This window comes from Bombina bombina, chromosome 3, assembly GCF_027579735.1.
Source record: "Bombina bombina isolate aBomBom1 chromosome 3, aBomBom1.pri, whole genome shotgun sequence".
Taxonomy (NCBI): Eukaryota; Metazoa; Chordata; class Amphibia; order Anura; family Bombinatoridae; genus Bombina; species Bombina bombina.
In genome coordinates this window covers 874,706,617-874,778,705 of record NC_069501.1, presented here as the reverse complement: position 1 = coordinate 874,778,705, position 72,089 = coordinate 874,706,617, and positions in this window count along the sequence as shown.

Sequence of the window (72,089 nt, the reverse complement as noted above, 5' to 3'; positions counted from 1 at the left end):
GAATGAAAGGATGTCCCTAAACATGATATCAAAGGTTGCTATATGCATGCTTGAAACTGTATAATGAGCACATCAAGCCCTGATTTTTTAACACTAACTGTGGTCAGTTTAACATACTGGACTACTAAATAAGTAAAAATATCACTTAAACAAGTTTGGAGAAAATAATGTCTAATGTCCAACACTATATATTGAGTTTTTCAGTAGAGCTGCTTAAGGTACTAGGTAATTTTTGGAAAAGCAGTATGGAACAAAAAAAATTGACATTATGTCTCCTAACTCTGCTAGAACTATGTAATGAACCAAAGATGCTAAACAAGGGGCAATCTATTGCATCAGCAGCAATAGGGCATATAATAGGTTTGCTATTGGTATATTATCAAGTTTTTAGAAATGATCAGTCATGTAGGTTAAAGCTGTGAATTATTCTGTAAAGTCTATAGTTTTCTTACTCCCAGCCTCTGCATCTATCTAAGTCCAGATCACTAAGGCCTAGATTTAGAGTTTGGCGGTAGCCGTGAAAACCAGCGTTAGAGGCTCCTAACGCTGGTTTTAGGCTACCGCCGGTATTTGGAGTCAGTCAGGAAAGGGTCTAACGCTCACTTTTCAGCCGCGACTTTTCCATACCGCAGATCCCCTTACGTAAATTGCGTATACTATCTTTTCAATGGGATCTTTCTAACTCCGGTATTTAGAGTCGTGGCTGAAGTGAGCATTAGAAATCTAACGACAAAACTCCAGCCGCAGAAAAAAGTCAGTAGTTAAGAGCTTTCTGGGCTAACGCCGGTTCATAACGCTCCTAACTACTGTACTCTAAAGTACACTAACACCCATAAACTACCTATGTACCCCTAAACCGAGGTCCCCCCACATCGCCGCCACTCGATTCAATTTTTTTAACCCCTAATCTGCCGACCGCCACCTACGTTATACTTATGTACCCCTAATCTGCTGCCCCTAACACCGCAGACCCCATATTATATTTATTAACCCCTAACCTGCCCCCCACAACGTCGCCGCCAGCTACCTACAATAATTAACCCCTAATCTGCCGACCGCAAAGAGCCGCCACCTAATTATAGCTATGTACCCCTAATCTGCTGCCCCTAACACCGCCGACCCCTATATTATATTTATTAACCCCTAATCTGCCCCCCTCAACGTCGCCTCCACCTGCCTACACTTATTAACCCCTAATCTGCCCCCCTCAACATCGCCTCCACCTGCCTACACTTATTAACCCCTAATCTGCCGAGCGGATCTCACCGCTACTATAATAAAGTTATTAACCCCTAATCCGCCTCACTCCCACCTCAATAACCCTATAATAAATAGTATTAACCCCTAATCTGCCCTCCCTAACATCGCCGACACCTAACTTCAATTATTAACCCCTAATCTGCCGACCGAATATCGCCGCTATTCTAATAAATGTATTAACCCCTAAAGCTAAGTCTAACCCTAACACTAACATCCCCCTAACTTAAATATAATTTAAATCTAACGAAATAAATTAACTCTTATTAAATAAATTATTCCTATTTAAAACTAAATACTTACCTGTAAAATAAACCCTAATATAGCTACAATATAAATTATAATTATATTATAGCTATTTTAGGATTTATATTTATTTTACAGGTAACTTTATATTTATTTTAACCAGGTACAATAGCTATTAAATAGTTAAGAACTATTTAATAGCTAAAATAGTTAAAATAATTACAAAATTACCTGTAAAATAAATCCTAACCTAAGTTACAATTAAACCTAACACTACACTATCAATAAATTAATTAAATAAAATACCTACAATTACCTACAATTAAACCTAACACTACACTATCAATAAATTAATTAAATACAATATCTACAAATAAATACAATGAAATAAACTAACTAAAGTACAAAAAATAAAAAAGAACTAAGTTACAAAAAAAAAAAAATATTTACAAACATCAGAAAAATATTACAACAATTTTAAACTAATTACACCTACTCTAAGCCCCCTAATAAAATAACAAAGACCGCCAAAATAAAAAAATGCCCTACCCTATTCTAAATTACTAAAGTTCAAAGCTCTTTTACCTTACCAGCCCTGAACAGGGCCCTTTGCGGGGCATGCCCCAAAGAATTCAGCTCTTTTGCCTGTAAAAAAAAAACATACAATACCCGCCCCCCCAACATTACAACCCACCACCCACATACCCCTAATCTAACCCAAACCCCCCTTAAATAAACCTAACACTAAGCCCCTGAAGATCTTCCTACCTTGTCTTCACCATGCCAGGTATCACCGATCGTTCCAGGCTCCGAAATCTTCATCTAAGCCCAAGCGGGGGCTAGACATCCATCATCCGATGGCTGAAGAAGTCCAGAAGAGGCTCCAAAGTCTTCATCCTATCAGGGAAGAAGAGTAGATCCGGGCCGGCAACCATCTTCTTCCAAGCGGTATCTTCTATCTTCATCCGATGAGGACCGGCTCCATCTTGAAGACCTCCACCGCGGACCCATCTTCTTCCGACGACGACTTCCCGACGAATGACGGTTCCTTTAAGGGACGTCATCCAAGATGGCATCCCTCGAATTTCGATTGGCTGATAGGATTCTATCAGCCAATCGGAATTAAGGTAGGAAAATTCTGATTGGCTGATGGAATCAGCCAATCAGAATCAAGTTCAATCCGATTGGCTGATCCAATCAGCCAATCAGATTGAGCTCGCATTCTATTGGCTGATTGGAACAGCCAATAGAATGCAAGCTCAATCTGATTGGATGAAGACTTTGGAGCCTCTTCTGGACTTCTTCAGCCCGCAAAGGGCCCTGTTCAGGGCTGGTAAGGTAAAAGAGCTTTGAACTTTAGTAATTTAGAATAGGGTAGGGCATTTTTTTTTATTTTGGGGGTCTTTGTTATTTTATTAGGGGGCTTAGAGTAGGTGTAATTAGTTTAAAATTGTTGTAATATTTTTCTGATGTTTGTAAATATTTTTTTTTTTTTTGTAACTTAGTTCTTTTTTATTTTTTGTACTTTAGTTAGTTTATTTCATTGTATTTATTTGTAGATATTGTATTTAATTAATTTATTGATAGTGTAGTGTTAGGTTTAATTGTAGGTAATTGTAGGTATTTTATTTAATTAATTTATTGATAGTGTAGTGTTAGGTTTAATTGTAACTTAGGTTAGGATTTATTTTACAGGTAATTTTGTAATTATTTTAACTATTTTAGCTATTAAATAGTTCTTAACTATTTAATAGCTATTGTACCTGGTTAAAATAAATACAAAGTTACCTGTAAAATAAATATCAATCATAAAATAGCTATAATATAATTATAATTTATATTGTAGCTATATTAGGATTTATTTTACAGGTAAGTATTTAGCTTTAAATAGGAATAATTTATTTAATAAGAGCTAATTAATTTCGTTAGATTTAAATTATATTTAAGTTAGGGGGGTGTTAGTGTTAGGGTTAGACTTAGCTTTAGGGGTTAATACATTTATTAGAATAGCGGTGAGCTCCAGTCAGCAGATTAGGGGTTAATGTTTGAAGTTAGGTGTTGGCGATGTTAGGGAGGGCAGATTAGGGGTTAATACTATTTATTATAGGGTTAGTGAGGCGGATTAGGGGTTAATAACTTTATTATAATAGCGGTGCGGTCCGCTCGGCAGATTAGGGGTTAATAAGTGTAGGCAGGTGGAGGCGACGTTGTGGGGGGCAGATTAGGGGTTACTAAATATAATATAGGGGTCGGCGGTGTTAGGGACAGCAGATTAGGGGTACATAGGGATAATGTAAGTAGCAGCGGTTTACGGAGCGGCAGATTAGGGGTTAATAATAATATGCAGGGGTCAGCGATAGTGGTGGCGGCAGAATAGGGGTTAATAAGTGTAAGGTTAGGGGTGTTTAGACTCGGGGTTCATGTTAGGGTGTTAGGTGCAGATGTAGGAAGTGTTTCCCCATAGACGCAGCTTTTTTGCAGGTGTTTTTTTTCAGCTCAAACAGCCCCATTGTTTTCTATGGGGGAATCGTGCACGAGCACGTTTTTGAGGCTGACCGCGTCCGTAAGCAACTCTGGTATCGAGAGTTGCAGTGGCGTTAAATATGCCTGTACGCTCCATTTTTGGAGCCTAACGCAGCCATTCTGTGGACTCTCAATACCAGAGTTATTTTAAAGGTGCGGCCAGAAAAAAGCCAGAGTTAGCTACGCGGGTCGTTACCGACAAAACTCTAAATCTAGCCGTAAGTAAGTTTGACTTTAAACATCAGGTGGTCCCTCTGCATATATGATATGTCAGCATATTTACAGAGTATTGCACAATCAATATTTAAGGGGGTACATGACGATATTACAGTACATATATGCATTATTATGCTCTTAATCTAAGTAGATGTTGCCGATAAAATTAACAGAGTTGCAATAGCAGATATTGTATGACATTAAATAGGTAGGACATTCAACAGAGGAATTGGCCCAGTAGTAAATTATCAGGACTTGCCATACGGTAAGGTTCAGGCTATAATTGCAGCAGTCCCAGTAGTACTGTATAATGTTCAGTACCATGGTAAATTAGCAAAAACTAGTTACTTGGACATAGCATATGAGATACGCTGGAGAGTAAATTGTGTTGGAAATAACCACTAGTGAGCCAAGAGAAGTATATGAAACAAACATTCAACAGATAATAAAACTTATATAGAAAACCAACAGATTTAATTACAGGCGTAGGATAATTATTACAGCAGCAGTGAGCTTTCAGTGTCTCAGAGGCGCTAGCCAATTTCCCCTTTACAGGTTGGGGTTCTTAAACTAATAAGTAGACCCGGAGTCAAGGACTGTTGTGAACCAACTGAGACAGGGTTAGCCAGGGTATCAGTTTTGCTGAACCGTTGAGCCCAAACATCCACAGTATTGCATCAGAGTTAATGCCTATTAAGTGATCCATCTCTACTTTATCATGATGGGAGGAGGTCTCACCTTCATGACTCCACAACTGCTTTGTGTCTCCCGGCATGGCTTCTCTCCTCTTCTAATTCTAATTAGAAGTGACAACAACAGCATTCTAATTTGTGGATCTGGTCAGTTCCTTCGGGTCTCAAGCCTTCTTCAGTGTCTGGGGTGAAGTTACAAGCAGCTAGTTAGCATTTATGGCTGCCGGATCTTCAAAGATTGTTGTAAGGAGATGTGGTTGCCATCTTTAGGAGGATCAACACATGCAGTTGCGCCAAAACACTCTGTAATCTGCAGAGATAGTTGAGCAAAATGGTTATCCAGTAAAACACTCAAATTCTTTATGAATACTTGTATATTAAGATCCATGTCCCATATGGTATAAATATCAGCCTAGGAGAATTTTAACATAGAATGTAGCTTCAAAAACAGTAGGCTAATAGCTGCTTGACCCAGATTACTGGAGGGGGGGGTGTTGAGATCACCTCAGTCAGCGATCTGTTGTAATTACCCAGTCCGGTCTGTTTACTGGCTTCTAATTTGCCCTCTGAGTGGTATAGTGACACGCCGGGATTCCTTGCGGCCTACGTCTATGACGCACTTGGCATTTTCAAATGGGTCCGGTTCATCCAAAAAAAAAGTCCTGTCCGAATTTGTCCTCACTAAATGGGGTTAAGTATCTTCTTTGACTCTGATATTTTCTGGCACTTCTACAGCCTTATGGGTCCAGTGATTAGATGTTAGCCCATTTGAGAGACCGGAGCTCACCTACAGTGCAGCCATCTCGGTCGAGCGCTGGCTCCGACCCCCCTTCCAAATAATATTTAAATGAATACAGCTAGACTATAATTTAGATTATATATATATTTATTATAAAACTTATAAAGAAATAAAAAATGTAAAAAAAGTTTTGCATGGCCTCCTGCAGGGCCCGCACAGCTGTGGAGACAATGAGGCATATTTAAGAAATGTCTTGCGGACCTGATCCGACAGTGTGGATCAGGTCCGCAAGACATTGCTGAATGCGGAGAGCAATACGCTCTCCGCATTTAACATTGCACCAGCAGCTCACAAGAGCTGCTGGTGCAACACCGCACCCTGCAGACTTGCGGCCAATGGGCCACCAGCAGGGGGTGTCAATCAACCCGATCGTACTTGATCGGGTTGAATTGTTGCGATTCCTGTCCGCCTGCTCAGAGCAGGCGGACAGGGTTATGGAGCAGCGGTCTTGTGACCGCTGCTTCATAACTGCTGTTTCTGGTGAGTCTGAAGACTCACAAGAAATACGGGCCGTCAAGATTCTTTCGGAGCTTGATAGATAAGCCCCTATGTCTAGCCCCTCTGCAAGCTGGATAAATATATCCAGAAGGAAGGGCTCTGTCTGTGTCCCCTGATCTTGATCTATAAAAAGACAAAATAAAATGTTATACAAATTCATTATTAAAATACAATTGTTAAAACCTAATATTAAGTTTTCTTACATTCGACTCCAGCCACCTCCTCATCTGGCAGCGCTGGCGAGAAGGCTGGGGCAGGATCCTCCCCCAGTATTTGGACATCTGTCAGAGATGAAGCACAAACACAAATCATTGTTAGTATGAGGAATATGTGACAAGGCCTATATTATACACAAAATTGTTGTTGAAAAACTCATACAAACATTTTAATTCTAAAAACACAATCCATTTCATTAACCCTGAATGAACCTGTCGAAAAAAACATTTTTTATTATTAAATACTCCAATAGCGAGATAGAGCCAGCGAGTCATACAAAGCACAAAGTTGAGTAAAATTATAAAATCCTTTATTCATAACACTGGATAGAAACATAAGATGCAGCAGTAAAACGAACTGTGCCATGCTTTTCGGCCATCAGGCCTTTTTCATAGACATGGGGAACATCAATGTAAGAAAAACTTAAAGGGACACTGAACCCGAATTTTTTCTTGTGTGATTCAGATAGAGCATGACATTTTAAGCAACTTTCTAATTTACTCCTATTATCAAATGTTCTTTATTCTCTTGGTATCTTTATTTTAAATGCAAGAATGTAAGTTTAGATGCCGGCCCATTTTTGGTGAACAACCTAGGTTGTCCTTGCTGATTGGTGGATAAATTAATCCACCAATCAAAAACTGCTGTTCTGAACCAAGAAAAAAGCTTAGATGCCTTCTTTTTCATATAAAGATAGCAAGAGAACGAAGAAAAATTGATAATAGGAGTAAATTAGAAAGTTGCTTAAAATTGCATGCTCTAGAAAACTGCATGCTCTGGGTTCTGGGGCACCTGGTGGAGGAGGAGCAAGGCTGTGATTGCTGAGCTTCCTCCTACAGTCTCACAGCACCTGGCGTCGGAATTTCGCGCCTCCCCACTACCTGGGGTTGCTACCTGGACAGGTTTTAACATCTCCTCCGGTGCCGAGCAGTGTAAATCCAACCCACTGCCTGGATGCAGGAACAGCCATATAACTTGTCTACAGCTGTATTACTAAAATGTGAATATCACTAGAAACATTCTCTCCCCCTTGGGATTACCTGCTAACAAGACAAACCGTAGGGAGAAAGAGCAAAGAAAAACGGCTTCAGATACCTGAACCCTCCTGACCTCAGTCAAGGCTATACCGATTTGCCAATATCGAGCTGGAAGTAAAGACCTTGCCCTCCCTCTGCACCCACTTCGAGCTCAATAGTATACCGGTTATACTCACTGGCACTTTGCCAGAGGACGGAGGATTAGCGGTCTGTTGAAGGGGACGTTGCTGCCCCTGCCCGACTTGCGGTGATAGAACTGTCCCCTCCCCCACCGAGGCTGCGCGGGAGGAGGCAGTGAGAGGTTCGTTGGACGCTGAGAACAGCGCAAGCTCTGACATCGATTCCCGCAGGTCCTCTTCCTCGCTCTCCCCCCCCCCCTCTCCCACCGGTGCTGCGTGAGAGGGGGTGTGGGACTGGTCTCTCGCTGGAAGCATCAGTATACACCGGGTTGTCTGGAAGGAGGTATTCAAGTGCCTCCTCTCACTGATTTTTTCGCATTCCCTTTGCCTCTTCGTTTGTCATCGGAGGGACGACTGGGTAGCAGAGGAGAGGGTAAGTTGCACGGCATAGCCGGCTACACGGCGAAGATAATAGTAAAGTTAAAAGGTGAACACTGGGGAACACATAGCCAGGTCTAAAGACTGTGAACATTTTATCCTCAAATTGGAAACAATTATTACACAAGGCTATATTTGAAGGGGGAAATAAAGAAAGACTACCATAAGGGTCTAATAGCAGGTGGAATGTCCAAGGAAGTTATATGAAAGCAGGGGGAAAGTAAACACATTGAAGACGGACTAAGCTGAAATATAAACAACTATCTCAATTCCCCTTGCACTTAAATTCCATTGTAAAGAACCGGGACAGATGTAATGTCGACTTTGTTTTTTACTTAAAAGGAGGAGAAAGGCTGGAAGGGAAAGGAATGAGGTTAAATTACAAACACAACTAAGTTAGAATTGAGGCTATGTCCTGGTCATTTTTTTTTTTTTTTTTCTTTTTGGCTCATTTTGCATTACTATACCTCTAAGTATTGAATTAATATGTAAGATTGTTGAAATGTTAAACATTTGTATTGGTAAACACCTTAATCAATGCTCTAAGGGTAAATTGTTCTAGTTTATTACCATACCTCTTAGAACCTATATGCGGAAATTTTTGTAAGAAGTTATACCTAGGTACTTAAAGAAAGGGGGAGGAGAGAGAAAGAATTTTTTTTTTTCTCTCTCCTGGATTATAGATTAAGCATTATATACTATAGTAGAATCCCTATTTTACTATAATAACGACTTTATTCACTCGAAAGAAAAGGGCGAAGTCATTTTACATAAATGTTGGTTATAACGAAGAGGCTGGAGGAGAGAATTCTCCTGCAGCCTCATCTCTCATATTTATAAATATAATTGTTTCTAAAATCTACGAATAGCTGGAGATAATTCTCATTATATTTTTGCTATACTAACCCATATAACCCCCCCTCTTTATAGGAGTCTCTTTGGGACTACATTTCTGGGTGTCACACCCACAAATAACTTTATACAAATATAGGATAGGCTATATGTTATCCCTCCCTATTAAAACTCTAATGTAAGATGTAAAATACTGAAAGAGAGGAAGTATATTGTGTCTGGTTTGTGTGAAAACATATATATAGAATCATAACTTAAAAACCGAAAGAAGTTGATTGCAGAAGATTAGGCCGGACTCAGAGGAGTTGAGAAAGTTATATCCTTGTTGCCGCAATAAACTCACTTATCACGATTCACACTAAAATTCACCTCCTTACATAATCACTAATTTAACGCCCCACTATTAATCACCTCAATCCAATTTTCCCCCTCACCTCGGGCCTTGTAGCCCCCTTACACTTTATTCCCACCTTCTCCACCGGCACACCCTCACCGTCTTAATTGATAACCGCTCACTACTATCACTCACACACTTCCCTTTCCCCTTTTCCCCACCTTCCCCCCCCCCCCCTTTTTTTTTTTTTTTTTTTTTTTTTTTTTTTTTTCTTCTCTTCCTTCTCCCTTCCGAGCACTCTTATAATTCACTTCACGCGGCACATGGATAAATATCTTTCCAATTCCCCAAAACATCCCTCCCCAAATATGACGGGAAGGCACAGAGATAAGAAGCTTAAGAATTTAGTAGAATCAGGTACTGAACAATCAAGCCCTAGTACTCTAACAAATATACCAGACAATCTCAATATGCAGGCCTTAGTGACCAATATTGCAGAAGCTTTAGCCCCTAAATTTGAAACTCTCAAATCTGAGATCAAGCAGGATATCTCCTCTCTAACACAAGAGGTGTGGCAGTTTTCGAATAGACTCCAAGAAATGGAGCAAAGAGTATCGGATCTGGAAGATCAAACAATCACCCATAGTACTAAGATTGAGAATTCTGACAAAAAACTACAAAAAATTATGGACTGATTAGAAGACCTTGAAAACCGCTCACGACGGAACAATCTCAGAATAATCGGTCTCCCTGAAAATAAACAATTTGAAAATCTTGACTCTTTCATATCCGATACTCTTACTAAAGCCTTAAAGATCCCCTCCTCACATTCCCCAATCATAGTGGAACGAGCCCACAGAATAGGCCCCCCACGATCAGAAGGCAATAATAGTAGTAGAAACCGTCCGGTAATAGCTAGGCTACTTAATTACAAAGATAAAGATCTATTATTGCAGTATTCACGGAAAAATCAACCGATTATGATAGAGGGTAACAAAATTATGATTTTTCAAGATTTTTCGGCAGACACTGCCTCAAAAAGACGGGAATTAGCCCCGATCTGCTCAAAATTTATACAACAAGGCCACAGGTCAACTCTGATTTACCCATCAAAATTAAAAGTAGTATTAAACGGAATAACACATATTACAGAGGATGTTCAAATAGCTGAAAATCTCTACAAATCCCTTACTGGATAGATTTAAGGGACAAGCTACGATTATTGGCCTTATAAATGTGGTTGATAGGGTCATTTTGCTCTTATTTATTTTTTCTGTGTATTAAAATGGAAACAGGTTATAGTAGAGGTCAAGCTATGATTCTTGGCCTGATATACGTGGTTCGAAATGATTTTTTTGTTCTTTTTTCTTGTATTAAAATGAAAACAGGTTTATGGCGACAGCATTTTATGGGGAATTGGGTCCCCCCTCCAACCTTCCTCCCTGGTCCCTCCCCCCCCCCCCTTTTTTTTTTCTTTTTTTTTTTCTCTCTTCTTCCTTCCCTCTCTTTGTTTTTTTCTCTCCCCCTACACAATAGAGAAACATGACACAAAAATTTAAAATTGTATCATGGAACGTAGGGGGAATTTCATCCCCTATCAAACGTAAAGCAATCCTGTCACACCTTCGCAAAACTCAGACAGATATTGGTTTATTACAGGAAACACATCTAGATCAGGAGGAATCGTTAAAATTAAAAACATCATGGGTAAGAGAAGTTCTTATAGCCCCGAGTGTCGGGAAGAAGAGAGGAGTAGCAATACTCGTAGGCAAAAAACTCCAGGTGGAGATTTTGGATTCTGAGGCGGATCCCGGGGGGAGGTATGTCCTGGCTAAGGTGAAAATAGACCAGGCAAAATATACAATTTGCAACATCTATGGCCCAAATAAAAGTGACCCTGAATTTTGGGACACGTTGCAGACAAAACTCCTTCTATGGTCTGAAGGGCATTTAATCTTGGGGGGGGACTTCAATATGGCTGGCCCCCAAATGTCCCATTGATAGACTTAGGAAAAACACTAAATGTTTGAAACAGAAAAAAGATAATCTTGATTTTAAAATAATTAAAAAAATTAAACAGGTGCTCTCCTTGCGCGATATCTGGAGACATCAGAATCCCGATACTAAAGACTTTACTTGTATATCTAAAGCGCACAAAACCTTATCCAGGATTGACCTGTTTTTAATTGGAGACCACCTAAGTCCTACAATGGTTAAATCCGAGATAATGCCTATCTTTCTGTCAGACCATGGGCCCATTACACTGGAATTTAATTTTATCTACGGTAGACCAAAGAATCAGCGGTTCTTTTTTCCTTATTACCTTTACAATGATTTCAAATTTAAAGAGTGTCTTAAGAATAAATTTAGGGAGTACCTACAATTTAATAATAACTATATTAATCGGTCTGATATCTTCTGGGAAACTGCCAAGGCAGTCCTCAGAGGAGAAATTCTTGCATACTCTGCTATTCAAAATAAAAAAAGGAAAGCAAGAGAGAAGGAAGTCTGTAGTTCTCTAATTAATTCCTATAATTTGTACTTATTGGAAGGAACACCATTAAATTGGGCAAGATACTTACGTGCTAAAGCTGCAAGAGATACCTTCTACCTAATGCAGGAAACTAATAATGACCTTAAGCTACAAGCCAAATTGTATAAATTTGGCAATAAGTCAGGTAAAATGTTAAATAGACTAATTAAGAACGAGAATAAAAAACCCAATATTGACAGACTCCAACATAACGGGAAATTTTTAACTAAGACAGAAGATATAACCAGGGTATTCCATCAGTACTTTCAACAACTTTATACTAGTAAAGAATTTGATATAAATAAAGCAACAGAATTCTGCAGTAAAATTAATTTTCCAACGGCCACAACTGAGGAGATTGCTAGACTCAATGCACCTGTTTCCCTAGAGGAAATTGGGGCAGTGGTCACCAAGCTTCCTCTAAACAAGGCGGCTGGTCCGGATGGATTACCCAATGAGTTTTACAAAATCTTAGTATCGGAGATAGCACCATATTTAGGTAATCTTTACAATGACATCTTTATTAAGCATAAACAGGTTACGCCTTCCTTCGCGTCTTCATTTACTACTTTGATTTTGAAAGAAGGGAAGGACCCTACATGCAAAGGGTCTTATAGACCTATTGCATTACTAAACTCGGACTATAAAATTATCGCGTCTATTTTAGCAAAAAGACTTCAATCTATCCTAATCAAAGTAATCCATCCGGACCAAGCAGGCTTTATCAATAATCGTAATTCAGCAAAAATTAGAGAATTACTAGCTACAATGGAATATATACAAAGAACATCTCCACAAGGGGCGGGGAGAGTGGACCCCCCTGACATGGCCATTGTATCAATTGATGCGGAAAAAGCTTTCGACTTAGTAATTCATAGGCACCTAACTTTCTCTCTAACAAAATTTGGGATTGAGGGGAATTTTCCTAAGTTGGTAGAAAACCTATACACCCATTCTTTTACAAATCTGATTATTAACAATGAGATTTCTTCTTCAATTGCATTGCAGAGGGGCACTCGTCAGGGCTGTCCTCTCTCCCCGCTCCTATTCGATCTAGCTATAGAACCACTAGCAATTAAGATTAGGTCTTCGTTAGAAGGCATAAAAATTCAAAATTATGAAATGAAAATCGGATTATATGCAGATGATCTACTCATATATCTTTCTAATACAGCAAAAAACATTCCTAAACTTCTGCATATTACTGGCCATTTTGGGATTTTCTCAGGCTACAAAGTGAATCCTATAAAATCCGAGATAATTTGGCTTAGGAAAAATAAAGCCAGTATAACAGATATACCCTTTAAAGTGATAACAGAATTCATGAACTACTTAGGAATTAAAATCCCACTGAATCTAAAAGATCTTTATAAAATAAATATAACTCCAATGTTAGCATACATTAAAGAAAAGCTTAAAACTTGGCAATCCTTACCCTTGTCAATCTCTGGTCGCACTGCTTTATTTAAGATGGTTCTGCTTCCAAAATTGCTTTACATCTTGCAGAATGTTCCATTAATTTTGTATGAGAAAGATATACGGTCACTAAACTCGTCAATTGGACAGTTTATTTGGCAAGGAAAAAGAGCTAAGATTGCCTTCTCTAAATTAGTAGCACCTAGAGAGATGGGAGGCTTCGCTCTTCCAAACCTAAGATTTTATAACCTTTGTTTTTTAGTCCGTATAGTAGCTGACTGGCTCACCAAAAAGAACTATGTTACAAATATCGACCTAGAATCTAATATATGTGAACCTTATGCATTACAGGCTTTACCACACATGGATCCTAAAGATCTTCCATTAAATATTAAGGAACTTAAATTTGTCTTGAACCCAATTAAAGCCTGGCTTAGACTAACTAAACTTTTATCAATAAACCCTAAAGCATCAAAATGTCTTCCTTTAATTAGAAACCCGAATTTCCAACCAGGCCTAGACTCAACCGTCTTCAATAGATGGCATAATAATGGATTAGATAAAGTTATTTATTTTATAGATCAAGATAGAAAATGCTTCAAATCCTTTACACAATTGAAAGAGGAATATACCTTGACAAATAAAGATTTTTTTGCTTATCTACAGATAAGACACTATATTACAGAATTAATACATAAGGTTGGCTGGACCTGGTCCTTAGGCAAAATGGAATCTTGGCTTACAATAATCAAAGAGTCCTCTATGTCCATCTCTCCATGTTATTATTTACTGACCCTTAGTAAAGCGACCCCGCTAGGGGAGAATCTAGTCACAAGCTGGAATAATATAATTCCACATAATAATATAGAAATTAAAACTATTCAACTCTCTCTGAATAAAGTATTAAAAACAACTCTTTCCTCTAACTGGCGAGATGCCCATTTGAAACTTCTCCATAGGGCGTACTTTACCCCCGGAGAGAGGCCTCAGAGTCCGAAATTCTGAATTTAGTAAATGTCCTAGATGCTCATATATAGCTGCGGATATAATACATATGTTCTGGTCCTGCCCCGGGATAGGAAATGTCTGGAGGAAGCTGGAATATTGGCTTAAGATAGTACTCAAAATTGAACCGGTAACACTCTCCCTGTTTCAGATCATATTCTGTCTGAGGCCTGGAGAGGAGCGTCAGCCTAATGAACTATTAGTCAACTTATCTATTCTTGCCACCAGATACTTGATATGCAAGAAGTGGAAAATGAGGGCGACGCCAACTATCCCAGAAATTAGGAACCACCTAAAGAAACAATGTATCTTAGAACAAAGAAATGCCAATATAGACAATGAATGCGACATAAAGAAATTTTTTCATAAATGGGCGCCCTTCATTAAGATCTTCCCTGAAAGAGAAATTGAATACCTGATATATCCATTTAGGAATTCGGAGTTAGTATTATTAGGTATATGGTGATCAGAGGCAATTCTGTGTAAGCTGCAACTGATTACCTGGCCACCTCTCCCCCCCCCCCTTTTTTTTTTCTGTTGATTGCGATGGTTAATGAGATGGAACCGGGAGGGAGGGGAGGGGGGGCAAATTTAAAAACCCCAACATTGAGTTACTATGACAGACCGGTAAGCTCAGTCATGTAGATATATGATATGTAATATACATTATTTTTTCTTTCTTGTTTTCTCTTGGGATATCATCTTATATTGGTGGACTGTATTATCATGTTGCTTTGCATTATTACTGATGTTGTACTCACTGTTGGATAAAATAAAATAATAAAAAAATAATTGCATGCATCTGAATCACAAAAGAAATATTTTGGGTTCAGTGTCCCTTTAAGTATCATAAAAAACAAATTGATTGTCTGCTGCATGATTACAACATAATAACACCTGTTACTTAAAGGGGCAGTACATAAAGTATATTGAAGGTAATATGTATATTATATTCTTAGTGCCTTGCTAGGAGATAATTGTACTTTCTTTTTTTTCCCTTATTTTTGTGTTTTCTAATGTTATGGCACATTGTTGGTATAAAATATAAATAATAATAAAAAAAAGGTAATATGTATATATTTATATAAATAATCATACTGCAAATGATCATTTAATATTAACATTGCAGGCTCCCTCAATGAAATACCAGGAGATAAATTTGTAACTTTGCATATACTAAAGGAAAAAAACGTTTATATATAGATATGAAGTATACAATGTATATGCATAACTTAAAGTAAATATAAGGTTGCTTTGTTGCTTGTATAGCAGACAAAGTATATATATAATATATATATATTTATTTATATATATATATATATATTTATTTATATATATATATATATATATATATATATATATATATATATATATATATATATATATATATATATATATATATATATATATATATATATATATATATATATATATATATATATAGGGAAAAAAGATAAACTGATAGAAAAGTAAGGGCGCAAATAATGTTGTAAAGAGATTAAATGTATTATAAATATTCTAATAAAATATATAAATAAAATGATAAATTCTAGTTCAGCTTGAGGAATATGTATTATGCTATGTATAATAAAACCACTAATTAAATAAGTACAATAATATATAATATCCCTATAGTGGATATAAAGTGACTGGACACTGTAGAAATAAAATAAAGTAAATAAAATAATATGATAGATAGAGCGCTTGTTAGGCTAGATATACATAAGACACGAAAGAATGAATTATATTATAAGATAAAATAAAACATACAGTGCGATACAAGCAATTCATGCATAACACATATAGAGGTTAATATAATATGCAATTAGAGTTCATCTGAATAAATAAAAATAATTATATGATATATGAGGCTGCCTTCATCCAAAAGTCAGATCTCTTAAGGAGTGTCTACTTACACTCCTTTACCTCAATCAGCATGTGGTAAGTGCCGCGCAGTATCAGTAGAGAACTCCCTTGAATCACCAGCTGTTCAGAGAATAGGATAACCACTTCCAGGACTTGGATCAAAGTGCTTGTCTTTGTGGGAGTAATATAACCCCCCTTCACCAGATGGCCATAAGCGTGTAAGACAAATAAAAACAGTAATAGTGCAACCCCGTATGTAAATTGTGACAGATTTCTTTTATTTCATACAGTGCACTCACATTTAAAACCCTCAAATATATATGAGGTATATTTATGGCAATATAAAAGCAAAGACTGGTTGTTCCAGCCAGCAATATTTGACAGATACTGTTCCCAACTAGCTGTGCTTAGCTTTTACGTATTTAGAGTTCAGAGCAAAACCAATATATAGCAGTCCTGGTGTGTCCTATTTCCAATTAATCACTTGGTCCTTACGCGTTTCAAAGGCATTAATACTTCACAGCCTTCTTCGTCAGAGGATTTACAGACAGCTGGTAGATGGGCTGAATTTCAAGCGGAGCGGCGGCACACTCCCCCCAAAAACAGAAATCTCATTGGTGCAAAAAAGAATCACATGACCGGCTGTCTGCCTATAGTGATTGTGAGTCATGGATTGGTTGCTGCTTAGCTTAGTTCAAGGTCCCTTATTTGTAACCATGGAGATTATACAAATGAAAAGCAGCACCTTATATGAGCCTTAAAAAACATACTATAAATATCCTAAATTCTTTGTAATGATTGCGGTACATTAAGATATACGTTTCTATATATTTACACAATTTATTCCAGTATTAGCATTTGATATATTGTGTGTATTAAAAACGGACAGTATATGAAAGGATAGTAATATAGAACTGTATTACAACGTACTTCATAAAAAGAACTATTGTGCAAGATGGTGATGAAAAATATAGAATATATATAAATATCACTGAAAACCTATAATAATAAGGAAAATAGAAAAGTTGGGAATATATAATATGCACAATAAAAAAGTGTAGCAAAAGGAGGTTATGCAACGTTAGCAGTTAGGGAATGGGAGATAAGTATAAATATCTGATATAAGATATTTGCAAAGAATATATATATATATATATATAAGTGATAGATATTATTTCGACTACTTAAACACCTCAAATAAATAATATTTTGAGTTGACAAGAATTTGTTTTAATATGTATTAGGCAAAGGTTATTTTTATTGTTAGAGATAGTAGCATACCTATCTTAACTAGATTGGCTTTAATAATTTATCTTTACAAGAAAATTTAATTAAATCAGGTATCCTGTAAAATACATAAAACTATATAAAACTATATATGTGAACATTAAAATATTTAAATATTAAAAATAGGCCTATAAGAATTTGAATCTAGAAGTGTCCCAAAAACATATATATTAATCGTGGACCAAAAATATATTTATAAACCCACCTCAAAAAGTCTCCAGAGGGGGAAATGAACATTAGTTAATCTCAAAACTATATAGTGTGATTGGGGTGTGTATTATAAAAGGCTGTTAATGTCAATAGGATTATTTTGAATAATATAAAGTAATATAAAATACACCATACCAATATTGATTATAATGGTTAAAACTACAACTCATATTATAAAAAGTTAAAAATTCTTAAAATTAACTAATATTATATCTGTTTAAATCTTATTTAAAAATTATTGTGCAATTTTGGACTATATGTACATAGTTTGTGCACTAGAATTCAGACTAAAAGCCTAGTGGACCAAAAATCAGAGAAGTTAAGATAATTTTGAGGTTAAAAAATAGATACAAGTATTTTTTAAGTTAAAAATGCTGCCACATCAATATCTTTATTGTGGCCTTGTGGAACAAGAGTTCCTAGTGTATAGATCCAATATGTCTCTCTTTTTCGGAGTTTAAGTTCTCTGTCTCCTCCTCTCTTATGGTTTTGTACACATTCTATAATGGTTCCCCTTAGACATGAGGGATCTTTATTGTGTTTTCCTTATAGTGTGCAGAGAGATTGTGAGTTTTTTCTCCAATTTCTATATTGTTGATATGCTCTAGCAACCTCTTTTTAAAAGGCCTTGTGGTTCGTCCAATGTACTGAAGGCCACACCCACATTCTAGGAGGTACACAACAAAATTTGTGCGACAGTTACATAAACTTTCAATCTTATATTTCTTTTTTTTTAAATAATTTTTTTTTATTGAAGTTAAAACATATATCGTCTAAACAAAGACTCGCCCTAAGGCAAAAGTTACAACAGAGAGAATAGTACATTGTCTATATAAAAGCATTATTGAGAAAGTAATATGCATATACAGCAAGAAAAAAAATACAATTCAAGTCTGGTTATGAAGATAGACAATATCTTTGGCGAGATAAAATAGAACTTCTTTTTATATTATCAGCGTATAAACTCCACAATCTAGTAAAATATTACCTTAGACCAAAATATTAGCCTGTGGAGGCTTAACATAAGAATCAGCCACTCTTGGGCCGAGATATATAGAGGGAGGGGGATATTCAGCGGGTAAGCACCGCTATATTTATAGGAAAAAGGGGGTGGGAGGACGGAGCCATATAGAAGTGTAAGTGACATAGGGTACCGGGAGTGGGCCTAAGGATAAACTAGGCTTAGGAGCAATTGTGATGCCAGAGGCAGATCATATAGCAGGTTAGCAACTGTGATACCATCGAAATTATGGTACTTACAATATGTTATAAGATTACAGCCACTCTATTGTGAATTAAACGTATAAAATGGCACATATGTCCCTGAGTCACAGGGTGTCTGGGCTGCTATGCAGAATCTTCATTAGCTAGCTGAAAGTCTACACTTCAGGCTTACCACATTCGAATTATAATATTTATAGAGTAGAGAGCAATGTTATGGTGAGCACAATACTTATAATAGTGCAAATACAATCTTAGAGGAATCTTTTTGGTCTATACATAAAGAGAGCTTTAACTATCTATATTATAGACTATTATAATGTAAGAAACTAAACTTAATGTTAGAGTTAATAACTAAGGAAGTGAGCAATTAAAAAAAAATAAATAAAAATAATATAGGGATAGAATATAACAGGAGCCCTCTGTAAGACATAGTAACCTGGAAATGAACTCCATTGCATATTGCGCCTGCATGGGGCTTAATTGTGAGACCTTACATTAACAATAGGACATATAAGCAAGCAAGATAAAATTTCCTATTGACAAGCCTGCAGTACAGCTCTATGTGTAATAACAACAATATTAACTGTGCAAGCTAGGTGAGCTTTGGAATTAACTAACATCTAATCTTAACATAACTTAGCATTTCTTAACAACTGCTAATATGATATAATATGGGGGCACAGGTAGCAGAACTCTTCAATATTGGTGAAATATAACAGAACCCCTCATAAAGATACTAGGTAATTAGATTTTATATACAAATAATTTTCCCCTTTATGCTTATGCTAAATAGTTTATTACCTATGTTACACAAGCCAGGGATTGCTATTGTGATGAGGTCAGTATGGTCTTAAGTAGAATTATATCTGGAGGATAGCTCCCTATGGTTCATTTGTGAGAGGCATAAGTGACCAACCTGAGACAAAGGTCAGAGAACAATATGGATATGTACAGAAATCGTAGCACCTAAGGGCAACTTAGTGCACACACAAACTTAACAAGCTGCGCTAATAGGAACACTACATGTTGATTTAGCTAGGTAGATGTCACAATGAGTTAGTTTGGTTAGGGCTAAGTAACCCTTTTTATTTTTTTTTTATTTTTTTTAGTAAAATCATAGCCACGCCTATCAAAGCCTTTGCATTCAGCAGGAGACATGAGAGCAGTCACTAGATTTGTGAGGCCAGATTAGTCATACAGATGTAATAAGCATTTGTAGTATTAGGAGGTATGCGCTGTTGGCACAAATGTCCTAATCTTGCCCATACCAGGGAAGAACAAACAGATAATAGGTGTATATTGCCCTAAATCTCAGTCATGCTTCTAATGAGTATCTCTATCTGTTAGGCTATTGCATATAGTACAGTATTTCAGTTTATGTTAGAAAGTCTTAATAGGTAGACCTCCTGATATAGTAACGCTATATTTTTGCAGCCTAGCTGGGTCCACTCATATCTCTACCTACTTATCTAATGCTGAGTACAAACAACAAGTAGATGAGAAAAAAGTCTAAGTGTCTACCTCCTTCTCATACTGCAGTTCATGATGTGCAATATAAAGATAACGTAGTGTTTAGAGTACAAAAAACAATACAGTGAGACCATCTGATAGTAACTATAAAACACATAGCACCCTAGCGCAATTCAGCAGTGAGTGATATCATAAGGAAAACTTTACAGTTCTGGTGACTAGATTTTGAAACAGGAATGTCCTTTGGAAATAGTTCCGGAGGGCTCTGCTCTGATAACGCCACACGAGCTGTATAAGGCTGGAAAATTTGTGTAACAATATGTGAACTGGTTCAGACCCTTAGTTGGAATTTGAGAGCCCTATATGTAATATTTTGTGCACAAGAAAAAACAAATAATGAGGAGGAATTATAATATCGTGCAGTATCTTAATATGATAAATGTCCCAGGTTAAAGTCACAATGGTGAAATTAATTACACTGGTGTGGACAGTTCAGTATGGAAGCAGAACTCCAATCGATTTCCAACCCTCTCACTAAGTGAATGCGAGTGGGGTGGATGGTAAAGGAAGTCAGCCGATACCACTTTTGGTATAATGGATAGCTTGAATCACAAGACTCCAGTGCATCTCATGGAAATGCCTTCTTCTAAGGCCCACAAATAGAAACCGCATCTCATAAAGTAGCTGCTCGACCAACAGCTTGCCAAAGGTGCCGAGCAGAAGGCTGTTATCTGGTGCGTTAGGGGTACAAGCCCAGGTGACTGAAGTGCCAAGCGATATGCACTGTTGCTGGAAAAGTATCTTTAGCCTGGGCTCGGCACCCTGTGCTCTGGAAGGTAGGGTTTTTGTGCGCGAGGGAGAGCTGTTAGGTATCCTACAATCCACACTCGCTCTCCCAATCAGCATCTGAGGTGTCTCATGCTTGCTGCCGCTGCGCTGTCCAGCTAGAGCCCGGTCTGATGTAATAGGGACGTGTGCTTTAGTTGTGGTGATGTCTGTGAGAGACGGAGCTCTATATGTCAGCGACACATCTCCCAGAGCTGTGGTGGAAATACTCGGCTGAGAGGGAGGGTAAGGCACTGCAATCGCGCCATTCTGAGGTAATTCATTCTGTGCGCCCTCAGGCCTCTCACCATATAGAGTGTAGTCAGAGAAACGTCTCGTCGTCGATCGTAGCGTGGTAAAAATATCATAGAAGCAATTCTCCATCTGCTGTTCAAGGTTTTTCAGCAGAGTATGCAGAAGCACACCATCCTCCATTGTACTAGCAGCTTTCGATTACAGCCAGAGTCAGAAGTAGTGATTGTAGGCCCAGGCACCTTCCTCCAGAATAGAGCATAAAATATCCAATTAGATGCAGAAATCGGCTCAGATAGAACATCTGTTGTTGACTGGCTGACTAATAGAGACTCATATATATATTTAGATCAATCTTTAATTAGGATATAAGCATTTTTCCTGAGCTGAGGCCCAGGAGCTTAAGCAATGCACGTCTGCTCACTCTGAACGTTCGCTCCGCCCCCTCAATCTTATATTTCTTATTAGTTGTTGTGGAAGTAATTTCTTTCGTTGGTTTATCCTTATAAAAATGATGTGTGCAGGCTACACAATTTTTGCGGTTGCATTTAAAAAACCCAATTGTGGCCTTATTGAGCCAATTAGTGTCTTTTGTATCCACATTTTTTAATTCACTAGGTGCCAAGATAATTTTTAAAATTCCTGTTTTTTCTAAAAATTATTTTTGGGTCTTTAGTTGTTACTTCATTAAGGAGGGTATCTTTCTTTAGGATATGCCAGTGTTTTGTTAATATTTTTCTGATTTCTGCTGCCCCTTCACTAAATATTGTAATGAAGTTAACAGATTGTTCTTTTGTATTTATTACCTTGGACCCTTTGTTTGTTCCAGTTTCCAACAAATCGTTTCTGTTTATCCGTTTCACCTTCTCAAGTGCTTCACCCACTTTATAGGAATTATATCCCCTAGCTTTGAATCTATCACTTAAGTTTTTTGCTTCTTTGTCAAAATCTTCATTTCTAGAACAATTTCTTTTAAGTCTCTGAAATTGTCCTGTTGGGATATTGTTTATCCAATTTTTATCATGCCCACTTTTGGCATGTAAGTAGCCAATACTATCTGTCGTTTTTTTGTACAATTTTGTGTGTATTTTGTTGTCTTCATGAAAGAAAGCGACATCAAGAAAGTCTATTTCCACAGGATTCATTTTGGATTCATGTTTTCTATTTTCCTTATTATTATAGGTTTTCAGTGATATTTATATATATTCTATATTTTTCATCACCATCTTGCACAATAGTTCTTTTTATGAAGTACGTTGTAATACAGTTCTATATTACTATCCTTTCATATACTGTCCGTTTTTAATACACACAATATATCAAATGCTAATACTGGAATAAATTGTGTAAATATATAGAAACGTATATCTTAATGTACCGCAATCATTACAAAGAATTTAGGATATTTATAGTATGTTTTTTAAGGCTCATATAAGGTGCTGCTTTTCATTTGTATAATCTCCATGGTTACAAATAAGGGACCTTGAACTAAGCTAAGCAGCAACCAATCCATGACTCACAATCACTATAGGCGGACGGCCGGTCATGTGATTCTTTTTTGCACCAATGAGATTTCTGTTTTTGGGGGGAGTGTGCCGCCGCTCCGCTTGAAATTCAGCCCATCTACCAGCTGTCTGTAAATCCTCTGACGAAGAAGGCTGTGAAGTATTAATGCCTTTGAAACGCTTAAGGACTAAGTGATTAATTGGAAATAGGACACACCAGGACTGCTATATATTGGTTTTGCTCTGAACTCTAAATACGTAAAAGCTAAGCACAGCTAGTTGGGAACAGTATCTGTCAAATATTGCTGGCTGGAACAACCAGTCTTTGCTTTTATATTGCCATAAATATACCTCATATATATTTGAGGGTTTTAAATGTGAGTGCACTGTATGAAATAAAAGAAATCTGTCACAATTTACATATGGGGTTGCACTATTACTGTTTTTATTTGTCTTACACGCTTATGGCCATCTGGTGAAGGGGGGTTATATTACTCCCACAAAGACAAGCACTTTGATCCAAGTCCTGGAAGTGGTTATCCTATTCTCTGAACAGCTGGTGATTCAAGGGAGTTCTCTACTGATACTGCGCGGCACTTACCACATGCTGATTGAGGTAAAGGAGTGTAAGTAGACACTCCTTAAGAGATCTACCTTTTGGATGAAGGCAGCCTCATATATCATATAATTATTTTTATTTATTCAGATGAACTCTAATTGCATATTATATTAACCTCTATATGTGTTATGCATGAATTGCTTGTATCGCACTGTATGTTTTATTTTATTTTATAATATAATTCATTCTTTCGTGTCTTATGTATATCTAGCCTAACAAGCGCTCTATCTATCATATTATTTTATTTACTTTATTTTATTTCTACAGTGTCCAGTCACTTTATATCCACTATAGGGATATTATATATTATTGTACTTATTTAATTAGTGGTTTTATTATACATAGCATAATACATATTCCTCAAGCTGAACTAGAATTTATCATTTTATTTATATATTTTATTAGAATATTTATAATACATTTAATCTCTTTACAACATTATTTGCGCACTAACTTTTATATCAGTTTCTCTTTTTTTCCTATATTCTTTCTTACCCTGGTTGGAGGGTTTCTTTCTTTCCAGGGTAGATAGATTGGGGCAGCATTTAACTAATTACTACTATTCTTAACTCTTATATTTCAAAGTTTAAGTCTCTTTAGTTGCGCCAGATGCACACCTCTCCTTCTCTGATATATATATATATATATATATTTATATATTACATACAAGAGAAATGTCGAAAATTATTCAGTGCTACAAATACTGGAAAAATATAAAAATATATATATGATGTTATTGTGGATAGGTGACCTTAATCTCACACAGGTAGTCCAAGTAGTAAATACGGATAGGTTGGTGGATCTTGTAAATTCAAGATGTTGTTTTGCTTGTGAGCAATAGTGGTCAATGATAAGTTATTACAATATCTGTAACACAAGTAATGGAAGACAAGTGGTATGCCCTTACCAGAGGGTACCTCAATCATATGAGGTAATGTCTGCGTGTCTGTTATATCTCTCTCCGGTCTGTCTTGGCGGTCTTTCTTGTGTTGGAAGATGTCCTGATCTTTTATTTCATGCCGGCTTGTGTATGGTACTTTCAACCTTGGAGTTTCCTGGTCTCTGGTATTGCTGGCTTGGTGTCTCTCCGCAGTATGGTAGTGCAGTCTGGATCTTGGCTCTCATCGTGTAGGATGGAATATGACAAAGAAAGAAAAAGAGTACATAGTGTAATACTGTATAACATAAAATAAAAATGTATTAAATACAAGGCAGGATTAGGAAATGCACTCACATTTATTAACCTCAATCTGTATGAGGTAAGTAATGGTGTGTAAGTATATTTTTATACACCTTAGGCAGGTGTTGCTTGAGGCCACTTCACGTAGTGTCCTGCTGTGTCCCAAATGGGTGCTTGTAAAAGTTCTCAGTTATGTCTGACAAAGTATATAGTGAAACAAAGTTTCTCTGTACCTGAATATGCGGTGCAAACAGGATATGTATGTAACAAGGTAGCCAGAGACTAACAGTGATGTTAGTGGTGGTCTGATGAATAAAAGCAATTGTGCTGCACAGGACGTGTCAGCGTAGAATGCTATATGTTCCGACCTGTTTAAATGGGAATGGTGTATGCCGCTTTCAAGGCTTAGTGTTTCGCTTGATGTGTGAGGAAAATATGGTGTAAAGCTGTATAAGAGCGAATATATGTTTAAAAATGAGCAGCGTAGAATACACTATCCCAGTATTGGAAATTGTATAGCTAAGATAGAGCACTCAAAGGTGCCGCTGTAGACGGTCAGATGGATACACCTAATAGGTATCGTGGAGACCGCAGTGGATGACTGTTTCAACTCACAGCCGCTTGGGTAAAAAAGAGCAAAGCCACACTCTGTAAATATAAATCCTTACGCGTTTCGAAGCGTGGAGTTGCTTCTTCGTCAGAGCAAATAGTGGCTTGCTAATAAAAGAGGCTTGTATTTAAAGGGCTTGGAGTGGGCGTCTTTTTTACGTTTGCGTAGTACGTTATTACGTGTGCGGCTGTGGTTTGACGGCAGTGCTTGTGTTGCCTAGGAAATGTATATTTATGTGCATATTGTTATTAGCCGTGTGATGGTTTTCAAGCCCCTCTATGTTATATCGATTTAAATTAAGGGAAGTCATTAGATCTTTTGGGCTAAGGAGTGCATGTAATTATGAAAGGTCATAATCATCGGTTCACAGCGCTTACTGAGTGGGATACTAAACTCGTTCCGCTGTTACTTAATTGAACGAATAAGTAATGACTGTGTTAGTAGATCTAGTGGCTCACTATACTGTCTTATTTCATTATATTAAAAAGTGTATGTTAGGGAACCGGTATAAGATATATAATAAACAAAAGTAAAAGTAATTTACTGTCAAGAGCCTTTTGTAAGACAATTAGGAGGAGTGTTCTGTCACTTCTGTGTACACGGATAATTACCTCCGGTTACGGCATGATGTTTAATATGTCTAGCATCTAAAAATTTTGAGGACAAAGTAAATTATACTTGGAAAGGAAGTGTAGCCTCTTATGTGCCCCTAGAGGCTCTGTCTAGCTGGCACTATTACACCTTCTGTTAGTTAAAACGAGGGTGTTTTGAGAACAATACAATGTATAAGTGGTTGCGTATGAATGCGGTCTGTGTGACCTATTGGGTATAAAATAAATAAACAACAAAAAAAATCATAAAGGCACGAGACAAATACACTTCAAACTTCCAGCAAAAAGCACAAAAAGAAGAGACAGCACCATAGATCCTTCTAATTAATTTAAACTCAAAACACGAACAAACAGTATGAATTCAGACAATTCTTACCATAACGGAAACCGACAAAGTCAGTATCCAAACTCCAACAAAAATAAACACAAAACTAAAAATAGTTATCAACATCCATCGAAACAAAATAGTTGGTACTACAATGGTCAGAATGGAAAACAAAGGGGACAGACCAATAATATGGATTACGCCCACTATAAACAACACAATCAATATCCACAAAACAAAAAAACAAATTACATACCAACAATACCAGAATAAGAAACACAGTTATCAGACAATGCCTGAACGTGACTGGAGAAATTCCAATCCAGGACCTAGTGGGTATACCACACACAGACAGGAAGATAATATGTACAGAACACAAAATAGTAGAGAACATAAACAGAAGAGATACCAAAAAGAAACAGGACAGAATCAATCGATTACAAAGTAAATCTCAGACCACAATGGTCAAGGGACCAAACCAGAAAAAGAAAAGGACCAGAAGAGGACGAAGAGGAAGAGGTCTGGTGGGACCCAGAAGGAGGAAACAAAGCTCCAAGAACCCCAAAGAGAGGAAAACAGGAGAGGGATTTTTAAAAATATTCAATCTCTCCTCCAGTATCTTCTCTAACACACAATTAGAAATCTTATCTAAACGCCTCAGCTTTGCACCGACAAGAGGCCCAAACTCATTCAACTTATTCATTGATTTTAATAAATTCATTTGCAAACTAACCCTTTGCAGACATTTTGAAAAAATCAAAATGAAAGATAACACAAATGTGAGAGAACAACTTGAAGATACAGACTATGAAACACTAAATATTCTGGAAGAATTATATTCACACAATGAAAACCATCCCGAAGACTCTATCTTCAAGATAAACAAAAACTCAAATTTAAAACCCTCATCAATCTTTTATCCGACACAATCCAAGGGAAATTTCATTCCCACATTCAATGATCTAGTAACTAAAGAACTAGACAATCTCTGCACAAGTTTCAAAATAAGACATGATAACTTGTGTAGAAAAGAGAAAGAAGCTCTAAAAAATCTGATGGACATGGATGACATCATCCTAAGGGAAGCCGACAAAGGAGGGGGCCTGGTCATTCAGAATAAGACGGACTATATCAAAGAAGCTTATAGGCTTCTGAACGATACTCGCACATATGTTCAACTAAGAGGAGATCCCACCGAGTCTTTTCAAAAAGAATACGATTCCCTCATAGATACAGCTCAGTACAACAAACTGTTTAAGACCAATGAGCTAAAATTTCTAACTCATCAACATCCCAGGAAGGCAATTTTTTACCACCTACCTAAAATACATAAGGACCAAGAAAACCCTTGGGACATCCAATTGTGTCAGGAATTGACTCCCTAACCGCTAGACTATCACAATACGTAGACTACTTTCTGAAACCTTTGGTGCCAAAATTAACTTCGTACATAAGAGACTCTACTGACCTAATTACAAAACTGGGCCAAAAGAAATGGAAAAACATATATAAATGGATGACACTAGATGTGTCATCTTTATACACTTGTATTCCACACAATTTGGGAATGCAAACGATGTCACAGGTATTAAAAGAGACACCATTGACAGAGACTCATCAACACTTCATTCTGGACAGCATCAGATTTGTCTTGGAAAAAAATTATTTCCTGTTTGATGGCAAATTCTTTTTGCAAACCAGTGGAACAGCTATGGGGACCATCATGGCCCCTAGTTATGCGAACCTCTATATGGGGGAATGGGAAAAAACGTACATATATACCAACAACCCTTTTCAGCATAATATAATATGGTGGGGAAGGTATATCGATGACATCGTGGTTATATGGGAGGGGGATGAAAAAACTAACAACGAATTTATCGAGTACCTGAACACAAACATCTACAATTTAAAATTTACATTGAATATTTCGGATACAAGTATTGAATACCTAGATATAGTGTTATTCAATGAAAATGATGAGATCCTAACCAAATTATATACCAAAGAAACCGACTGTAATGGTTATCTTAGGGTAGACAGTGGTCACTACCGACCATGGATCAACAATATACCGTTCGGACAGTTTCAGAGAGTGCGAAGAAATTGTTCCAAAATACAAGATTACAATACAGAATCAGATATTCTAAAAATCAAATTCATTGAAAAGAAATATCCTAAAAAACTAATAGAAAATTCTCAAAAGTAAGTGAGACAACAAGAAAGAAAAAATCTGTTACAAGGCCAGACAAAAAATGGCACCAACAAATCACAAAAGATCTCCCTGATTACTACATATAACGAGGCCGCTCCAGAAATTAAAAAGATTCTGAGGATGTTTTGGCCAATATTACAGCAGGATAAATTATTGAAGAATGCAATAGGCCCAGCACCGAAAATAATCTTTAGAAAAAATCAAAAAGAAGTCTGGAGAAAATTGGCTAAAAGAAAAAAAGTAAAGGGTTCTTCAAATGTAATCGTTTGAACTGCAAGGGATGTGAGCACGCCTATGACTCCAAAATAGCAACTAAACTGGTACAGTCACATACGTTCCCACACAAAAAATGTAACATCAATAGACTAACTAACTGCAAAACCAACTTTGTGGTATACCTATTAGAATGTCCGTGCAAACTTCAATACATTGGATGCACCAAGAGGACGTACAAAACACGTCTACTGGAGCACCTGAAAAAAATTGAAGAAGGCTATAAAGACCACAGTTTATCCAGACACTTTAAGCATTTTCATCAAAAAAATCCCGCTCTCCTAAAGGGCACCATCCTTGAACATGTTCTAGCCCCTGCCAGAGGAGGGGATAGATTTCAAAAACTGAGACAAAGAGAATCATACTGGATACACTACATGGGCACCGTGACTCCCAGGGGTTTAAATGAAGAAATAGATTTAGCAGCCTTTCTTTGATTGGTTACATTTTTTAACTAAAAAACAGCTATGTACAGTTCCATACATTTATAGCAGCACACACCAGCACTCCCTGACTGGAGGTTGTTCTTAATTTTTTAAAAATGTATTTAAAAAATTTTTTTTGTTGTTTATTTATTTTATACCCAATAGGTCACACAGACCGCATTCATACGCAACCACTTATACGTTGTATTGTTCTCAAAACACCCTCGTTTTAACTAACAGAAGGTGTAATAGTGCCAGCTAGACAGAGCCTCTAGGGGCACATAAGAGGCTACACTTCCTTTCCAAGTATAATTTACTTTTTCCTCAAAATTTTAAGATGCTAGACATATTAAACATCATGCCGTAACCGGAGGTAATTATCCGTGTACACAGAAGTGACAGAACACTCCTCCTAATTGTCTTACAAAAGGCTCTTGACAGTAAATTACTTTTACTTTTGTTTATTATATATCTTATACCGGTTCTCTAACATACACTTTTTAATATAATGAAATAAGACAGTATAGTGAGCCACTAGATCTACTAACACAGTCATTACTTATTCGTTCAATTAAGTAACAGCGGAACGAGTTTAGTATCCCACTCAGTAAGCGATGTGAACCGATGATTATCACCTTTCATAATTACATGCACTCCTTAGCCCAAAAGATCTAATGACTTCCCTTAATTTAAATCGATATAACATAGAGGGGCTTGAAAACCATCACACGGCTAATAACAATATGCACATAAACATACGTTTCCTAGGCAACACAAGCACTGCTGTCAAACCACAGCCGCACACGTAATAACGTACTACGCAAACGTAAAAAAGATGCCCACTCCAAGCCCTTTAAATACAAGCCTCTTTTATTAGCAAGCCACTATTTCCTCTGATGAAGAAGCAACTCCACGCTTCGAAATGCGTAAGGATTTATATTTACAGAGTGTGGCTTTGCTCTTTTTTACCCAAGCGGCTGTGAGTTGAAACAGTCATCCACTGCGGTCTCCACGATACCTATTAGATGTATCCATCTGACCGTCTACAGCGGCACCTTTGAGTGCTCTATCTTAGCTATACAATTTCCAATACTGGGTAGTGTATTCTACGCTGCTCATTTTTAAACATATATTCGCTCTTATACAGCTTTACACCATATTTGCCTCACGCATCAAGCGAAACACTAAGCCTTGAAAGCGGCATACACCATTCCCATTTAAACAGGTCGGAACATATAGCATTCCACGCTGACACGTCCTGTGCAGCACAATTGCTTTTATTCATCAGACCACCACTAACATCACTGTTAGTCTCTGGCTACCTTGTTACATACATATCCTGTTTGCACCGCATATTCAGGTACAGAGAAACTTTGTTTCACTATATACTTTGTCAGACATAACTGAGAATACAGCTGCTTAATGCTGCCTCAGCTACAGGTCTAAGACATTCCAAGACAACCTAAGAATTACTTTATTATTAATCTTTACCATTGCTTATGGTCCTCACACAGTAAAAGTGTAACCCACCATCAGGGAACTTTTACAAGCACCCATTTGGGACACAGCAGGACACTACGTGAAGTGGCCTCAAGCAACACCTGCCTAAGGTGTATAAAAATATACTTACACACCATTACTTACCTCATACAGATTGAGGTTAATAAATGTGAGTGCATTTCCTAATCCTGCCTTGTATTTAATAAATTTTTATTTTATTTTATACAGTATTACACTATGTACTCTTTTTCTTTCTTTGTCATATTCCATCCTACACGGTGAGAGCCAAGATCCAGACTGCACTACCATACTGCGGAGAGACACCAAGCCAGCAATACCAGAGACCAGGAAACTCCAAGGTTGAAAGTACCATACACAAGCCGGCATGAAATAAAAGATCAGGACATCTTCCAACACAAGAAAGACCGCCAAGACAGACTGGAGAGAGATATAACAGACACGCAGACATTACCTCATATGATTGAGGTACCCTCTGGTAAGGGCATACCACTTGTCTTCCAGTACTTGTGTTACAGATATTGTAATAACTTATCATTGACCACTATTGCTCACAAGCAAAACAACATCTTAAATTTACAAGATCCACCTACCTATCCGTATTTACTACTTGGACTACCTGTGTGAGATTAAGGTCACCTATCTACTCCACTTGAGAGACATTTCTCACGTACAGTTGATATAACATCATATATATATATTTTTATATTTTTCCAGTATTTGTAGCACTGAATAATTTTCGACATTTCTCTTGTATGTAATTTTTCTATCAGTGTCAGGGGTACACTGAATCTATACATTCATGCAGCTCAATACCTACACCAACCAAGTTTATTAAGAGTTTACAGGGAACATACACATCCCAGATCTACATATCTCTTAGACAGGATACTTACAAACGTCTTCTTAAATATATCACTGCATTTACCTATCTGTTTGTGGAACAACTGAGCGCTGGTAACTTTCTTTAATACTTTATATATATATATATATATATATATATATATATATATATATATATATATATATATATATATATATATATATATATATATATATATACATATATTTTGAATCAACCAAATGTACTCTCAACCAAATGTACTTGTATTATCAAATTTTCTTCTTCCTATGGCTATCTTTATTTTAAAAATAAGGTAGATAAGCTAAGGAGGCATCCAATTTTAGTTCCATCCCCTGTACAGAACTTTTTTTTTTTAACTGCCATTAAGCCACCAATCAGCAAAAAATAAACCATGTTTTGAAACAAAAATAGGCCTGCAACTAAACTTATATTCTTGAATTTTCAAATAAAGATATAAAGATAATGAAATAAAATTAATATGATTAGATTACAAAGTTGATTAAAATGTAATGATCTATCATGAAATAAAGTATGTTGGTTCAGCGTCATTAACTTATACATAATTTACAAGTATAATACACAATATAACAAATGCTACTTAAAGGCTTTAATAAGCAATTGGAGCCCCCTGTAGCACTCCTTCTCGCAACGTTGAAGCTCCGAAAACCTCCGGAGGCAACTTCGTTGCAACCTTCTGATCCTGGAAACTCGCTTCATCCTCCACATCATCTCGTAGATGATGCAGTCCCGGTCCTCCTGTTGAATGCCCTTCACTCCTCCAATCCTCCTCTGGAAATATCAATACATTCCATAGACCAGTATCAATAACTCTCCGTCGGAAAAAAATAGAGGTTGCACCGTCTTAAACTCTCAAATACACTATAAATTAAGTGCGACACAACTATCCAAAGTAGAGAGCAATCTGATTGGTTATTGAGAGTGTAAAAAAAATAATAATGTTTGATTGGCGGATTATATTCATCATGTGTTCTTGACCATTGCTATGTTATCCACATTTAAACTGTAATCATATTATATTATATGCATCACCACTGCCTGAGTTATGAAAACTATATCCTGTAACAATACATATTTTTTTCTCCTTCGCTAATGATCCTTTTATAAAACAAATATGAATATATACAGTATATATTTACTTAAATAAGTATATTGAATTAATGTTTAATAATTGGATTGAAGAAGTTATTGATTATATAACAATATTAATTTTATTAAAAAAACAAGTTCATTTTCAAAATCACTTATCGGAACATGTAATATTATATGCGTCATTAATGATGGCCTTATAAATAGGATGTACTAAAATAATTGAATAACTAAATCTATAAAGCTAATACTGTAACACATTTTAATTGATGATTGTATAATTGTTAACAGCTGATTGTTTACATATTGACTAACTATAAAAGGGGAATGAAAATGGAGTCTAATAAGAGTTTTCTACAAAGCTTGAATGGTAGAGCAGAGTAGTAGTAATTGTAATTTATTTTGCGACTTTTTATATTTTATTTTTTGAACTGTATATGGTGTCTGCAGGGACTGGGAAGACCAAATCTGGGCACAATATACAGTTCAATTTTACACAGAATAGGGTTTTAGTAACTAACACCTAGATTATGAGTTTTACGTTAGGAGGGGTGCGGTGCTTACAAGCAGTTTATGCTCACCACTCACTTGCAGACAGCGCTGGTATTACGGGTTTTTACAAACCCGGCGTTAGCCACAAAAAAGTGAGCGTAGAGCAAAATTTTGCTCCACGCTTGTGCACGATTTCCCCAGAGGTATCAATGGGGGAGAGCCTGCTGAAAAAAAAGCAGCGTTCAGCTTCTAACGCATTCCCATTGATTCCTATTGGAAAATATTTTTAATGTCTACACCTAACACCTTAACATGAACACCGAGTCTAAACACCCCTAAAACTTACACTTATTAACCCCTAATCTGCCAACCCCGACATCACCGACACCTGCATTATATTATTAACCCCTAATCTGCTGCTCCGGACAACGCCGCCACCTACATTATACTTATGAACTCCTAAAATGCCGCCCCCAATGTCACCGCAACCAAACTACATTTATTAACCCCTAATCTGCCGCCCACAACGTTGCCGCCACTATAGTAAAGTTATTAACCCCTAAACCTAAGTCTAACCCTAACCCCCCTAACGTAAATATAATTACAATAAATCTAAAAAGAATTACTACAGTTGCCTAAATAATTCCTATTTAAAACTAAATACTTACCTATAAAATAAACCCTAAGATAGCTACAATATAACTAATAGTTACATTGTAGCTAGCTTAGGGTTTATTTTTATTTTACTGGCAACTTTGTATTTATTTTAACTAGGTAGAATTTTTATTAAATAGTTATTAACTATTTAATAACTTCCTAGTTAAAATAAATACAAATATACCTGTAAAATAAAACCTAACCTAAGTTACACTAACACCTAACACTACACTATAATTAAATTAATTCCCTATAGTAAATACAATTAAATAAAATTATCTAAAGTACAAAAAAACCCCCACTAAATTACATAAAATAATAAAATAATTACAAGACTTTTAAACTAATTACATCTAATCTAATCCCCCTAACAAAATAAAAAAAATATGCATAGCCCTTAAAAGGGCCTTTTGCGGGGCATGGCCCCAAAGTAATCAGCTCTTTTACCTGTAAAAATAATTACAAATACCCCCCAACATTAAAACCCACGACCCACACAACCAACCCTACTCTAAATCCCACCCAATCCCCCTTAAAAAAACCTAACACTAACCCCCTGAAGATCACCCTACCGTGAGACGTCTTCACCCAACCGGGCAGAAGGGGTCCTCCAGATGGGCAGAAGTCTTCATCCAGACGGCATCTTCTATCTTCATCTATCCGGCGTGGAGCGGGTCCATCTTCAAGACATGCGACGTAGAGCATCCTTCTCGGCCGATGACTAAAGACGAATGAAGGTTCCTTTAAGTGATGTCATTCCAGATGGCGTCCCTTCAATTCCGATTGGCTGATAGAATTCTATCAGCCAATCGGAATTAAGGTAGGAAAAATCAGATTGGCTGATCCAATCAGCCAATAGGATTGAGCTTGCATACTATTGGCTGATTAGAACAGCCAATAGAATGCAAGCTCAATACTATTGGCTGATTGGATCAGCCAATAGGATTGAACTTCAATCCTATTGACTAATTGCATCAGCCAATAGGATTTTTCCTACCTTAATTCCGATTGACTGATATAATTCTATTAGCCAATCGGAATTGAAGGGACGCCATCTGCGATGATGTCATTTAAAGAAACCTTCATTCGTCTTTAGTCGTTGGCTGAGAAGGATGCTCCGTGTCGGATGTCTTGAAGATAGACGCGCTCCACGCCGGATAGATGAAGATAGAAGATGCCGTCTGGATGAAGACTTCTTCCCATCTGGAGGATCTCTTCTGCCCGGCTTGGATGAAGACTTCTGGCCGGCTGGAGGACCACTTCTGCCCGGTTGGGTGAGGACGTCTCACGGTAGGGTGATCTTCAGGGGGTTAGTGTTAGTTTTTTTAAGGGGGGATTGGGTGGGTTTTAGAGTAGGTTTGGTTGTGTGGGTGGTGGATTTTAATGTTGGGGGTATTTGTAATTTTTTTTTACAGGTAAAAGAGCTGATTACTTTGGGGCAATGCCCCGCAAAAGGCCATTTTAAAGGCTATGCGTAATTCAGTGTAGGATAGGACTTTTTTATTTTGGATGGCTTTTTTATTTTGTTAGGGGGATTAGAGTAGGTGTAATTAGCTTAAAAATCTTGCAATTATTTTATTATTTTCTGTAATTTAGTGGGTTTTTTCCGTACTTTAGATAATTTTATTTAATTGTATTTAATTTAGGTAATTCATTTAATTATAGTGTAGTGTTAGGTGTAATTGTAACTTAAGTTATGTTTTATTTTACAGGTAAATTTGTCTTTATTTTAACTAAGTAGTTATTAAATAGTTAATAACTCTTTAATAACTATTGTACCTAGTTAAAATAAATACAAAGTTTCCTGTAAAATAAAAATAAACCCTAAGCTAGATACAATGTAACTATTAGTTATATTGTAGCTATCTTAGGGTTTATTTTATAGGTAAGTATTTAGTTTTAAATAGGAATAATTTAGATAATTGTAGTAATTTTATTTAGATTTATTTAAATTATATTTAAGTTAGGGGGGGTTAGGGTTAGACTTAGATTTAGGAGTTAATAACTTTAGTATAGTGGCGGCGACATTGGGGGCGGCAGATTGGGGTTTAATAAATGTAGGTAGGTGTCGGCGATGTTAGGGATAGCAGATTAGGAGTTAATAATATTTAACTAGTGTTTGCGATGCGGGAGGGCGGCGGTTTAGGTGTTAATATATTTATTATAGTGGCAGCGATGTCCGGTTTGGCAGATTAGAGGTTAAAATATTTATTTTAGTGTTTGCAATTGGGGGGGGGCTAAGTTTAGGGGTTAATAGGTAGTTTATGGGTGTTAGTGTACTTTTTAGCACTTTAGTTAAGAGTTTTATGCTACGGCGTTGTAGTGTAAAACTCTTAACTACTGACTTTTGCATGCGGTACCAGGCTCGACAGGAAAGGGTCTACCACTAACTTTTGGTCAGACCCGTAATACCGGCGCTATGCAAGTCCCATTGAAAATATAGGATACTCAATTGATGTAAGAGGATTTGCGGTATTTCCGAGTCTGGCCAAAAAAGTGAGCGGTGAGCCTGTCATTTCAAGACTAGTAATACCAGCGGGCGTTAGAAAGCAGCATTGGGACCTCTCAACGCTGCTTTTTAAGCCTAACTCATAGCAAGACTCATAATCTAGGAGTAAGGTTTTAGAGCACTATGATTTTATTTTTGATTCCAAAGTCCAAAAGACCTCTCTTTCCAAAAAACAACAGATTTGGAGAGAAATAGCTGGCAGTGTCTCCACCGAAGGTGCTCATGTGAAATCAGTGGAGCACTGTAAGAAAAGATTCTCGGACATCAAGAGAATCTTGAAGACCAAGCTTGCCAGGGCGAAGAAGTCTTCATGCACTACAGGTGGTGGCGGGCCATATACAGCTGAGCTCTCATCACACAAGACTCAGCTGATGGAGAAGCTGGTGGCAAAGTATGGATTTGGTTGGGCATGATACTGAGGAGGTAGCAGGTAATTGAAGTTCTATTACATGCGTTCATCATGTCGCACATGATTTTTTTGAAATTATAGGCCTTTTGTTTTATTGACATTATGATATACATTATGATATACAATTATATTAGTACTATTTTTTTTATCTGTTTTCCAGTATCTACTAATGCTGCTGCTGTAGCTACAGCTGCTGCTGCCACTGATGGTGATGACACAGTCCCATTGGCTGTATCCATACTGAATCCAGCCACATCTTCTCCTCAGCAACCACACAGCCTGACATTATTTGCAGCATCCATGAAGGAGCAAGCATTGGCCAAACAACAGGTTTGCTTTTTAAAGTTAGATTTTGTTTAATTTAAATGCTCTTACTCGTATGATTGTAAATGGATTTTTAACTCTGTGTATACACTTTTTTTCCAGCTGAGGTACGAAGAGCTTTGGGACACCCTCCAACATCTTCGATCTTCTCCACAGGTAACAAAAACAAGATCAAACATTAATGTTATGTGTGCTCACATAAGCAGGACAGTCAATGCCATAATTTTAAAGTAAAAATTGGATTACTAAAGAATATCACAGTATTAAACAAGAATGTTAAATTACATTGATTGTTGATATAATCTGTCATTTAATAGTATCTCAAAGAATAGTATAGTCAAAAGAAAAGATTCCTCATTTACATAGACCATGCATTTAATATATACATCAAAAAAGTGTCCTATTGTTGAATTTTCTTCTTTTTATTATTATCTTTATTTGAAAAAATATGTAAGCTTAGAAGGAATCACAGGTTTGGATCATCACCAGTGTATTGCTTTATGATTGTTTGGCTACATTTCAACACTAATCATCAAGTGCTACCTATGTGCTTAACAAAACACAGAACATCTCCTAAGCATACATTTAAAATAATCTAAACAGAGAACAAAATCTTTAATAGAATATCCCTTTAAACTCTGCAAACATTGCCATTATCGCATATATCTATCTATCTATCTATCTATCTATCTATCTATCTATCTATCTATATATATATATATATATATATATATATATATATATATATATATATAGTAGGTAAGAGGCGGCACTCACTGGTCTTTCCAAAGTGTACTTTAATTGAACAAAGTGATGTTTTGGGGACACACTCCCCTTCCTCAGACACTGTTGGCACCCTGGCAGTTGCTTTTGTGGTGAGAGTGCTCTTTTTTGGAAATATATATATATATATATATATATATATATACTATATATATATATATATATGCCTCAATTAAAACATACCTTTTTTATTGATAACATTTTTACATGCACGTCAATGTGGCTCAGAGCTAGATATTCTCAGTTCAACAGCATTTTTAATACTGAAGCTTCTCACAGCACAGTGGGGCTTGTAGCATGTCAGTAATTAAGAGACAGAGTCTAAAAAAAGTTAAAAAAGCTCTTTTGGTTCTCTTAACAAGTGCTGTGTTGAAAATGCTGGTGCACAGTGAATACTTAAATACACTTTTAAAAATGCGATAGCTTTTATTGGAAGCACTTTTGTTGCTACATTTATATAGCAAAAATTAAAATGCTGTTTTTAATAAATGAAATGCATTGATTTGGATTAAAAACTTTGATGGAGTATCGCTTTAAGATAACATTAACTATTGGAATTCTGCATGTTAAAATATAGTGTCTTACATTTATGATCTCAATATGAATCATGGAAGCTATATGTTTAATTTCATAAACCTTTAACTTTACATTGCATGTGATTATAATATTTCCCCCCCATTTCTTTAGATACAGAACGTGCACACAATGTATCTTAGGAGATCACCGGTTGTGTTCATGCGATGAGAGCTATTGTGGAGGAGGAGTCCCTGGAGTGACACAATATCCAGAATCCCAGGAGCAGGGAATCTCCCAGGGAACATTGGATACAGAGGCTCTCATCTGTGCTGTCCCTCCTGCCCCAGAAGACCCAGCTGCTCTGAACCCTGGTGCCCCTCCTGCACCTGTTGCTTGTGCCCCAGCAGCTTAACCTGGCCACGAACTGTCTCCCATCAATGATGATGAGGCAGTTTGTGAAATGTTAAATCTGGCCACACAGTACAGGGATGATCACCATGAGCTGCATGGGACATTAAGATTATCTGTCGAGCAACAGGGGCAGATATTAGAGAGGTGCATTCAAGTAGATAAGGAAATATTAGATTTAGAGAGGGAAATACTGGCAATAGAAAGAGGTAGTGATAGGATAAATTATGATAGGGAGAGGTTAGGAGTAGACAGGGCCCGGGTAGCTGTAGAGCAGATTGAATTACATTGTTGTGAAAAGGCAGACAAAGACAACCAGCTTTTTAATAGAAATCTTTTTATTCTAATAAGAGGTAGGTCAGCAAGGTAGAGATCTCCCCCACAGTCTCCATCTGCCTCTAAGCGAGCTAAAGAGTAAGGTTTTTTTTGTTTTTGTTATTTCCATTTGTTTTTAAATATAATTTATATTTTATTTTTTCTTATGTATATCATTTATTTTATATTTATTATTCTTTAAAGAATATATGAATACAAATATAATCTTACCTAATAAATGTGTTTGTTTGCTATTACTTTATTCAAATAATACAAATTTTACAAATGATTGTTGATCAAATTCAATACATGGGTAATATATACTGTTCTCTGCTTATTAAAGGTTCAATCTACACCATATATTGTTGGGTTTAAAGTTAAAAAATAAAAATAAAACCTTCATTATATAGTGACAACTTTGGCATAAACAACTCACTTCTATTAAAAGGTATATGAATCAATCATTTTAATTTCCGGAATCATAAATAGCATGTGATAGTAAACTAATATGAAATTTAATTAGATTGTGTAAATATATTAATTCTCATGTTTCCTTTTTTTAATATATATCAATTTTTCATTTAAGGCACACTGAACACCAAAAGACAATTGTAATACTCAGATAGAGCATGCAATTGTAAGAATATATATAATTTACTAATATTATCCATTTATATTTGTATTATCAATTTATATTTGTTCTTTAGCTATCTTTATTTGAAAAATAAAGAATCTAAGCTAAGGAGAGCGTTAATTTTTGGTTCACTCTCTCTCTATCTCTCTCTCATTGTGGCAGACACTAATTGGGAAAATTGAAAGTCAACAGATAATGAAGAAAATGTCATGTGATCAGGGAGCTGTCAGAATATGCTTAGATAAAAGTTAATCACAGAGGTAAAAAGTATATCAATATAACAGTGTTACTAATGCTAGACTGGGAAATGGGTAATAAAAGGAATTACCCATCTTTTAAAACAACAATAAATCTGATGTTGACTGTCCCTTTAAGCACAGGCAGGCCCTCTCCTATATATATATTCCTTATTCATGTATACTTATGTAAATAGTTATAAATATGCCATTAGTTAGAATACACAAATACACAAAATAATGAATGAGTTAACTGTGATATACATGTTTGACATGTACCTGTAGTAATACGCTGCCTGAACTGACAAGCATGACTCACAGGAACTGCAAAAAAAAAAGAAACTTCCAGATTGAGCATAAATTCCTGGGAGGGAGAATACACAGACAGGAAATGTACACCATGAAGAAGCCGCATGGAGTATCCCTGGTGGCGAAACACATGTAGCGTTGTTTACAAGCATACCCCAGCTAGGCCAGCTGAGGGTCCTGGATTCACTGACCACTGGAGAATATATATATATATATATATATATATATATATATATATAATTTCCATCTACGGAGGTGACCAAAGCACAAAGATAACAGCCACTTGATCGTACTTGGCCATAGCACTGAGGAGGAGTGAGACTGTTAGCACCAGCACTTTACCGGAATACAGCTTCATACATGAAAAACGGTCGCTATTGAAGATGGTTGAGATCAGTCCATAACATTGTCTTGCTGTAAGGGTCCCTTGGAGTGAGGGTATATCCCTCAGTAGGTTGTACCCCATAACGAGCATACCTAGGAATCCCTGGAAGTACTTACTAACAGCTGCTGTAGAAAAAATAAGTCCAGAAAATCGCCAATGATGATAAATAAAATCCAAACTTTATTCAGGATCCAAATCCAATTACTGAAAAGCGATCCAACAGTACAATATCAAATAGAACTTGATAATTTACTACAGAAAAGATTACAGGAGGGTATTATCAACAAAGCTGAGTATGACTTTATGTATGTAAAACACCCTAGAACAGCAATCTTGTATACACCGAAAATACACAAAAAGAAACATCCACCACCAGGTAGACCGATAATCTCGGGACAGATGAGCCTGAATGAAAACATTTCTCAGTACATTGACTACTGCCTACAGCCCTCTATGTTGACACTCCCATCATATATTCAAGACACCAATGACATCCTTAGGAAGTTAGATGGGCTTACAGTTGTCATGTTATGCTTATTCTCCCCTTTATGCTTTATTCATAAGTGCCATATCTGTTCCTTTAAATCTAATTACCAATTTCCTCTCTGCTATAAAAGCCTCCTCCCATATCCTTTCCTTGCTTTCCTACACCTGCCTCCTCCACTCATCATAAGAACACTAGTGAACCTATGGACATTGCTTTCCTGAAAGGCCCCTTAAGCAACCAGGAAAAACTACGTTGACGCACCCAGAATTTGTGCATGTACTGTGCTTCAGATGAACACACAGTAAAGGCCTGTCCTGTTTTACAGAAACAGAATAAGGGTAAGAGTTGCTATCCTTATTTCTCTATAAACACTGTCTCATATCCAACCACATATTGTAATTTATCCCTTTCCTTGCAGTGGGACCAACTCCGGGCTGACCGTTACCGGGATAATTGATTCTGGCGCTTCTGCCTCTTATGTTGATGTGTTGTTTGCCACAAAAAATAAAATACCACAAGTAAAAAAAAAGACTCCTGTTCCTTTAAGGGGAATAGATGGGGAGGTTTTGTCCTCAGGACCTGTTATCTATGAAACTATACCCTTATTACTTACCACACACGATCACCATAGGGAGTATATCACCTTAGATGTCATAACGTCCCCTGTCTTTCCTCTCATATCCTTCCATTAACTGGTCTACTCTCACTGTAAAGTTTAATTCTGATTATTGCGCAACTACTTGCTTTCCTGCTTTACTATTACAAACCCCAGAAAATTTAAACGAAACTAAAATTCCACCTGAGTATTTGGATTTCCTTGATGTATTTAGCAAAAAGGAATCCCAAAACTTACCACCACATCGTAAATATGACTGCCCCATTGAATTATTACCAGGAGCAGTCATACCATGTGGACACATCTTCCCACTCTCCAAACCGGAGTTAGACCACTTAAAGTCTTACATAGAAGAAAACCTACAGAAGGGCTTCATAAGACCATCTACCTCTCCCGCCGCTGCGGGGATGTTTTTTGTGAAAAATAAGGATGGCACTCTTAGACCCATTGTGGACTATAGGCAACTAAACAAAGTGACTCTCAAAATACACCCGACATTTCATGTCTCTTTGCTTAAACCTTATCGGACTGTACGGGACCTCTCTCCTAACCAACAGATTTGTCCGGTGAGCATTGACCCCAATATTGAATATGAGGTCCAATCTATCTTAGATTCCAGATTCTTCCGTGGACATTTACAGCACCTCGTACGATGGAAGGGTTATTCTGAGGAGCATAACTCTTGGGAACCGGCTGTCAACATATCTGCCCCCAGGCTTATTTCTCGCTTCCACCAGAGGAACCCGGACCGTCCACATCCATGAGCCACTGAGCGGCTCACTGGGGAGGGCATCCTGTCATGTTATGCTTATTCTCTCCTTTATGCTTTATTCATAAGTGCCATATCTGTTCCTTTAAATCTAATTACCAATTTCCTCTCTGCTATAAAAGCCTCCTCCCATATCCTTTCCTTGCTTGATATTGATTCACATTCCCCTAATGTGTTTCAGCCTGCTCTAACTTTGGATCTCCTTGCTCCTAAGCATCTAATCTCTGCCTGCCGCAGATTTCCACTTGCCTACAGCTGACTCCGCTCCTGCTACGCCCATCTAGGCTGAACAGCTGTTCCTCACCTCCAGCTTCCGCTTGCGGTGACGTCACACGCCAACTTCGGCTAGCGCTGCCGCTCTGAACTGCCATCCAGCTTGCACCTAACTGACCGCTCTCCCTAAGCGCTCATAAAAGTCCTCTTTTCAGGTACCTTTTCCTTACAACAGTATTACGCTTGTCTCTGCCTTATACCTAGAGTTTTATTACCCTCCCAATTGTCACTGAATTCAGTTATTTTGCTTATCTCAGTCTTTGCTCCGTTTTACCTTACAGTGGTATATAGACAAGGATTTCTTGCTGCATGTATTTCCTTGTTACAGCTATCAGCTATAGAAACTCCTTGCTCTTGTATTACCTCCTATCAATTGCTGTGATTATACCTGGGTTAAAACATTACTTTCTTAAAGTAATTATTGTTACTATCCGGTTAAATCCTTGCTACACAAACATATTATTTAACTCAGCAGTTGTGGTTCAACAAATCTATTACTTATCTTTACAGAGTAATAACCTATTGTCACAAAAGTTGAGCTTAACACTATACTTGTAGCAATAGATGTTGAAGTGTTATACTCATCAATTCCCCATACCTTTGGTATAGAGGCCTAAAAGTACTACTTAGATCAAAGAGGTGCTGAATATTCAGCACATATCAACTTTACTCTAAGTTTATTAAAATTTGTCCTGGAAATACATTTCTTTACATTTGATAAAAACTTCTACCACCAAATATTAGGTACAGCAATGGGGGCCAGTTGTGCCCCCACTTATGCTTGCCTATATCTTGGTAAATGGGAGGTTGACAATATAAGTAACATCACACCAGAATATGACGACAAAATAAGCTTCTGGGCACGCTGCATAGATGACATCCTAGTGGTGTGGCACAGTACTGAAGTAGAATTACAGAAATTTCTACAATTATTAAACAATAACAATTTAAATCTAAAATTCACATATACATCAAGTAGGGACCTGATCAACTTTCTAGATTTGCAGATCATGATTAAAAATGGAGTGATTGTGACAGAAATGTATAGGAAAGATACCTCAGCAAACACTATACTGCTAGCAGATAGCCACCATATAGAGTCAGTGCGAAAGGGCATTCCATATGGTCAATACCTGAGATGCAAAAGAAATTGCTCTACTCAAGAGGCCTTTGAAATTCATGCCAAACATCTGACCAATAGATTGCTAGACAGGGAATACTCACATAACAATCTCAAGTACAGCTACCATAGAACCAAGGAAAAAACAAGGGACAACATACTGTATACTAACAACGAGAAATTAAAAGCTGATTGCACAGTAAGATTCATATCCACATATGACAACAAGTGGAACAATATTAGATCAATACTCTCCAAGCACTGGGATGTATTGATGGTAGACCCAGTCTTAAAAACAATAGTCGGTGAAACTCCACTCATGACCCCTAGAAGATCCTCAAACCTTCAGGACAAATTAGTACATAGCCACTTTAAAAACATTACCAAAGAGAATTGGCTTCAACAATACAAAGCCAAAGATGGAAATTATACGTGTGGAAAATGCAGCATATGTAAATATATACAAAAAGGTAGTCATATAATAGATCCTGAGGGGAGAAAGCATAAGATAAAGGGCCATATAAATTGTAAAAGTGAAGGGGCGGTATATGCCATATCATGCAAATGTCCCCAATTCTATGTAGGCAAAACCTACAGAGAGTTAAAAGAAACGATATTGGAACACAAAAGGGATATTAAAAATCAAAATCTCAAAGATAGCAGTGTAGCACGGCATTTTTTTCTGCATCATAATAGTTCCCCCAAAGATATAAAGGCAATGGGCTTAGAAATGTTAGATCTACAAGGCAGAGGTGTTGACCTGGATAACAAATTATTGCAAACAGAATGTAAATGGATTTACAACATGAATACATGAATAAAACCAAAGGGGATGAATGAAGAAATAAACTTTGCCCCCTTTTTATAATTTGATACCACTACTGTCCATCATCAGTAAATAGTAACTAAAATGCTGCAATAATCAAATTAATAATCAAGTCTTTTATATACCATAAAACCGATAATTCACCAGATATAGGGTATATGCCAAAAGATGCAGTATGACAATACACACTGTGAGATATACGATTGGGCTCTATATATGTGATACGATAATCAAAAACTTTCCTCATCCTGATATGACCTTAAAATACTATGCCCCTCTCCTATATATATATATATTCCTTATTCATGTATACTTATGTAAATAGTTATAAATATGCCATTAGTTAGAATACACAAAATAATGAATGAGTTATCTGTGATATACATGTTTGACATGTACCTGTAGTAATACACTGACTGAACTGAGAAGCACGACTCACAGGAAGTGCAAAAAAAGGAACTTCCAGATTGAGCATAAATTCCCAGGAGGGAGAATGCATAGACAGGAAATGTACGTCATGAAGAAGCTGCACAGAGTATCCCTGGCAGTGAAACACGTGTAGCATTGTTTACAAGCATACCCTAGCTAGGCCAGCTGAGGGTCCTGGATTCACTGACCACTGGAGAAAATATATACATAATTTCCATCTACGGAGGTGACCAAAGAACAAAGATAACAGCCACTTGATCGTACTTGGCCATAGCACTGAGGAGGAGCGAGACTGTTAGCACCAGCACTTTACCGAATACGGATTCATACATGAATAATGGTCGCTATTGAAGACGGGTGAGATCAGTCCATAATTGTCTTGCTGTAAGGGTCCCTTGGAGCGAGGGTATATCCCTCAGTAGGTTGTACCCCATAACGAGCATACCCAGGAATCCCTGGAAGTACTTACTAACAGCTGCTATACTAATAGACTGTATCCCCGCTAACTGCTTGACTGCTATAATAATACTGAATAACGACCTCTCTCCCTTGCTTGGCCTTATTTATCTATATGAACTGCTGCTATTTGCTAACCGCTATTATTGCTTGGTCACTACCTGGAGATAGTTTACACCTCGAGACTGCTTTACATTTGAGACTTCCATTAACCCTGTATTTAGAATATAGTCTCTTTTGCTTGTACATCAAATTAATGCCTCATTGTGGACTGTGCACATTCTCTTTATATATATATATATATATATATATATATATATATATATATATATATATATATATATATATATATATATATAATCCAATTAGCACGTGTTCCAGCACTTCAGCTTCAACTAATAATGAAGCACCTGGGTGCAATCCTCAATGGATTGTAGATAAGAGCTAGGAAAGGGAGGGCACTCTCAGGATTTATATACATCAAAGTTAGTTTATTGTTTATAACAACAACGTTAGAAAGTCATAAGGATAGGTCGACGTTTCGGCTTACATAGAAGCCTTCATCAAGACAGATGAACAACTGTTAAACGAAGAAGAAAAAAAGAAAAAAATAACAGATGTAAAAACACAAAACACAACATCAATACATAAGCCCACCACCAAATTGTTTGCAGGCAGAAAAACCCCCCCACAAATAATGAAAATAAACATAGAAAAAATAAAAATAAGGCAAACCCATACACATAGCGCTAGGAGATACAACAATACAGTCTCCAATACTCTCAATCTGCTCTGGATATACACTGGTGGGGTATATATTATAATCTTAGCAAGCAAACAAAGCGTATGTAACTCAATTGTAGGTAAAACACCATACGGCTGCACAGTTTATGTGTTATGCAAAATCCGGTATACACTGCCCGGCCATATACAAAAAAGACCCTTCAAAAGAGACTAGCAAGTCCCCATACCTCATTAGAAACCGCCTCAGGCTCTGAGACCATATACAGTTGTTCTAATGTTTCAAAGCAGATAGGTGCACCATACATTATACATTATACATTTAGCAACAAAAAGGCACTATATCACTTCCTGATGCTCATTTATCTTGCATCTGACAACCTGACATTGCGTGCAGTAGTCACGCTGGACCCTACCTTCAAAGAAAACCACAACCACGTATACAAGCATGTGCACATCTTAGTATTGCACTCGTAACACTTTCAAAAGACTCAACTAGGTCTAAAGTCATGTGCAAACCTTAGTATTGCACTAGTACCCCCTAAGTATATACCAACATTTGACAGTAGTTACAACCTTGCAAATCCACACTGCCGTTAATACGTGCCCCACATGGTATAAGCTCAATAGGTAGTCTTACTTTCCAGTCTACAAATATAGATTAAACTCGGGCAATATGTAAGCAGTTCGCACTATAGCATGATTATTGTCCCATGTCAGCTGCATGTCTTATGCGTTACACACCCACCGTTAACTACATGTGGTGCCCACAGCCCTAGCAAAAACATAAACAACCCCCATGTTTTGGGCCACAATATTAAGAAGCACACAAATTATATTACCTCACAACGGCGACTTGCAGCCGCACACAACACCACCAGCAAAACAGAATGCCATTAACAGAAACTGGAAACTATTTAAGCCCTGATCACCAGGCTCTCATTGGTTGGCAATAGGGGTGTGTCAAAAACACACCTGTAGCAGCTGTATCAACTACAGAGAAGTGCAGACAGTGCTGGATACTCTAACTCAATTATAACCATGTTCAGCTGATAGCACAACAGCAGACACTATGGATGCTTAGAATTGGCAAGTGCCACAGATGTATATAACATAGTAGATAAAGAATGGAAGCCATAATAAACCAGAGGTAACTGCATTCAGCTACTGTATACACCAGAGTATACAACAAAATAAGGATGGGATTGCATATTCTCATTATAATGCAGAGCAAATTAACGTTCCTCAAACGACCATAAATACATAGTCAAAGACATGACTAACAGTGTACAGATATGAAAATCCAGAAATTAGTGTTCCACAAACAACCATAAACACATACACTATGGATGCTTAGAATTGGCAAGTGCCACAGATGTATATAACATAGTAGATAAAAAATGGAAGCCATAATAAACCAGAGGTAACTGCATTCAGGTACTGTATAGACCAGAGTATACAACAAAATAAGGATGGGATCGCATATTCTCATTATAATGCAGAGCAAATTACCGTTCCTCAAACGACCATAAATACATAGTCAAAGACATGACTAACAGTGTACAGATGTGAAAACCCAGAAATTTAGCGTTCCACAAACAACCATAAATACATACACTTTGGATACTTCGAATTGGCAAGTGCCACAGATGTATATAACATAGTAGATAAAGAATGGAAGCCATAATAAACCAGTGGTAACTGCATTCAGCTACTGTATAAACCAGCGTATACAACAAAATAAGGATGGGATTGCATATTCTCATTATAATACAGAGCAAATTATAGTTCCTCAAACGACCATAAATACATAGACCAAGACATGACTAACAGTGTACAGATGTGAAAACCCAGAAATTAGCGTTCCTCAAACGACCATAAATACATAGTCAAAGACATGACTAACAGTGTGCAGATGTGAAAACCCAGAAATTAACGTTCCTCAAACAACCATAAATACATAGTCAAAGACATGACTCCCAGTATACAGATGTGGAAACCCAGAACCAATATATGGAGTCCATCAGCCATTAGACACACCTCAAGTGGATGTCCCACTAGGAGGGGGGAGTATGCAGAACCAACACTAGAGGATATATAATAGTAGAATGAAACATATGACGGCACACACCAAGGTAGCACCCCAAAATGTCAACAAACTGGGAGTGCTCAAACCACTATGCATCATTTAATTTTGAAATGGGTAACCCATCCAGTGTAACATCCCAGCAGAGAGGCGGACAAGAGAGAAAAAAAATCATATTACAAGATATTGGAAGTAGTGACTACTATTCATAAAAAATGTCAAGAACAATATATTATTAAATGCATAATCAACTTAATAGAACACAGAATAATCTAAATGCATATTAAGTCCATGTGGGCAGAGTGTGTTCAGCCGATATATCCACTGGCTTTCACAGCATAATAGTTCCCTATGCCTGTTGCCACCCCTTCTGGGGGGGATCACCATGTCAATGAGCATTGCTTTCAAGGATGACACAGAATGATTGTGTTCAATAAAGTGGCGTGCCACAGGCTGGTCCGCACTGCCATCCTTCAGTGCTGCCCTGATGGCACTTTTATGATTGGCAAGCCTCTCCCTGAAGGTAGTGGTGGTCTTACCAACATAATAACGGCCACAAGGGCAAGTCAAAAAGTATACCACAAACTGAGAAGTACAAGTTAGGCGATGCCTGATCTGGTAGGTCTTATTCGTATGGGGATGGTGAAACTTAGAACCAGTTAGCAGCGAGTTACATGTGACACAATTACCACACTTGAAACATCCTGGCTTGGCATTAGCCAGCCAGGTTTGGGGTTTCTTCCACGGATCCGTTTTCATCAACATGGATTGAAGATTCTGGTTGCTCCTATGCACCACTCTTCTCAACAGTTGTGATTTGATGATGCCCGTTTTTAATTGTCTGGGGTGGAAGCTGTTACTTTGTAAGAGGGTGTTCCGGTCTATCAGTTTAGAATACAAGGTAGTATTCAATCTACATCCATTCTCTGTTATTGTTTTGAAGATACACAGGTCCAAGAAGTGGATTTGTTCATCACTGTGCTCACTTTTGAATCCCACCGAGAGTTCAGCTGTATTGAGTTGATTGATCCATAGATCCAATTCCATTTGAGTACCACCCCAAACAACAAACAGGTCGTCAATGTAGCGTTTGTACAACAGAACTTGAGGATTACGGTTAAGGAAGATGTATTTCTCCTCAAACCAGGCCATAAAGAGATTGGCGTATGATGGCGCAATGCTTGATCCCATGGCAGTCCCGACCATTTGTAGGTAGTACTTATCTTCAAATCAAAAATAGTTATGCGTCAATACGATTAGGAGCCAATCTAGGAACACCTCAATTGGAGGACCATCATACTCTGTACTCACCACTAAGAAGCTTCTGACAGCCTCTATCCCTAGCTCATGCGGGATAATAGTATACAGACTATTCACATCTAGGGTTACCAAGATGCAGTGAGCAGGAAATGTGACATTTTGTACCATCCGTATCAATTGTATTGAATCTAGTAGAAAGGCCTCTGTGTTTCTCACTATGCCCTGGAGATGAAAATCTATGTATATTGATACATTCTGGAACAAAGACCCGACCGCTGAGACTATTGGTCATTAACCTTATCTAAAGAGAGAATACTGAGAGAAGATACCAATGAAGATTGGATTAACAAACTGACCACACAACTTGACAAATACAAAAAAGAACTTATCAGCTTCAAAAATAAAAAACTAAATACTGTTGAAATTGATTATAGGGAGAAGAGGGTGTACCAATGGCTCTCAGGTAAACAAAATTCCTACAGGCGTAGACGATATGAACAGAGTGCGAATTCCATGGCAAACACAGTGGACACCAGTGGGTCAGACAATGCTACTGGAACTACACACAGTGCACAGTTCAAGGACAGGGTGCTTACAAGATCCCAAAGACGGACCACCGTACTGCCAAAAAATGAGGAGGCTTCAAAGAAAAAAGACACAGGCCAGCTACTCGCAGAGGAGGCATGTGGAAGAAAACCACCAAGAAATTGAACAAAAAGGAGGGTGTGGTCATCAATATCAGCAGTAGACCGTTGGACAACTATGAAATCAATATCCTCAGTAGAGGGTTAAGTTTTGTCCCCACTCCAAAGACCAATACTTTTGACTGCTTGGTAGACATCCACAGATTTCAACGTACTTTAAAGTTAAAAGATCACTTTAAGCATTCTCCTCCTACAGGACCTAAACCTGCTCTGTCACGACCTTCAAACTTTGAACCCAAGACCACCCATCCGACTATTCGAACATTCACAAATATCTGTGTCCGGGACATAGAACACGCCTGTAAGGCTGTGACCTCTGGTCGGAAAAACTTGAATAAACTGGAACTTGATGCCCTGGTGAGACTAAAGTCTGATGATACCATAATCATACGCCCAGCTGACAAGGGTGGGGCGGTGGTCGTTATGGACTACATGTACTACAGATCTGAACTGTTAACCCAGTTGAATGACACTACCACATATCAACGTCTAACATTCAATCCTACTCAAGCATACAAAACGATGCTTGATACCAGTCTACAAGTGGCTTACAATAACAACTATATAGATGATACTACTTTGGATTTCCTGACAGTTGACCACCCGAAATATCCGATCATATACACGATCCAGAAAATCCACAAAGATCTGACAAAACCCCCTGGAAGATCAATAGTCTCAGCGGTCGGGTCTTTGTTCCAGAATGTATCAATATACATAGATTTTCATCTCCAGGGCATAGTGAGAAACACAGAGGCCTTTCTACTAGATTCAATACAATTGATACGGATGGTACAAAATGTCACATTTCCTGCTCACTGCATCTTGGTAACCCTAGATGTGAATAGTCTTAGTGGCGAGTACAGAGTATGATGGTCCTCCAATTGAGGTGTTCCTAGATTGGCTCCTAATGGTATTGATGCATAACTATTTTTGATTTGAAGATAAGTACTACCTACAAATGGTCGGGACGGCCATGGGATCAAGCATGGCGCCATCATACGCCAATCTCTTTATGGCCTGGTTTGAGGAGAAATACATCTTCCTTAACCATAATCCTCAAGTTCTGTTGTACAAACGCTACATTGACGACCTGTTTGTTGTTTGGGGTGGTACTCAAATGGAATTGGATCTATGGATCAATCAACTCAACACAGCTGAACTCTCGGTGGGATTCAAAAGTGAGCACAGTGATGAACAAATCCACTTCTTGGACCTGTGTATCTTCAAAACAATAACAGAGAATGGATGTAGATTGAATACTACCTTGTATTCTAAACTGATAGACCGGAACACCCTCTTACAAAGTAACAGCTTCCACCCCAGACAATTAAAAACGGGCATCATCAAATCCCAACTGTTGAGAGTTATACGAAATAACTCCGATCTCATGAATCAGGCTAAGCAGCTACAGTATATGAAGATGAAATTCATAGAGAGAGGGTACAGCCCGGGACTAGTGGAGCAGGTTCTCAAGGAAGTGTCTCTTTTGAACCAATCTTCATTGATTGAAAGGAAACCAAAGACGGTGAAAATGATAATAAATTAAATTTTGTGACCTCATGCAGCCCAGTATCAAATAAAATTGGTGATATTGTTCGCCAGAACTGGCACCTAATAAGGGACGACCACTCTTTGCCTTTTGCTGGATCATCACCACCAAGAGTGGTGCATAGGAGCAACCAGAATCTTCGATCCATGTTGATTAAAACGGATCCGTGGAAGAAACCCCAAACCTGGCTGGCTAATGCCAAGCCAGGATGTTTCAAGTGTGGTAATTGTGTCACATGTAACTCGCTGCTAACTGGTTCTAAGTTTCACCATCCCCATACGAATAAGACCTACCAGATCAGGCATCGCCTAACTTGTACTTCTCAGTTTGTAGTATACTTTTTGACTTGCCCTTGTGGCCATTATTATGTTGGTAAGACCACCACTACCTTCAGGCAGAGGCTTGCCAATCATAAAAGTGCCATCAGGGCAGCACTGAAGGATGGCAGTGCGGACCAGCCTGTGGCACGCCACTTTCTTGAACACAATCATTCTGTGTCATCCTTGAAAGCAATTCTCATTGACATGGTGATCCCCCCCAGAAGGGGTGGCAACAGGCATAAGGAACTATTATGCTGTGAAAGCCGGTGGATATATCGGCTGAACACACTCTGCCCACATGGACTTAATATGCATTTAGATTATTCCGTGTTCTATTAAGTTGATTATGCATTTAATAATATATTGTTCTTGACATTTTTTATGAATAGTAGTCACTACTTCCAATATCTTGTAATATGATTTTTTTTCTCTCTTGTCCCCCTCTCTGCTGGGATGTTACACTGGATGGGTTACCCATTCTGTTTTGCTGGTGGTGTTGTGTGCGGCTGCAAGTCGCCGTTGTGAGGTAATATAATTTGTGTGCTTCTTAATATTGTGGCCCAAAACATGGGGGTTGTTTATGTTTTTGCTAGGGCTGTGGGCACCACATGTAGTTAACGGTCGGTGTGTAACGCATAAGACATACAGCTGACATGGGACAATAATCATGCTATAGTGCGGTCTGCTTACATATTGCCCGAGTTTAATCTATATTTGTGGACTGGAAAGTTAGACTACCTATTGAGCTTATACCATGTGGTGCACGTATTAACGGCAGTGTGGATTTTCAAGGTTGTAACTACTGTTAAATGTTGGTAAGGTACATGCGTATATACTTAGGGGGTACTAGTGCAATACCAAGGTTTGCACATGACTGTAGACCTAGTTGAGTCTTTTGAAAGTGTTACGAGTGCAATACTAAGATGTGCACATGCTTGTATACGTGGTTGTGGTTTTCTTTGAAGGTAGGGTCCAGCGTGACTAATGCACGCAATATCAGGTTGTCAGATGCGAGATAAATGAGCATCAGGAAGTGATATAGTGCCTTTTTGTTGCTAAATGTATAATGTATAATGTATGGTGCACCTATCTGCTTTGAAACATTAGAACAACTGTATATGGTCTCAGAGCCTGAGGCGGTTTCTAATGAGGTATGGGGACTTGCTAGTCTCTTTTGAAGGGTCTTTTATGGATATGGCAGGCCAGTGTATACCGGACTTTGCATAACACATAAACTGTGCAGCCGTATGGTGTTTTACCTACAATTGAGTTACATACGCTTTGTTTGCTTGCTAAGATTATAATATATACCCCACCAGTGTATATCTAGAGCAGATTGAGAGTATTGGTGGGACTGTATTGTTGTATCTCCTAGCGCTATGTTTATGGGTTTGCCTTATTTTTATTTTTTTCTATGTTTATTTTCATTATTTGTGGGTTTATTTTTCTGCCTGCAAACAATTTGGTGGTGGGATTGCGTATTGATGTTGTGTTTTGTGTTTTTAAATGTTTTTTTTTTTTTTTCTTCGTTTAACAGTTGTTCATCTGTCTTGATGAAAGCTTCTATGTAAGCCAAAACGTCGACCTATCCTTATGACTTTCTAACGTTTTTGTTAGAAACAATAAACTAACTTTGATGTATATAAATCCTGAGAGTGCCCTCCCTTTCCTAGCTCTTATATATATATATATACAGGGAGTGCAGAATTATTAGGCAAATGAGTATTTTGACCACATCATCCTCTTTATGCATGTTGTCTTACTCCAAGCTGTATAGACTCAAAAGCCTACTACCAATTAAGCATATTAGGTGATGTGCATCTCTGTAATGAGAAGGGGTGTGGTCTAATGACATCAACACCCTATATCAGGTGTGCATAATTATTAGGCAACTTACTTTCCTTTGGCAAAATGGGTCAAAAGAAGGACTTGACAGGCTCAGAAAAGTCAAAAATAGTGAGATATCTTGCAGAGGGATGCAGCACTCTTAAAATTGCAAAGCTTCTGAAGCGTGATCATCGAACAATCAAGCGTTTCATTCAAAATAGTCAACAGGGTCGCAAGAAGCGTGTGGAAAAACCAAGGCGCAAAATAACTGCCCATGAACTGAGAAAAGTCAAGCGTGCAGCTGCCAAGATGCCACTTGCCACCAGTTTGGCCATATTTCAGAGCTGCAACATCACTGGAGTGCCCAAAAGCACAAGGTGTGCAATACTCAGAGACATGGCCAAGGTAAGAAAGGCTGAAAGACGACCACCACTGAACAAGACACACAAGCTGAAACGTCAAGACTGGGCCAAGAAATATCTCAAGACTGATTTTTCTAAGGTTTTATGGACTGATGAAATGAGAGTGAGTCTTGATGGGCCAGATGGATGGGCCCGTGGCTGGATTGGTAAAGGGCAGAGAGCTCCAGTCCGACTCAGACGCCAGCAAGGTGGAGGTGGAGTACTGGTTTGGGCTGGTATCATCAAAGATGAGCTTGTGGGGCCTTTTCGGGTTGAGGATGGAGTCAAGCTCAACTCCCAGTCCTACTGCCAGTTTCTGGAAGACACCTTCTTCAAGCAGTGGTACAGGAAGAAGTCTGCATCCTTCAAGAAAAACATGATTTTCATGCAGGACAATGCTCCATCACACGCGTCCAAGTACTCCACAGCGTGGCTGGCAAGAAAGGGTATAAAAGAAGAAAATCTAATGACATGGCCTCCTTGTTCACCTGATCTGAACCACATTGAGAATCTGTGGTCCATCATCAAATGTGAGATTTACAAGGAGGGAAAACAGTACACCTCTCTGAACAGTGTCTGGGAGGCTGTGGTTGCTGCTGCACGCAATGTTGATGGTGAACAGATCAAAACACTGACAGAATCCATGGATGGCAGGCTTTTGAGTGTCCTTGCAAAGAAAGGTGGCTATATTGGTCACTGATTTGTTTTTGTTTTGTTTTTGAATGTCAGAAATGTATATTTGTGAATGTTGAGATGTTATATTGGTTTCACTGGTAAAAATAAATAATTGAAATGGGTATATATTTGTTTTTTGTTAAGTTGCCTAATAACTATGCACAGTAATAGTCACCTGCACACACAGATATCCCCCTAAAATAGCTAAAACTAAAAACAAACTAAAAACTGCTTCCAAAAATATACAGCTTTGATATTAATGAGTTTTTTGGGTTCATTGAGAACATGGTTGTTGTTCAATAATAAAATTAATCCTCAAAAATGCAACTTGCCTAATAATTCTGCACTCCCTGTATATATATATATATATATATATATATATATATATATATATATATATATATATATATATATATATATATATATTTTTTTTTTTTTTTTTTTTTTTTCTTCCAATGGCCATTGGTAACCAGGTTTTTTATGATAGTCAGGTTTTAGCTTTTTTTTATACTAATTTACTCGTTCTTAGGTAGTTTAATACACCAGTATGTTAAGGTAAAAAATTGATAATTTTGTACTGGCATTACTAGTATTTTTTACATGTTTATAGGAGAGGGGCTGATTCTTTCTGTATCTATAGGTTTGATATCCAGCTCTTTTGACTTATTAATACAATTATTTATTTTTATGATTTGTGCTGGCATAGGGCATACTTTGTTCTACTTTACTTTTTCTGTCCCCTTCTTCATATTTCTGATACCCATACAATATATATACTATATCATAATGCTTATGATGGCAATCTCTGCATCTACTATTATGCAATATGATTGCCATCATAAGCATTATGATATAGTCCTGTTTGTGTTTTTAATAGGTTATGAAAATTCATAACCACAAACAATATTTTTGAAAACATGTCCCTGTTTCATAGATTCAACCCTTATTTGTTTGTACATATGTAAATAATTTGGGTGATTAATCCCAGGTTTCAGCATAACAGCCTAGGGTTACATTTGTTTCTATTAATACACGAGTCGATTTAAGTTTCACCATTATTCTCATATTTCACAGATTGTGTACTTCAGTTCATGACAACGGTTACCATGGAGGCTGTTGCCTTGGTGAATGCACAGTGTACACATTGTATTACATTATTCGTTATCCTATTAAATTGGCTCCACACATTGATTTCTATATGTTCACACTTATATGTAACTTGTTATTTATGTTTGTCATGTTCAAATTGTATTTGATACACTCATGATTAATTTAGTTCAATTTTGTTAACACTGGCGAAAACCAGAAGTGATGTAATTGAACTTCCGGTTTCGGCTATTACTGTGGAACGCAGTATGCGTTCCAAACACGGAACATTTGGCGCACTTTTGGAGATCAGTAGGTTTGTGTATTTCTTTGCTACACTATACACTATAAAAGAGCTTTTTTTTTACACGTTTGTATGCTGATGAAGGGGTTATGAACCCCGAAAACGTTACATTAAATCCTTTGTGTGTGAAAAAGACCTGTGAGTGCATCTTTTGTTTGCTTATATATATATATATATATATATATATATATATATATATATATATATATATATATATATATATATATATATATATATATATACACACATATATAAACCAGATACAGACCGCACTCCTGACCTTTTATTTTTCTTTAGAAATAGAAAATAACAGAGTGCACTCCAAGGGAATTTGTTACAAAAGAAATCACTTTTATTGTGAATGTTTTCGGACAATAAGTCTGAGGACGTATTTATTGTCATTGGCTTACACATGTATTCATTTCTAAACCTGTAGTGCATTGCTGCTCCTTCAACAAATGATAACAACAGAATGAATAAAAGGTTTTGTTATGGGTGAAATGTTAAGTTGTTTAAAAGGACAGTGAAGTAGCAAACAAATATTTCCAGATTTAAATAGGGAATTTAATTTTAAACTACTTTCCAATTTACGTATATCACCAATTTGGATTTGTTCTTTTGGTATTCTTAGTTGAAAGCTAAATCTAGGAGGTTCATATGCTAATTTCTTAGACCTTGAAGACTGCCTTTATTCTGAATTCATTTTGACCACAAGAGGGCATTAGTTCATGTGTTTCATATAGAAAACATTGAGCTCATGCACGTGAAGTTACCCTGAAGTGAACAGTGATTGGCTAAAATGCAAGTCTGTCAAAAGAACTGAAATAAGGGGGCAGTTTGCAAAAGCTTAGATAGAAGGTAAACACAGAGGTAAAAAGGGTATTGCTATAACTTTAAAAAGTGTACACCAAAAAAAATTATTTGAAGATATTTTTTTAAAGATCTGTTTTTCAAAAAATGTACATTGAGCAACTGCAAGATAGACAAAATAAAACACTTTCAATCAATGGCAAGACAGTGATCTACAATATCATTTTGTCAATATTTAAATGACAATTATTGCAAAAAAATAATAGTGTAAATTAATAATGAATAAATAAAAATACTGTATGATGCACATGTTAGTACTGACAACATTATTGCCCAAAAACCGCCTGTATATAGTCTGCTCGAGCTTGAACTCCCCTAGCATAATTTTCCTCTAATTGAGGTTGATGTTCACTGTACTCGGGGACATCCAAGCTCTCCAGATCTATATCAGGGATTTTAATGCAATGGTATGCAGCATAAAGCATTTAAGTTAAATCGTAGAGATTTTAGAGGGGGCTTACTTAAGAACCCCGCCGGAGGGGGGCGGAGCCAACACTGGAAGAGATCAGACGTGTTCTCAAGGAGCTCTCTGCTAAAAAACATTAATATGGAGATTTAATCTGCGATTTGAGACCCAACAAGCACCTAAAACTCCCCAAATCCCACATAAGAACATTTCAGAAGCAGAAGCATCAGTTCCGATGCAGGGACCGGGGTCCGGGCCCATTAGCAAAACAAAGCAGCAAGGGCCGCAACCTCACGGACCAACTACCCGCCTCATCAGTATAATACTTTAACAAAGGACTTGTTCACGGCAAGATACACTTCTTTTACTAGATCCTGTGCATATAGTTTCAAAATGGCTATGATCCAGGACGAAGCTTCTCAAACCCTTCTTGCCTTCTTAAAGGAGTTTGAACACAGAATGGATAGTGCATTCGCCCACCTGTCGCATACTGTGAGAGTGGCCATGGCGCAGCACAGCCTTTCAGAGCCGATGATAGCCAATTCCACTGCACAGTCAGCTAGCAACCTGCACCCTCCTGCATCCTGTGATAGAGCCATGTCGGAAGCCACAACAGCTCCTTGTTCTCCACACACAGATGAAGAGCCCTCCTGTCAATCTGCCATGATACATCTGGCTACTGCTCCGGAGCGGCCGGCCAGAGCGGAGGCTGGGGTAAGCATGTGTACACGCAACAGCCCTAAAGAAGACCCGTCTCTCCCTCTGTATCTGAAAGCTGCACATCCCTGCTGTGCCAGAGAGGAGACAGACGGAGCTCTGAGAGACACGCCTGGCGATAGAGCAGGGAGATCCAAGCCCTTATTCAAGACACAGCGTAGCAGTATCCCTGTCTTGTCCCTGCCAGAGCACTCCCTACGTTCAGGCTCCAGAGCTCAGGATGGCACAGACCGAAAAAATTTATCTTTCTTACCTGAACTCTATGACGATCTCCATATTAGCTTCATGACCCGGACTTCAGTTTGTAATTACGAACTAACTTGTAGTGCTCTGCATGACCTCTATGCTAGGCTACGCCGAGAGGCTGGCATTGGGTGATTGAAGTTTGCACTGTAACTTATGCTCATTTAGCATATAAGCAAGGGTTAAATAGTTTTGCAATTGTTATTATTTCACTCTTAAATACTTTATTGTTTTACTTTTGGGATTCTATAGGGGTTTACAGGATATATTAGAAGGGATATAAGGTATATAAGATGCTTTTTGATTACTGAGCACTAATTTTAAGTTTACAGCCACGTGGCCATACCCCCAGGTTATCCCTAATGCAAGATAAGGAATGTTGTTAAGGTCTCTGCATACACCATGTAGGCTATCTTGGTGAACTGTAGGTAGGTTGGTAATAGTTACATATCGCTATCTACCTTATACACATAATTGATGGACCACATAGTTAGAATAGTTAGAATAACTTCCTGCGTTTGTAGTGATGTCCTCATCACTACAGATAATGACAGTTTGGATGTGTACGCCTACAGTATTGCCCCTAGACAAGAAACACTGTAAAATTACCTGAAATTAGTTAAAATGTGTACATGGGGGTCCCTCAGGCTTAAATATCCTAATGACTTACCCCTTATATAATATGATTTTTGGAGACATCTAAAACATAACATAATAAGGGGTACAATCCATACACTTAGTGCCAATCTAGACATGCTAGCGTGATTTATCTTTCCCACTTTCCCCGGTTTAGCAAATATACTACACTCCATAAGCTTTGGTCTTCCTAGAGACTTGTCATAGCCTTAATATAGCTTTCTCCCACCAGGATGACCCATGCAATCTCAACGACTGCTCACATAAATCCCAGTTAAAATATAGAAGATAATTTCTCTGCTTAATTATCTCCTACTCTATAGGACATTGTTATATATACAACCTAACACTACCCCTATAGTAAAACTGACACATTCCCCATATGGTCTATTACTCATATATGAACCTCTTTGGCTCTTTGGTAAATATACATGTTAATGTATTGGCTTTTCATACAAAGTGGAGACTATAATTACTAGGTCCTGGAAGGTACATATGGGGAACTCCCTCTATAGGCTTCACATTAAGTGCCCCTAATGGCTAGCCTCCCCCTATTGCACTTACGATTATACCTTAACTATCCTCCCCCTTCAAGTCTACCAGGAGGTCTGTAACTACAATAGGGCTACCCATTTCTGGATTGGTGAACCAGATTCTTCACCCCCATATCAATACCCCCATTCTATGCCCTACAACCTAATTTCCTTTAGGGTGTTAATAGAATATCATGACCTTCCTCCACCTCAGTTACCATGACTATATTTCTCTTCGCCCCGTATGTATACATTGCACACATGATGCCCCCCATAGCTCCCTATTTTAGTCATTGCTCTTAAGACACCCACAGTATACATAATTATATAAATAGTCCCACTCTGTTGCCCTATCACAGCTGGCTCCGCCCTCCCTGCTTTTTCCTCCCCCTTAACTCCCCCTCCCATAAATCGAGTGGCTCTTGCCCACTGCAACCCCTCTTCTTTCCTGTTCTCTATGACACCTTTGCGGTCACATTAAATGCTAACTCCCCACATCATGATAGGAACACTCACTTTATTCACTCTATAGATGTGGAGATCAGATTCCATTAATTAAAATCTGTGCCTTTCACAGAGAAAAACATTCCTGTAGCATATCAGTCCGATCCTGACTTCACAGCACAGTCCAGCCCCGAAATACCAGGCAATCCCTCTCTGAACAAGAGAAACAGCAAAACTCCAGACGTACGTTTCGGCCTATTGTGGGCCTCGTCAGTGAGGTGCAGTCATATCCCTCTAGGCACACTGAGCAACGGGTCCACATCTGGATTCCCGCATCACACTTAGGGAGACTTCCCTAAGTGTCATAATTTCCATAAATAAAAAGAGAGAAGCGCTCAACCTGGGAATGAACAATAGCATAATAGCATGTTCTATGGCTAGTTACCACCCTAGAAGCAGCCTCTTTTTGCTCAATATGTGACTGATATGCTTCAGGAAAGTTTTTCTCTGTGAAAAGGCACATTTTGAGCACAAAGAGGCTGCTTTTTGGGTGGTAACTAGCCATAGAACAAGCTATTATGCTATTGTTCATTTCCAGGTTGAGCGCTTCTCACTTTTTATTTATGCAAATTATGACATTTTGGGAAGTCTCCCTAAGTGTGATGAGGGAATCCAGACGTGGACCCGTTGCTCAGTGTGCCTAGAGGGATATGGCTGCACCTCACTGACGAGGCCCACAATAGGCTGAAACGTACGTCTGGGGTTTTGCTGTTTCTCTTGTTCAGAGAAGGATTGCCTGGTATTTCGGGGCTGGACTGTACTGTGAAGTCAGGATCAGACTGATATGCTTCAGGAAAGTTTTTCTCTGTGAAAGGCACATTTTCAGCAAAAAGAGGCTGCTTCTTGGGTGGTAACTAGCCATATAACAAGATATTATGCTATTGTTCGTTTCCAGGTTGAGCGCTTCTCACTTTTTATTTATGCAAATTATGACATTTTGGGAAGTCTCCCTAAGTGTGATGCGGGAATCCAGACGTGGAGCCGTTGCTCAGTGTACCTAGAGGGATATGGCTGCACCTCACTGACGAGGCCCACAATAGGCTGAAACGTACGTCTGGGGTTTTGCTGTTTCTCTTGTTCAGAGAAGGATTGCCTGGTATTTCGGGGCTGGACTGTACTGTACTGTGAAGTCAGGATCAGACTGATATGCTTCAGGAAAGTTTTTCTCTGTGAAAGGCACATTTTGAGCAAAAAGAGGCTGCTTCTTGGGTGGTAACTAGCCATAGAACAAGCTATTATGCTATTGTTCGTTTCCAGGGTGAGCGCTTCTCACTTTTTATTTATGCAAATTATGACATTTTGGGAAGTCTCCCTAAGTGTGATGCGGGAATCCAGACGTGGACCCGTTGCTCAGTGTACCTAGAGGGATATGGCTGCACCTCACTGACGAGGCCCACAATAGGCTGAAACGTACGTCTGGGGTTTTGCTGTTTCTCTTGTTCAGAGAAGGATTGCCTGGTATTTCGGGGCTGGACTGTACTGTGAAGTCAGGATCAGTCTGATATGCCTTCAGGAAAGTTTTTCTCTGTGAAAGGCACATTTTGAGCAAAAAGAGGCTGCTTCTTGGGTGGTAACTAGCCATAGAACAAGCTATTATGCTATTGTTCGTTTCCAGGTTGAGCGCTTCTCACTTTTTATTTATGCAAATTATGACATTTTGGGAAGTCTCCCTAAGTGTGATGCGGGAATCCAGACGTGGACCCGTTGCTCAGTGTGCCTAGAGGGATATGGCTGCACCTCACTGACGAGGCCCACAATAGGCTGAAATGTACGTCTGGGGTTTTGCTGTTTCTCTTGTTCAGAGAAGGATTGCCTGGTATTTCGGGGCTGGACTGTACTGTGAAGTCAGGATCAGACTGATATGCTTCAGGAAAGTTTTTCTCTGTGAAAGGCACATTTTCAGCAAAAAGAGGCTGCTTCTTGGGTGGTAACTAGCCATATAACAAGATATTATGCTATTGTTCGTTTCCAGGTTGAGCGCTTCTCACTTTTTATTTATGCAAATTATGACATTTTGGGAAGTCTCCCTAAGTGTGATGCGGGAATCCAGACGTGGAGCCGTTGCTCAGTGTACCTAGAGGGATATGGCTGCACCTCACTGACAAGGCCCACAATAGGCTGAAACGTACGTCTGGGGTTTTGCTGTTTCTCTTGTTCAGAGAAGGATTGCCTGGTATTTCGGGGCTGGACTGTACTGTGAAGTCAGGATCAGACTGATATGCTTCAGGAAAGTTTTTCTCTGTGAAAGGCGCATTTTGAGCAAAAAGAGGCTGCTTCTTGGGTGGTAACTAGCCATAGAACAAGCTATTATGCTATTGTTCGTTTCCATGGTGAGCGCTTCTCACTTTTTATTTATGCAAATTTTGACATTTTGGGAAGTCTCCCTAAGTGTGATGCGGGAATCCAGACGTGGACCCGTTGCTCAGTGTACCTAGAGGGATATGGCTGCACCTCACTGACGAGGCCCACAATAGGCTGAAACGTACGTCTGGGGTTTTGCTGTTTCTCTTGTTCAGAGAAGGATTGCCTGGTATTTCGGGGCTGGACTGTACTGTGAAGTCAGGATCAGTCTGATATGCTTCAGGAAAGTTTTTCTCTGTGAAAGGCACATTTTGAGCAAAAAGAGGCTGCTTCTTGGGTGGTAACTAGCCATAGAACAAGCTATTATGCTATTGTTCGTTTCCAAGTTGAGCGCTTCTCACTTTTTATTTATGCAAATTATGACATTTTGGGAAGTCTCCCTAAGTGTGATGCGGGAATCCAGACGTGGACCCGTTGCTCAGTGTGCCTAGAGGGATATGGCTGCACCTCACTGACGAGGCCCACAATAGGCTGAAACGTACGTCTGGGGTTTTGCTGTTTCTCTTGTTCAGAGAAGGATTGCCTGGTATTTCGGGGCTGGACTGTACTGTGAAGTCAGGATCAGACTGATATGCTTCAGTAAAGTTTTTCTCTGTGAAAGGCACATTTTGAGCAAAAAGAGGCTGCTTCTTGGGTGGTAACTAGTCATATAACAAAATATTATGCTATTGTTCGTTTCCAGGTTGAGCGCTTCTCACTTTTTATTTATGCAAATTATGACATTTTGGGAAGGCTCCCTAAGTGTGATGCGGGAATCCAGATGTGGACCCGTTGCTCTGTGTACCTAGAGGGATATGGTTGCACCTCACTGATGAGGCCCACAATAGGCTGAAACGTACGTCTGGGGTTTTGCTGTTTCTCTTGTTCAGAGAAGGATTGCCTGGTATTTCGGGGCTGGACTGTGCTGTGAAGTCAGGATCAGACTGATATGCTACAGGAAAGTTCTTCTCTGTGAAAGGCACATTTTGAGCAAAAAGAGGCTGCTTCTTGGGTGGTAACTAGCCATATAACAAGATATTATGCTATAGTTCGTTTCCAGGTTGAGCGCTTCTCACTTTTTATTTATGCAAATTATAACATTTTGGGAAGTCTCCCTAAGTGTGATGCGGGAATCCAGACGTGGACCCGTTGCTCAGTGTGCCTAGAGGGATATGGCTGCATCTCACCGACGAGGCCCACAATAGGCTGAAACGTACGTCTGGGGTTTTGCTGTTTCTCTTGTTCAGAGAAGGATTGCCTGGTATTTCGGGGCTGGACTGTACTGTGAAGTCAGGATCAGACTGATATGCTTCAGGAAAGTTTTTCTCTGTGAAAGGCACATTTTGAGCAAAAAGAGGCTGCTTCTTGGGTGGTAACTAGCCATAGAACAAGCTATTATGCTATTGTTCATATCCAGGTTGAGCTCTTCTCACTTTTTATTTATGCAAATTATAACATTTTGGGAAGTCTCCCTAAGTGTGATGCGGGAATCCAGACGTGGACCCGTTGCTCAGTGTGCCTAGAGGGATATGGCTGCACCTCACTGACGAGGCCCACAATAGGCTGAAACGTACGTCTGGGGTTTTGCTGTTTCTCTTGTTCAGAGAAGGATTGCCTGGTATTTCGGGGCTGGACTGTACTGTGAAGTCAGGATCAGACTGATATGCTTCAGGAAAGTTTTTCTCTGTGAAAGGCACATTTTCAGCAAAAAGAGGCTGCTTCTTGGGTGGTAACTAGCCATATAACAAGATATTATGCTATTGTTCGTTTCCAGGTTGAGCGCTTCTCACTTTTTATTTATGCAAATTATGACATTTTGGGAAGTCTCCCTAAGTGTGATGCGGGAATCCAGACGTGGAGCCGTTGCTCAGTGTACCTAGAGGGATATGGCTGCACCTCACTGACGAGGCCCACAATAGGCTGAAACGTACGTCTGGGGTTTTGCTGTTTCTCTTGTTCAGAGAAGGATTGCCTGGTATTTCGGGGCTGGACTGTACTGTACTGTGAAGTCAGGATCAGACTGATATGCTTCAGGAAAGTTTTTCTCTGTGAAAGGCACATTTTGAGCAAAAAGAGGCTGCTTCTTGGGTGGTAACTAGCCATAGAACAAGCTATTATGCTATTGTTCGTTTCCAGGGTGAGCGCTTCTCACTTTTTATTTATGCAAATTATGACATTTTGGGAAGTCTCCCTAAGTGTGATGCGGGAATCCAGACGTGGACCCGTTGCTCAGTGTACCTAGAGGGATATGGCTGCACCTCACTGACGAGGCCCACAATAGGCTGAAACGTACGTCTGGGGTTTTGCTGTTTCTCTTGTTCAGAGAAGGATTGCCTGGTATTTCGGGGCTGGACTGTACTGTGAAGTCAGGATCAGTCTGATATGCCTTCAGGAAAGTTTTTCTCTGTGAAAGGCACATTTTGAGCAAAAAGAGGCTGCTTCTTGGGTGGTAACTAGCCATAGAACAAGCTATTATGCTATTGTTCGTTTCCAGGTTGAGCGCTTCTCACTTTTTATTTATGCAAATTATGACATTTTGGGAAGTCTCCCTAAGTGTGATGCGGGAATCCAGACGTGGACCCGTTGCTCAGTGTGCCTAGAGGGATATGGCTGCACCTCACTGACGAGGCCCACAATAGGCTGAAATGTACGTCTGGGGTTTTGCTGTTTCTCTTGTTCAGAGAAGGATTGCCTGGTATTTCGGGGCTGGACTGTACTGTGAAGTCAGGATCAGACTGATATGCTTCAGGAAAGTTTTTCTCTGTGAAAGGCACATTTTCAGCAAAAAGAGGCTGCTTCTTGGGTGGTAACTAGCCATAGAACAAGCTATTATGCTATTGTTCGTTTCCATGGTGAGCGCTTCTCACTTTTTATTTATGCAAATTTTGACATTTTGGGAAGTCTCCCTAAGTGTGATGCGGGAATCCAGACGTGGACCCGTTGCTCAGTGTACCTAGAGGGATATGGCTGCACCTCACTGACGAGGCCCACAATAGGCTGAAACGTACGTCTGGGGTTTTGCTGTTTCTCTTGTTCAGAGAAGGATTGCCTGGTATTTCGGGGCTGGACTGTACTGTGAAGTCAGGATCAGTCTGATATGCTTCAGGAAAGTTTTTCTCTGTGAAAGGCACATTTTGAGCAAAAAGAGGCTGCTTCTTGGGTGGTAACTAGCCATAGAACAAGCTATTATGCTATTGTTCGTTTACAAGTTGAGCGCTTCTCACTTTTTATTTATACAAATTATGACATTTTGGGAAGTCTCCCTAAGTGTGATGCGGGAATCCAGACGTGGACCCGTTGCTCAGTGTGCCTAGAGGGATATGGCTGCACCTCACTGACGAGGCCCACAATAGGCTGAAACGTACGTCTGGGGTTTTGCTGTTTCTCTTGTTCAGAGAAGGATTGCCTGGTATTTCGGGGCTGGACTGTACTGTGAAGTCAGGATCAGACTGATATGCTTCAGTAAAGTTTTTCTCTGTGAAAGGCACATTTTGAGCAAAAAGAGGCTGCTTCTTGGGTGGTAACTAGTCATATAACAAAATATTATGCTATTGTTCGTTTCCAGGTTGAGCGCTTCTCACTTTTTATTTATGCAAATTATGACATTTTGGGAAGGCTCCCTAAGTGTGATGCGGGAATCCAGATGTGGACCCGTTGCTCTGTGTACCTAGAGGGATATGGCTGCACCTCACTGATGAGGCCCACAATAGGCTGAAACGTACGTCTGGGGTTTTGCTGTTTCTCTTGTTCAGAGAAGGATTGCCTGGTATTTCGGGGCTGGACTGTGCTGTGAAGTCAGGATCAGACTGATATGCTACAGGAAAGTTCTTCTCTGTGAAAGGCACATTTTGAGCAAAAAGAGGCTGCTTCTTGGGTGGTAACTAGCCATATAACAAGATATTATGCTATAGTTCATTTCCAGGTTGAGCGCTTCTCACTTTTTATTTATGCAAATTATAACATTTTGGGAAGTCTCCCTAAGTGTGATGCGGGAATCCAGACGTGGACCCGTTGCTCAGTGTGCCTAGAGGGATATGGCTGCATCTCACCGACGAGGCCCACAATAGGCTGAAACGTACGTCTGGGGTTTTGCTGTTTCTCTTGTTCAGAGAAGGTTGCCTGGTATTTCGGGGCTGGACTGTACTGTGAAGTCAGGATCAGACTGATATGCTTCAGGAAAGTTTTTCTCTGTGAAAGGCACATTTTGAGCAAAAAGAGGCTGCTTCTTGGGTGGTAACTAGCCATAGAACAAGCTATTATGCTATTGTTCATTTCCAGGTTGAGCGCTTCTCACTTTTTATTTATGCAAATTATAACATTTTGGGAAGTCTCCCTAAGTGTGATGCGGGAATCCAGACGTGGACCCGTTGCTCAGTGTACATAGAGGGATATGGCTGCACCTCACTGACGAGGCCCACAATAGGCTGAAATGTACGTCTGGGGTTTTTGCTGTTTCTCTTGTTCAGAGAAGGATTGCCTGGTATTTCGGGGCTGGACTGTACTGTGAAGTCAGGATCAGACTGATATGCTTCAGGAAAGTTTTTCTCTATGAAAGGCACATTTTGAGCAAAAAGAGGCTGCTTCTTGGGTGGTAACTAGCCATAGAACAAGCTATTATGCTATTGTTCGTTTCCAGGTTGAGCGCTTCTCACTTTTTATTTATGCAAATTATGACATTTTGGGAAGTCTCCCTAAGTGTGATGCGGGAATCCAGACGTGGACCCATTGCTCAGTGTGCCTAGAGGGATATGACTGCACCTCACTGACGAGGCCCACAATAGGCTGAAACGTACGTCTGGGGTTTTGCTGTTTCTCTTGTTAAGAGAAGGATTGCCTGGTATTTCGGGGCTGGACTGTACTGTGAAGTCAGGATCAGACTGATATGCTTCAGGAAAGTTTTTCTCTGTGAAAGGCACATTTTGAGCAAAAAGAGGCTGCTTCTTGGGTGGTAACTAGCCATAGAACAAGCTATTATGCTATTGTTTGTTTCCAGGTTGAGCGCTTCTCACTTTTTATTTATGATTTCTGGTGATGTCTGTCCACTACCTCAGAGCAGGCAGACAGGTTATGGAGCAGCGGTCTAAAGATCTTCTCCGCCGGACTTCAGGAACGGTGAGTACCTTTTTGGGGGTTAGACTTTTATTTATTTTTATTTTTTGTGTGTGTTTTTTTTAGATTAGGGTTTTTTAATTTTAATGGGCAGTAAAAGAGCTTAATGCCCTTTTAAGGGCAATGCCCATACAAATGCCACTTATGGGGCAATTGGTAGCTTAGTTTTTTTTAACTCTTCAATACGCCAAAGGTGTGCTCAATTACTGATCGGGTGGCGATGTGTGCCTCATTGTAGCACACCTCTTCTACTCTGCTGGGGTTGTGGATAGGTGTGAACAGCCACGGAAGACACGAATATCCAGAATCACCTGTTTTAAAAGCCTTCAGATACAGGTAATTTTCTCCAAAACACCTTGAGTTACAAACAGAATACAATTTAGAATGATCAGTACTAAAACAGGTGCTTGATCAATACTAACCACTGTGGCGCTGAAAAAACAGCTAAACTATTGTAAGGATATGTTTAGTTGTTTTTAGAGAACACTACAATTACAGCTCCTGCTTTATGCAGGACCACTCAGTCTCACACCTTACCTCGGATTCCCACAGATTTAACTTAAGGGAACCCTGATATGCTCATTGATCTGAGGGTCACTACAGCAGGGTTGCTGAGTGAAACCGGAACCTTCACGCAACAATAAATGCTTATAGCAGAAAAGAGAGTAAATCTTATAGGATTGACTTCAGCAGTAGTGAAAGAGTTAATTAGTGCAGGTGCCTTAATTCAAACAGAGTTGCAATGGAAATAGTTTATGCAGCAGGCTTTAGCAAACACACTGAAATTAACACAGTACTTTGATAAGTGAATAAATCAACCTCTGGTCATTTTGTAAACCATACTTTGATAGTGAATATTAATAATTTCCAGAGTTGTTCAATCAGAGTAATATAAGCTGTGGTTAACTTGAGGAAACAGATATAGTTTAGTTAGAGCAAACAGTTCATTTCAAGCACAATAAAGGTTAATTGCGTAAAGTTTGAAATATGCTTATGCAGTCCGATAATGAATAATGGTAGTTTGTAATAATCTTTGTCACAGTTATTTGTTTGCAATTTGGAAAATAGCAGTAAAAGGTTTAGTGCATATTTGATATCTGAAGTGAATGTGAAAATCCAGCAAATGAGCGTTCCACAATATATAGCAAATGAAGGAGAAATGAGGTTGCAGCAATACACACAGTTCATAAAATGCAATATATATATAAACTAGTAATATTGGATATGAAATTAGCACATAGCGATACAGTTACCACACAGCAACAAGTCCAAGGAGTATCGCAGAGAGCCTGGCAGAGATCCGCGGCGGGAGAATGTGGAGCGTGACGTCACACGCTGCAGGGAACAACCTCAATACAGGAGAGAGACTGAGAAATCTCTTAGTGAACAAACGGAGCAAATCTTCAAGCAAAAAAGAGAATCTGCAAGTTGATTCAAATAGGCAGATACTCAAGGTGAGCAATAAGTTGAGAATACAAAGTAGTATAAACGGCTAGGTCTCTTCTGAAGCAGCTTCACACTGAGCAACAAATTACCAAGCAATGAGTTCTGTTGGGAGGAGCCTTAAATAGGGGTAGTGAGTTGACATTCTTAAAGGCACAGTAGGAAAAGAGATAAATCCCTGACAGGACACCCCCCCAAGGAGCCGCTCCGCGGATCAAGGACCAGGACGATCAGGATGTCTACGATGAAACAAGGAGACAAGACGTGGTGCAGAAACATTATTGGAAGGCTCCCAAGAGTCCTCCTCAGGACCAAATCCTTTCCAACTGACAAGATATTGAAGTTGATTACGATGGTAACGAGAGTCTAGGATAGACTCAATCTCATATTCCATGCCATCAATGACTGAAGGATCCACCGTCTCATTCTGAGACGAGTCTCTGATTGCACTGTACGGTTTCAAAAGAGAAACGTGGAATGTGGGATGTATCTTCAGGGAATCTGGTAGTTTAAGTGTTACAGCATTAACATTGATGACCTTTTGTATCGGATAAGGCCCTAAATATAGGGAAGCCAGTTTTTTAGATGGAACTTGTAAGCGTAAATGTTTAGTGCTTAACCAAACTTTGTCACCAATCTTGTAATCTGGAGGCTTGGATCTACGTAGGTCGTAATGATGTTTCTGAACAGCCTGGGCTTCTTGTAAAACTTGTTTCAATGTTGTGAAATTGGTAGCAATGGTATTAACAAGATCATTAACTATAGGCATGTCGGAATTGTTGATCTGATTTGGATAGTATGAGGGATGAAATCCGTAATTGATGTAAAATGGTGTCATTTTAGTTGATGAATTTACGGCATTATTATGAGCAAATTCCGCAGTAGCAAGTAGAGAATGCCAGTTATCTTGTTGTTGAGTACAGTAGCAACGAAGGTACTGCTCTAATGTTTGATTTCTAGAAAGAGCATCAGCTTTCATATTTTTGGAACCTGGTCTGTAAGTAATGACGTAATCAAAACGAGAGAAGAACAAACTCCATCGAACCTGATGAGCAGTAAGGGTCTTGTTTGATTTTAAATATTCTAAATTACGGTGATCGGTATAGATGGTGATTGGATATGTTGCACCCTCTAGGAGGTGTCGCCAAAACTCCAAAGCTGATTTGATTGCAAGAAGTTCCTTATCACCGATTCCATAATTAATCTCTGCTGAACTCATAGTTCGAGAATAGTAGGAGACAGGATGTAAAGGTTCTTTTTCAGAACGTCTTTGAGATAAAACAGCCCCCACAGCAAACTCAGAAGCATCAACTTCTAGCGTAAATTGACATGTGGGATCTGGAAACTGTAAAATAGGGGCTGAAACAAATTTAGTTTTTAGAGTATTAAAAGAATGATCAGCATCTTGATTCCATACAAACTTAACTTGCTTACGTGTTAGCGTAGTGAGAGGTCTAACAATAAGTGAAAAGTCTTTAATGAACTTTCTATAAAAATTCGCAAAGCCAAGGAATCTTTGAACATCTTTTTTATTACGAGGAATAGGCCAATTAGTGATAGCTTCTACTTTGCTTGACTCCATTGAAATTCCAGCTGGTGAGATGCAATAACCAAGGAATGATATGGTGTTTGTATTAAAAATACACTTTTCAAGCTTTGCATAAAGATGGTGTGCCCTTAAACGTGTCAACACTTGTTTGACATGTACAATGTGAGCCTGTAGAGAATTTGAGTAAACCAAGATGTCATCCAAGTATACGACAATACAAATATCTAATAAATCATGAAAGACATCATTTATAAAACATTGAAAAGTTGCTGGGGCATTGCACAACCCAAAGGGCATTACAGTGTATTCATATAAACCGTATCTAGTACGAAATGCAGTTAACCATTCATCCCCTGCCCTCATCCTAATCAGATTGTAAGCACCTCTGAGGTCAAGTTTAGTAAAAAACTGTGGCACCTTGTAAACGTTCAATAAGTTCAGGTATGAGGGGGCAGGGGGTATCTGTTCTTTTTTGTGCATTTGTTCAACTGCCTATAATCAATGATGGGTCTAAGACTGCCATCCTTGTTTTTTACAAAGAACATTGCTGCAGCTGCAGAGGATGTGGAAGGTCTAATAAAGCCTTTTTTCAAGTTATCATCTAAATATTCTTTTAAATGATTTAATTCTGGCTGTGACAATGGATATATATGTCCATATGGTATGGAGCTTCCAGGTATAAGATCAATAGGACAGTCATAGTCTCTGTGTGGAGGTAAAGACTCAGCCTCCTTTTTATTGAAAACATCAGCAAATTCACTATAACATTCTGGTAACTTATGTTCAGTGATATGACAAAGTGTGTGTACCCCAAAACAGGATTGTTTGCAGTGGTTTGAATCAAAAACTACTGATGCTGTGGACCACGATATAGTGGGATTATGCTTTATTAACCAATTCAATCCAAGGATTAATGGATAAACAGAAGATGGAAGAACATCAAAACAAATAAGCTCTGTGTGTCCTGAAGGGGTAACGACTTTGAGTGGGATAGTGTGGTGAGTTATGGGACCAGAGCTAAAGAATGAACCGTCAACCAGACGAATAGCTAAAGCAACACTCTTTTTTATTAGTGGGATGTGATTATTAACAACAAAAGTGTTATCAGCAAAATTCCCAGAAGCCCCAGAGTCAATTATGGCCTGAACGTTTATCTTCTGATGGGACCACTGTAGGGAGACATAAATAGATAGATGAGATTTTATGCTGTCAACCAAATTAACAGTATGGTCATTGGATGAAGTCTTACCCTTCTTTTGTCG